At 52.6% G+C, this 66,981-nt stretch overlaps 2 protein-coding genes across 2 annotated transcripts; both read left to right on the top strand.

Moving 5' to 3' along the window:
• The first annotated feature begins 6,870 nt into the window (after positions 1-6,870).
• LOC120390000 (CD276 antigen-like) lies at positions 6,871-14,041 on the top strand. The gene is made up of 5 exons (XM_039512188.1): positions 6,871-7,024; positions 7,471-7,555; positions 8,851-9,204; positions 11,947-12,243; positions 12,501-14,041. Exons 2-5 carry the CDS (start codon positions 7,498-7,500, stop codon positions 12,671-12,673), a joined length of 882 nt encoding a protein of 293 aa, XP_039368122.1. The 5' UTR covers positions 6,871-7,024; positions 7,471-7,497; the 3' UTR covers positions 12,674-14,041.
• A 47,754-nt stretch (positions 14,042-61,795) lies between these two features.
• On the top strand, positions 61,796-64,817 carry LOC120390544 (CD276 antigen-like). The gene is made up of 4 exons (XM_039513274.1): positions 61,796-61,842; positions 62,106-62,453; positions 64,110-64,406; positions 64,783-64,817. The coding sequence occupies exons 2-4, from the start codon at positions 62,183-62,185 to the stop codon at positions 64,815-64,817; spliced, it is 603 nt and encodes a 200-aa protein (XP_039369208.1). The 5' UTR covers positions 61,796-61,842; positions 62,106-62,182.
• The last annotated feature ends 2,164 nt before the right edge of the window (positions 64,818-66,981 follow it).

Below are 66,981 nucleotides of genomic sequence, written 5' to 3'. Positions count from 1 at the left end.
AAATCCTTGTAATAAAGGAGGGAAACAATGCGGCATCATATTGGGGACACACCACAAACAGGATTATAACACAAACCATGAGCAAAAAACCCCACCTCCAAGTACATTTGGCAATGTCCTTTTCCCCTCAGGGTCTTAAGTCCAATCACCCCAGAGGTCAAAAGTTCATCTGCAAAGTTTTACACCCCCCCAGCCTGGGTAGAAATATGGGGGGGGGCGCACACAGCGTCTAAAGGGGCACCTTACGTGGGCTGAGGCCGACTGCCCCGCCTCTCCGAGGAGATCTGCTGCAGCCTTCAACACAAACAGCACTGCTCCGCTCATCCAGCCGTCCCCACAAACTGCTCCGCTGTGCTCCACTCGCTGTTCTATGGGCCGTTCCAACCATCCCACACACTGCTCCACTCCACCAGTCACAGCTCAGCTCCACTCTGCTGCACTAGGCTGCTCCAACTGTCCTGCAAACTGCTCTTCCAGCCACTTAGCAATATATCTTCAAGCTCCCCCACTAATTAACACAGCACTCAGTGATCTCAGCTTGTAGTAGGAGAGCCCCAGTGCTGGTGCACTATTGGTCCAAAATGAATTTAGCTCAGCAGCCTCTAGCTAGATTCCTAATAGAATTAAAATTAGCTCCACTATTCAACAGTGGAGAGCAAGAGCAAGGAGAAAAAGACAGCAGCAATGCAATTGGTATATCAGGCCTGTTCTATCAAGTACACATACCTGCCCCCAACCTCTCTCAATTCGCTAGGTTTTGGCACCCATGTCCCTTGTCTAGCGAGTGCTACTTAATTGATGGTGAAACTCTCTGTCATAAAGCAGTTTCATAGCTCCTCATTCACATAATCAGGGTGACAACACTTTATTCCTCCTGCCCCAATAACAGAGAAATTGGGGATCCCACAGCTGTCAAAGTGACCATCCCAGGCTATCATGGGCTATGATAGGCAGGGTGGGTGTGCAAATGCAAATACCTGAAATTCCTTTCCACACTCCCCATAATTCAATGCCAGATGTCAGGGTAGAGCTCATCCTGACTCTGCTTACACACATGTATTCTCTGGAATTTTATTCTTTCAAACTTCCTTAAGGATTGCAGTGCTGTTATTTTAGTGTTTGGACTGGTCTGTGCATTTCATAATTTTATTTCCCTCTAATGCTGAAATGTAATTCTTTGAGTAGTGAGTTCTAAAATGCCTAATCTGCCATTGGAGATATACCAATCTCCTAGAACTGGAAGGGACCTTGAAAGGTTATCAAGTCCAGCCCCCTGCCTTCACCAGCAGGACCAATTTTTGCCCCAGATCCCTAAGTGGCCCCCCTCAAGGATTGAACTCACAACCCTGGGTTTAGTAGGCCAATGCTCAAACCACTGAGCTATCCCTCAATGATCATTATTACTTTTATTACCATATTGTACTTTGTCGTTCCTTATTTAAAATGGTACAATCAAATAATCGTATCCTTCTAGATTGTAACTTCAGCTTGTACTCACCTTAGCAGTGCCAGTTTAAAAAACATTAGCTAAAAACATAACTTTAGATACTGGGCAGATGAAGGTCACTTATTTTCAAATTGTATTTTTAGTTCTATCTGTAAAAGAACTTAAAATGTGTATGAAAATAAATGCAGTTCCAGGTATGATACTTATAGCAATGATGGAGTCAAATGTCAGTGAGTCATGTACATGATTGTGATCGGTAAACATAAATGTCAAAATAATTAGAAAAAGAAATCCCCATTTTTAATAAAAGTGGGGAGGGGGGGGAACATCCACCTCCCCATCCAGGGCTTAATTTGTCCCCGGGCTTGCCGAGGCTGAGTAAATGAAAAGTGACACCTGTATGTTTGTTAATATCACTTTTCACAGCAGCAGACTTACTAGCTAGGAATAATTAAATTACAATGATTTTGATGGGCATATTTATTTGTTTTCCCCAAAGTTAATTATTTTAGGAAAAACTGTCAAAGCGGCCGCTAGCAAGACTTGGTGGCCGCACTCTGAGGCCATCCAAAAATTTGTCATGATTTGTACTCCTGGTACAAAGTATCAAACGTGTTTCTGAGATCAGTGTTAAAGCACCAGAACCGATACCTCAAGGCTTGGGATTGGGAAAATTTTTGCTGTATTATCTCCTGATTGTTCTAAATTTACATAGAAACTTTAAACAAGCTTTAATTGGCGTTTGTATATATATTTTCTTTCTCTATATAACAATTAGATACAGAGCTCCTAATTCCTAAGTTATTATCTGCAAAAGCCTCTAGAGGTTTCAGGTTTAAGTACAGTTTAAATCAGGTTAAAATCACGGTTTAAATTTCCTCCCACCCCCGAAAATCTGAAATGGGGCCTGGGTGAGCCAGACCAGAGGGCTGCAGGAGGGCCGTGGGCTCTGGCAAAATGCAGCCCCCATGGGATAGGGTGAAGCCTTGAGCCACATGCCGAGCAGCAGGCACCACAAGCCACAGCGCAGACGTAAGGGTGGCAATGGTGTTGCCAGTGGTGTTGCCTTCAGAGCTGGGCGCCTGGCCAGCACCCACCGGTATTAGGCTGCCCTGCCAGGGCTTAATTTGTGCCAGGGCTGAGCTCTGGCATCTCTTTCAATACAAATTAAGCACTGGGGGTAGGCAGCGGGGCCCAGAGGTGATGGGGGAGTGGGGAGCAGAGGGAGCCTGTGAAGGCCACAGAAGGGTGATGGGGGCACCAAAATACAAGTTCACCCAGGGCACCATTTTCCCTAAGGCCGACCCTGCTTAGCCCTGCTGTGGCACAATATTCCTGTGGAAGAATCTGCCCAGCCTGCCCTAGCTGTGAGGTTCCCCCACTATCCGCTGAAATCCCGGAGAGCCGGGGGGAGCCTCAAGAGACCGAGTGGCAGAGTCACAGCAGAGAGGCAGGTGGCAGCGGAACCTGACGGCACAGGGCCATCGGCGGCGGGCACACGGCGGTGCGGTGGTGACAGCAAAGGAGGAGCTGCTCCACGTTCCCCTCTGGTGGGAGTTGAAGTCACGTGAACGCACCTCTGGCCTCTGGGTCTTCACTGACCCAGGGCAGCAGCGCTGAGTGGGGTGTGGTGTGGGGGAGGTGGGAGGCCCAGACAACTCGGAGGCGGGGGGTTTCTCATGGTCAGATGTGTTTCAGTCATGAGTGTGGTGTTTTCCCCAAATCAGTGTCAGGTTTAGTTCCCCTTTCGGTTAAAAGTTTTTCTTTGCTGTGCACTGGCTCGGGATGTTGGGCAGAGATTTCCCTACACCCCCCCTGAATTTTCCCAACACCCCCCCCCCCAAAGTTTTGTGAGCTAGTTACATACCAATTTAGTGACTGTTTGGAAATCTGAATTTAAACTGAAACATTAATACACACTTTAAAAGCTTATACAGTGTATGATAAAATATGTCAAGTATCAGAGGGGTAGCCGTGTTAGTCTGGATCTGTAAAAGCAGCAAAGAATCCTGTGGCACCTTATAGACTAACAGACGTTGTGCAGCATGAGCTTTCGTGGGTGAATACCCACTTCTTCGGATGCAAGTAGTGGAAATTTCCAGGGGCAGGTATATATATGCAAGCAAGAAGCAAGCTAGAGATAACGAGGTTAGTTCAATCAGGGAGGATGAGGCTGTGAATGGCTTGCCAACTACAGAATCAGTTTCTCCTCCCTTGGTTTTCACACCTCTACTGCTAGAACAGGGCCTCATCCTACCTGATTGAACTAACCTCATTATCTCTAGCTTGCTTCTTGCTTGCATATATATACCTGCCCCTGGAAATTTCCACTACTTGCATCCGAAGAAGTGGGTATTCACCCACAAAAGCTCATGCTGCAAAACGTCTGTTAGTCTATAAGGTGCCACAGGAATCTTTGCTGATAAAATATGTGTATCTGAAAAAGTATAATATATTTGAAAAGTATGAACATAGACTAGCTTCCTTGCTTCCTTATACAGCTGTTTTTTATGATGTCAGTGCATTCATTTTGGTGATGTTGGCCAACCTAATAATTTCAAATGATGATTTGTAAGCAAAGTCTAAATGAGCTCTCCCTGACAGCTAGTGATGAGCTGGGGGCTAAGGCTTCAGGGCCAGATTATATTTACATTCACACCTAATCTACCTAGGTATCCAGCAAACAGAGCTGTGTTGTCCAAGTGATAGATTTTGGCTGGGGTTGGGTTACAAGCCACTTGAATGTGGGGGGAAGGGGGGATGAAATGTTGTTCTTATTGTATGAGTAAAGGGCAGTAGAACTGTACTTAGTCTGTGATGATTTGAAGGCATCAAGAGAGAGGGTGGGGACCTGTCCCTCTCCACTGTTTAAAGACAGAGCTGATTAGGCTCCATAGATAGTCTTTTGTTCTGTTAAGTGACCACTGCAGCTGAAATCACTGACAATCAGGTCTAAGTGCTTAGTCCTGTTGTGGGGACAGTGTTCCTGTGGGTACAGTGTTTTTGTGTAAGAGACAGCCCAGACTGCACTAGCAGCAAGGTTCCCGCACTGAGGGCTCAGCTGAAATCACTGAGAGCTGGTGGAACCTCAAGAGACCAACTCACAGAGGTCACAGTGGTAGGTGACAGCAGAAGGTGACTGTGCAGGGCCATTGGCAACAGAGTGGTGGAGTGAACCATGGGACAACGAACAGCCGTGGCCAGAGCGAACTGTGCCTTTTTGTCCCCCACCTGGAAGGTGTACTCACGTGAAAGCACCTCTGAACTCTGAGTCTCCGTTGACCAAGGACAACACCGGTGAGTGGAGCGTGGTGGAGGGAAAAGTGAGGGGCATGTTAAATAAACATTTGTTTGTTGGACTATATTTTAGTCACTTTGCTCCAGAATGCTAGATTTGTGACTGGGAATGGAAACTTATATAAATATGTTTCCCAGTAGGCCAAGATTTTTAAAATGCAGTATTTGCCAAGGTTGTTATCTCACATTGTTGCTATCTTGGGAGGTCATTATGTTGGGGAGTTTCTGTACTAAACATTTTTATTATAATTAATTTTTACATAAGAATGGTCATACTGGGTCAGACCCATGGTCCATATAGCCCAGTACCCTGTCTTAAACAATGGTCAAGTCCAGGTGCTTCAGAGGGAATGAACAGAACAGGGAATCATCAAGTGATCCATCCCCTGTTGCCCATTCCCAGCTTCTGGCAAACAGGCTAGGGACACTCAGAGCATGGCGTTGCATCCCTCTCATCCTGGCTAATAGCCACAGATGGACCTGTTCTCCAGGAATTTATCTAGTTCTTTTTAAAATCCTGTTATAGTTTTGGTCTTCACAGCATCCCCTGGCAAAGAGTTCCCTGGGTTTATATTGTGTGAAGAAATACTTCCTTTTGTTTTTTTAAAACCTTCTGCCTATTAATTTCATTGGGTGACTGCTAGTTCTTGTGTTATGTGAAGGATTAAATAAAATTTCCTTATTCACTTTCTTCGCACCAGTCAAGATTTTGTAGACCTCTATCATATCCCCATTAGTCATCTCTTTTCTAAGCTGAAAATTCCCAGTCACTTTAATCTCTCCTCCTGTTTCATACCCCTCATCATTTTAGTTGCCCATCTCTGTACCTTTTCCAATTCCAATATATATATTTTTAGGATGGGTGACCAGATCTGCACACAGTATTCAAGGTGTGCACGTACCATGGATTTATATAGAGGCAATATGATATTTTCTGTCTTATTATCTATCCCTTTCTTAATGATTCCCAACATTGTTTGCTTTTGTGACTGTTGCTGCACATGGAGTGGATGTTTTCAGAGATCTATCCACAATGACTCCAAGATCTCTTCCTTGAGTGTTAACAGCTAATTCAGATGCCATCATTTTGTATGTATAATTGAGATTGCTTTCCAATTTACATTACTTTGCATTTATCAGCATTGAATTTAATTTGCCATTTTGTTGCCCAGTCACCCAGTTTTGTGAGATCCCTTTGTAGATCTTCGCAGTCTGCCTGGGACTTAACTATCTTGAATAGTTTTGTATCATCTGCAAATTTTGCCACCTCACTGTTTACCCATTTTTCCAGATGAATATGTTGAATAGGACTGGTCCCAGTACTGACCCCTCAAGGATACCACTATTTATCTCTCTCCATTCTGAAAACTGATAATTTATTCCTACCCTTTGTTTCCCATCTTTTAACCAGTTACTGATCCATGAGAGGATCTTCCCTCTTACCCCATGATGGCTTACTTTTCAAAAGTCAATTTAAATTAAATACTTTTTTTTAAATGTATATTTTTTTAGAAATCTAGACCTGTTATGTGTTTTGGTGTAACTTGCATTATTCTTATGTTAAATTTGCATAATCCTAACAAAACATTTACTTTATTCATATCTCTTTTACATATCTCATTGGTCCTGACACCCCTCCTGTAAATCTGAACACCCCCCCTAATTTCAATTCCTGGGGAAACCACTGGTGTCGGGAATCAGGGTGTCAGACTCCTGGGGCTGGTGGGTAATTTCCCCAGATTACTGGGTGGGGGCTCGAGCCGGCTCTGTGCTGTGTTGTTGAGAGGGACCCCTGGATACGGAACCCGGCCCTTGTTGCTGCCAACTCCACCTGGCGGAAGGGTTCAGTTACCACAGGATACGCTGTGGTCACAGGCTGTTTAAACCCCCAGCCATTGACGGGTCTGACAGCTCCATGGTGAGACGCAGCAGGTCCCTCAGAGACTGCCTGTGTGTGTGGGTTGAGGACTAAAGCAAATTACGGGGGATTCCATCTTTGTTTCGCTTTCCGCCTTGGTTACAGGGAATTGATCGTGGTGGGCTAAAGCCAATCAGTGTAGGGACATTTGCTTTCACTGTATTTGGAAACCCCTGTGCTTCCCCTCCCCACTCCCCCACCAATGAGCTGTTGGGAATTCCCTAGCTCAGCGATTTAAATACCCAGCAAGGAGCGACTGATATTCAGAGCAGGCTTCAGGAGGCCACACTGCCTGTGCCGGTCCATTTCCTGACTGCGACTCTCTCTGGGCTCTGTCTGCCGGGTCCTTCTGGGCTGCTCCGGTGAGTACGTCAGTGACTCGGGTTGCTTGTGTCAGACAGCGTCCGCCTGTCTCCACGGTAGGGTCGAGATCTGCCCTGTGGCTGAGCGGCAATGTCTGATCCAGGGCACGGACTGTCTTGACCTCTGATTGTGGCTGAGGAGCGGTTGTGGTGCAGCGAGAGGCAGAGGGAGGCTAACGGGGCGTGGGGGTGGGACGTTGGGCTCAGGAGGGTGCTGATACGCTCGGAATGGGGCTGGCTGAGCCAGTACATCCATTAGGAGCTGTCAAATGGGACCGGCTTTTGCTCGTTGCTGACCTGGGGCCGGGATGAAGTCGCTGGTTTGAGTTGGGTCCTGCTTGGGAGCTGGGAGATGTTGTTGGAGGATGGGGGGCGTAACTACGAAATCAATTCCGTAGGGCGTTGGGGGGTCGCTTTGCCAATCAGTGTCTGCGCTTCTCTTGCAGGGCAAATCTGAGTCTCTGCAGCGTGTGATGTGCCCCGGCCTTTGTTCCCCAATTTTCCTGTTCCTTGTGTGGGGGGCTCATTGGGGTGAGTATCTCACTTGCTAGCCCCTGCTGTCCTGTCCTGCCCTGCTTACAAACTACGGGGAGTTTCCTGAGCTCTCTTGTAGTGCCCAAGCTCGGCTTCAGGGCCGACGCTCTAGTGCCCACCAGTGCGGGGAAGTGGTTACTGAACACGAACAGGAAAACGAGTTGATATTTGTTCAGGTCTCTCAAACCCTTTCAATTAAGAAACCTCCTCTCCCCGCACATTCTGCCCGTTCGGTCCCAGAGGGTCACGCCTTGATGGTGGTATTGAGCGTTTCACGGAAAGCCCAGCTCCTGCTGACTGTGGATTACAAAGGAATTATTTGGTTCAAAACTAAGATTTCTGCCCTCACGTTTGTGGAGAAGCCCGAGCGGGTCGGGATGTGGATTTTTGTTACCAAGAAAAACGTCAGTGGAAAAGTTTGGGGTTTTGCTGAAATTTTTCCTCAGGAATTTTGCGGTGTTTTCATTGAAAACCCTGAAAACTAGAAAACTGAAAATATTTTTGCTTGTGACTGAAATTTGGGGGATTTTGGATGCCCCAAACTGTTCAGCTGTTGGAGAAAGGGTGTGTGGAGGGGGGGGACGTGTGTTCATTTAAACCTCAGAAGCCATTTTTTGTTTGAAAACAACATTTCAGACCAAACTTTTGACCTGCTCTATTGCAAACCCGACCTGGGTGCAGCCCGAGGGCTCGGAAGCCAGAAGGCCAATGAGCAGACCCGCCCGTGTATTATTAGTTACAATCGCCTCATTTCTAAGCCGAGCTCATGGCTTTCGGGGGTCCTAAATCACGAGTGTTTGAGGGTTTGGGGCTGGTGACAGAGAACTCACTGGGCCCTCCAGTGTTCAAACACCTCCCCAGCCTTTCTGTTTCAGTGTCAGTCATGCTCCTGCTAGGGGAGAGAGCATCACAGAGATCCTTTTCTCACCCCTCCGCCAATTTGCCCCACTGCCATGTAGGGGGATGGCTGGAGATCAAGCTCTGGAGCCTGTCAAGCCTTCAGCCTCTCTGCTGCTAAGCAAAGGGCCAGTTGGGAGGGTGGTTTTATTGGTGTGAGCGGAGACCCACCAACTCGTCTCACATGCGAGCCACTGACTGACCTAATGGCTGACAGGTGAAAGGCTCCATGTCCTGGTCCCTGAAGCATGTCAGCCCGTGTCCCCTTTCATCTCTTCCTGCCCCCAAGCTCCCATCCCATTTGGTACTAACCTCCTGGGGTTACAGAGGTCCCAGGGCTGAGGGAGCCTGGGCAGTGGCCAGGATCTCTGTCCCTGACTCTGTTTCCCTTTCAGGGCTCATCACAGCCGAGTCGCCTGTCACTGCTCAGTTCGGGAGGGACGTCACCCTGAGCTGCCTCTTCCTGTCCCAGCCCGGGATGAACATCCAGCGCCTGACCGTCACCTGGCAGAAGGAGCGGGCGGGGGCAGAGGCCCTGGTGGTTCATAGTCACTATTACGGGAAGGACCAGCTGGGGAGACAGGACGAGGGGTATAGGAACCGGACCCAGCTGGATCCAGAGGTGCTGGCTCAGGGGAACGCGTCCCTGACACTGAGGGGTGTCCGCACGCAGGATGAGGGCGTCTATCGCTGCCACGTCACCTCGGAGCTGGGCACGACTTCGGAGATGAGGCAGGTTACAGTGATGGGTACGGCTCATTCAACCTGAACTTTCTCCTAAGGCTCCGTTGCCCTTCGATACCCAATGGGCTGAGGGAGGCTGGGCTGGAAGCTGGTTTATTCAGAGATAATCTCCCACCTCACACCAGTGGGCAGCGGCACGGGAGAGGTCAGTGCCCGGCACTGTGGGTATAATCAGCGCTGACACCAGATGCTGTGACGTAGGTTTACAGGCTCCACCAGCTGCCTGGAGAAGATAAGGTTGACTCAGACCCATGGGGCCACGTAGCCCGGTTGCCCATTTCCAAGCATGGCCACTGCTGGAGAGGCAGAGGCAAGGGTATCTCTAGTGCACAGTGACAGACAAACGTGGACACAGCATCTTAGCATCGAAATGTGGGGCTGGGAGGGACCTCGAGAGGTCTCCTGGCAGGAGCAGAGAGTCGAAGATCTCCGACCTACAGCTGATTCCCCAAAGCAGGAGGGTTTGCAGCCCCCGACCACGACTCTGGATGCTCTGCTCCATAGCAATGTCCAATCGTTTCTTCAGTCTTGCGGTGCTCCTGGCCTCAGTGATCTCTGTGGCAAGGAGTTCCGTGGGTTAGGCATGTCCTGTGATGGGAGAAGTATTGCCTAGAATCAGCCTTTACTGCTTTACCGACTCCATTTAGGAGCCTGGGGCTTAAAGCAATGTGCCATAGAGGGCTGAAGGGTGGCAGAGATTGGTAGTTAGCCACAGATTCAGAACTGTGTCCTTCTAGGCTGGCCACCGGCACTCCAGACTCTACGGTTCAGACTGGGGTAGGGTGCGTAGAACTAGAGGCACAAGCTGGGTTCTGTCCCTTAAGCAAAGGAAGCCGTCATGGGATAAGAGGGGAGGTTCTCTGATGGATTGGTAACTCGTTAATAGACAAGTATCCGGGGGTAGCCGTGTTAGTCTGTATCCACAAAAACAACAAGGAGTCTGGGAGCAACTTAAACACGAACAGATTTATTTGGGCATAACCTTTGTGGGTTAAAAAACCCACTTCTTCAGATGCCTGGAGTCTGAAGAAGTGGGTTTTTTACCCATGAAAGCTTATGCCCAAATAAATCTGTTAGTCTTTAAGGTGCCACCCGACTCCTTGTTGTTTTTTTGGGTTAAAAGACAGAAAAAAAGGTAGGAATAAATGGTCCATTTTCAGATTGGAGAGAGGTAAATAAATAGTGGTGTCCCCCAGGGGGCTGTACTGGGCCCAGTCCTATTTAACGTATTCATAAACGATCTGGGAACAGGGGTAAACAGTGACGGGACAAAATTTGCAGAAGATACAAAACTACTCAAATTAAGTCCAAAGCAGGTTGTGAAGAGCTACAAAGGGCTCTCACAAAACTGGGTGACTGGGCAACAAAATGGCAGATGAACGTCAGTGTTGATAAATGCAAAGTAGCGCACATTGGAAAACATCATCCCAACCATACATGTAAAATGATGGGGTCTAAATTAGCTGTTACCCCTCAAGAGAGAGATCTTGGAGTAATTGTGGAGAGTTCTCTGAAAACATCCACTCAATGTGCAGCGGCAGTTAAAAAAGCGAAGAGAATGTTGGGAATTCTTAGGAAAGGGATAGATAACAAGACAGAAGAGATCATATTGTCTCTCTATAAATCCATGGTACCCCCAGCTTGAACACTGCGTGCAGATGTGGTCGCCCCATCTCAAAAAAAGATATATTGGAATCGGAAAAGGTTCAGAAAAGGGCAACAAAAATGATTAGGGGTACGGAACGGCTGCCATATGAAGAGAGATTAATAGGACTGGGACTGTTGGAAAAGAGACGACTAAGGGGGGATATGAGTGAGGTCTATAAACTCATGACAGGTGTGGAGAAAGTCAATAAGGAAGTGTTATTTACTCCTTCCCATAGCACAAGAACTAGGGGTCACCCAATGAAATTAATAGGCAGCAGATTTATAATATAGGGAAGTCTGCGGAACCCGTTGCCAGAGGATGTTGTGGAGGCCAAGACTATAACAGGGTTCAGAAAAGAACTAGATAAGTTCATGGAGGATCGGATCCATCAATGGCTATTAGCCAGGCTGGGCAGGGATGGTGTCTCTAGCCTCTGTTTGCCAGAAGCTGGGAATGGGCGACAGAGGATGGATCACTTGACGATTACCTGTTCTGTTCACTCCCTCTGGGGCACCTGGCATTGGCCGCTGTCAGAAGACAGGATTCTGGGCTAGATGGACCTTTGGCCAGACTGGGTCAGACCATTCTCATGTTCTTAAATATCAGTGGGAGGAAAATGAAGCTAATGTTGGAAACACGACTGAAAACCCCAGGATTCTCAGCTGCGTTATCCAGCATAGCCCCATTGATTCCAATGGCACCATTGCCGATTGACACCAGCTGGGATCTGGCCCCAAAACACCTTCTGCAGAAGGAAACCAGTATCCCTGTAAATGGTAACTGGCTCTGGCTGGTAAGACCAAGGTGAGGAGAGTGTTCGGTTGTGGGGTGGACACTGGCCATCCTGAGTGGATCTGATCTCAGACAAACAGTAGGCGATGTCCCTCCTCAAAGCTGGCTCAAACCCCAAACTTCATGGCTTAACCTCAAACTGCACAGCTTAACCTCTTGTGCTGTGTTGCTGGGCAGCTGTTACCTGGCTGTTCCACCCCAGAGGCAGTTGCATCTCTGCACTGGGGAAGCAATTCCTGTGTTTGGAGCCTGTCAAGCAGCTGGATGTGAAAAACTCCAGAGACATGGGAAGTGTTTTTCCTTTCAGCACCCTACAGTGAGCCTCATCTGACCATTGACCCCTCATTTCGGCTGGGCCACACCCTCTTGACCTTCAGCTCAGGGGGCGGGTACCCCCGGGCGAGCGTGGCGTGGAGGGACGGGATGGGAACCAACCTGACGGAGCTCAGCAGTACCACAGAGTCCGTGGACGCCTGGGGCCTTTACACCCTGCGCAGCGAGCTGGCCGTGCCCGCAGGGCAGAGCACCAACCTCACCGTGCTCCTGGTGACAGCACCTGGGCGGGAGACCCCCGTGCAGCACATCACAGTGGCAGCAGGACCCGGTGAGTGGGGAAGGGGGACAGGAATTGTCCAGCCGGTGCAGGGCTCTGCCCCACAGCGGGACGTGGGGAGGGGATTAGCGGCTGAGCACAGTTATTTAACCCATTGTTGCCCCCCAGTGGCAGAGTGGGGTATTGCTTCTCAGCAAGTTTGGGCTTTGCCGCATTGGCCCAGATGGGAGGGTGACACGGCTTAGCCCGGGAAGCTCGCTCTGGCTCTCAGGCCCTGTTCACAGGAAGCTCTGGGCTCTCTCTTGCAGGGCAGAGATGCAGCTGGGACTGGCTGCTGGTGGCCTGTCTGGGCGCCATGATCCTGTCTGTGATGGTGGCTACAAGGATCCTTTGGCTTCCCAGCCGTGGGACTTGCGGACGCTGCTCAGAGAGTTGCCTCACCAAGACAATGGATGTGGAGGACCCTTCACCCCAGAGCTAGCTGGGCCCTGGCGCCTGCCCAGCCCTGGGTACACCCACCCTCGGCCTCGGGGCTGATCTCCCGGCAGCTCCCTCACTTTCACACCAAAGCTCTGTAGCCGGGAGCCACTAGAATCGATGGCCGCACTTTATAGCAAGAATGTCGCAGTTCTATGGGCAGCACAGAGCCACTACACCAGGGCTTGCTCCTGTCTCTGACCCTTGTGACGGGAGAGCTCCCTGAGAGACGGGGACTGACCCATGTCAATACAACAGGATTGGGGAACTGTTCCCAGAAATCCTCTGTATGTGTTCGGTTCCATTGGCTGGAGCACCCCTACCCCTCATGCACAGGGCTCCAGCAGCCTCCCCTGCTCCCCAGAGGGCAGATGTGACTATTTATTTTGACTATTTATTTATGATGTTTTAAAATCTTGTGATTTCGAAGCCCATCTCGTGATTTCCAGAACCTGCCTTATGTGTTTCAGAGGAGTGGGATCGGCTGGGGTGGGTGGCAGGAGCTTACGGGATTTGGTGACAGTCAGGAAGTTATTGCTCATAATGTGCAGCTATTGGTGTCACTTATTTATTTCCGCTGGTAGACGGAGCGATTTTCTTCAAAAGAAACAAGACTTTCAAAAATGTGTATTTTTAACACTGTTGCATGTTCTTTAAAAGAAACAAAGAAAAATGTATTTGTAACCTATGACGTTACTGACATAAACTGTGACCGTGTAGATCATTGTTGCAACCACTGTTCTATATTTGCAGCAAATATTGTACAGAGGTTGTGTGAGGTGTCTACAAAGAAGTTATAATTTGCTGGTTATGATTACGTTAGCTGTACGTGTGTCATTTGTGTAGCTGACGTTATGAATATTGGCTCTATAGTTGTATATCAATGTGTTTGATTCGAAGTAGCCTCAATGAAGCATTTGGTTAGTTTCTTGAGAAGGGGCGATTCTCAGTAAGTGCCCAGTCTAGAAACACTTAACTGACAATGGACTTTGGGAGACGCCAATCCACATCTGAGCTTTCCTGGAAACAGTCAAACTAACATATAAACAATGGCATCGGCCTGCAAACTGAGCCATGCACGGACATGTGACTTGCCCATGTGACTCCAAGCTCCATCTTGCTGCTGTAATTTTCCACAGTAAGAACAAAGGGGTGTCCTTCCACCTGGAAGGGACTATACAAGGCAGCTGCCTCATCTCCATTTTATCTTCAATCCTGCTTCTTACCTCTGGAGGAATCTTGCTCCAAACTGAAGCTGTGAACAAAGGACTGAGTGACCCATCCCAGCAGGGGATGTACTCCAGAGACTTGATTTGAACCTGCAGTTTATTCTATCACTGCTACAAGCCTGAACCAAGAACTTTGCCATTATTGTATGTAATTGATTCCATTTAATCAATTTTAACTCTCATCTCTATCTTTTTCCTTTTATGAATAAACCTTTAGAGTTTAGATTCTGAAGGATTGGCAACAGCGTGATTTATGGGTAAGATCTGACTTGTATATTGACCTGGGTCTGGGGCTTGGTCCTTTGGGATCAGGAGAACCTTTCTTCTTTTACTGGGGCATTGGTTTTCATAACCATTTGTCCCCATAACGAGGGCACTGGTGGTGATACTGGGAAACTGGAGTGGCTAAGGGAATTGCTTATGGGTGCAGTTGGCCTGTAGCCAGCTTTGCAATCTGTTGCAGTGGATGAGTCTCCATGGCTGAATCAGGTTCATTGGTCTTTCTTGCTCCTGGGCGACTTGGAGCAAATCACCGCCCCAACTGTGCCTCAGTTTCCCCATCTGGAACATGGGGATAACACTACCGCTGTCCTTTGTCAAGTGCCGTGAGAGCAGCTGTTTAAAGCAAGCTGTTATTTATTATTTATTATTTGTAGTATTAAATCTGTCCACCTGTGGCCTTAAAATCCATGAACATGTTGCGATGCTGTGTGAAATATGCGGAACACTTTGTGATGTTATTGACACTAATATTATAAAATTGCAATGAATCGTGCCAGAGATGCCGTGTAAGGTATCTGTGGAAATCATAGAATCATAGAATCATAGAATCTCAGGGTTGGAAGGGACCTCAGGAGGTATCTAGTCCAACCCCCTGCTCAAAGCAGGACCAAACCCAACTAAATCATCCCAGCCAGGGCCTTGTCAAGCCTGACCTTAAAAACCTCTAAGGAAGGAGATTCCACCACCTCCCTAGGTAACCCAGTCCAGTGCTTCACCACCCTCCTAGTGAAAAAGTTTTTCCTAATATCCAACCTAAACCTCCCCCTCTGCAACTTGAGACCATTACTCCTTGTTCTGTCATCTTCTACCACTGAGAACAGTCTAAATCCATCCTCTTTGGAACCCCCTTTCAGGTAGTTGAAAGCAGCTATCAAATCCCCCCTCATTCTTCTCTTCTGCAGACTAAACAATCCCAGTTCCCTCAGCCTCTCCTCATAAGTCATGTGCTCCAGCGCCCTAATCATTTTTGTTGCCCTCCGCTGGACTCTCTCCAATTTATCCACATCCTTCTTGATGTTATGATCTGCCAAGTATGAGAATCTTGTTTATATATTTGTATCACCTTTGTATTAATAGATATGTAGGGTATATCTGTATTTCCAAACTTGTGCTGTGTTTCTGGGTGATGCCCCAGACAGATTGGCATCAGCACTAGCCTGGTCAATGGCCCCTCAAAGGTCATCAGCTGTACAATGAACCCATTGAAAGGAGCCAGGGGAGACACTTACGAGGCAGCAAGGCATGTAGGGGCAGGCTTGTGGACAGAGATCTCTAAGGCTTTTCCATGCCATGGGCTGTGAAGCTTGCGTTTGGGACAAAGGAAGTGTACAAGTCACATGGCAAAAGAAAGGCAGCTGCATCTTTTCCATTTTGCTTCTTAGCTCCGGAGTAACTTTTCTAGGAACAAAGCTCTGAACAAAGGACTGAATGACCCATCCAAGCAGTGGATGTGTTCCTGAGGGACTTCCAAGTCAGCAACTCACCAATACTGTTAAGAACCTGATATATGGATTTTGAAGTTTTATGTATGTATCTGAGCACTTTACCATTTAATATCTCTATTCATCTTAACCAAACCAAAAGAAGGCTGAGGGGAGATATGATTGTTCTCTATAAATATATCAGAGGAATAAATACCAGGCAGGGAGTGGAATTGTTTAAGCTCAGTATCAATGTGGACACAAGAACAAATGGATATAAACTGGCTATCAGGAAGTTTAGTCTTGAAATTAGATGAAGGTTTGTAACAATTAGAGGAGTGAAGTTCTGGAACAGCCTTCCAAGGGGAGTAGTGGGGGCAAAAGACATATCTGGCTTCAAGACTAAGCTTGATAAGTTTATGGAGGGGATGGTGTGATGGGATAGCCTCATTTTGGCAATTAATTAGTCTTTGTCTACTAGTGGTAAATGTGTCCAATGGCTTGTGATGGGATGTTAGATGGGTGGGATCTGAGTTACTACAGAGAATTCTTTCCTGGGTGCTGGCTGGTGAGTCTTGCCCACATGCTCAGGGTTTAACTGATCGCCATATTTGGGGTCGGGAAGGAATTTTCCTCCAGGGTAGATTGGCAGAAGCCCTGGAGGTTTTTCGCCTTCCTCTGCAGGGTGGGGCACGGGTCACTTGCTGGAGGATTCTCTGCAACTTGAAGTCTTTAAACCATGATTTGAGGGCTTCAATGGCTCAGACATAGGTTAGGGGTTTGATACAGGAGTGGGTGGGTGAGATTTTGTGGCCTGCGTTGTGCAGGTCAGAGTACATGATCATAATGGTCCCTTCTGACCTAAAAGTCTGTGATTCGTCTTTTTTTCTTTATAACCTTTAGCTTTAGGCACTAAAGGATTGCCTGGCAGCGTGGTATTTTGGGTAAGATCCAACCTAATATTGACCAGACAATGTGGTTCAGAAGAACATTTTATGCAGTGAGCAGAGTTTTTAAATAACTTCTCACTGTCCTGGACCTAGGTGCTGACTGGGAGCCAGAGAACTGGAATGCAATGAAGGGGGCTGGGTGATTTCTTTTTTAGGTTCTTGATAACCAGTGTGGGGGATCAGGAGCACAGTCTGTGATTGTCTGGGGAGTCTAACTTCAGTGTTAACCACCGGTGTGGGGAGTATCTGCTCTCCTTTTTCAGCCTGCCCTGACCTTGGTATTTTCAGTGAGGGCTGCCCCAGGCACCCCTGCGCCACACGTGTGTCATGCAGGGACTTAAGGAGTTTGAGCTTTGTAGCTCAGCGAAGAGGCAACTTGATCCTGGTCTATCAACACCGCCCCGGGGAGGAGATTTCTGAGAGCAGAGATACGCTGGTCTGATCTAGGGCACTGCAGGGGCTGTGGTGGGATACCAGGCTAGATGGGCCCATGGGGAGGATGTGAGGCAGCAGACAGGGTGCAGGCTACCAGGGCAGATGTGGCCATGGGGATGACCTAGTGTGGAAAGCCTGGGACCGGGGGGAAGGCAGAGTGAAAATACCCCAGAAAAATTCCCCCTACTACATGGTGGGAGCTCAGCACTGAGCTGGTGGGGGCGGAGGAGAGGGCGGGACTGGAGCGGCAGCCAGTGGGAACCGGGGTGCTCAGGTGGGGAGCACCTTCCTGTCCTAGCCCCTCCACCCTGGACTCACCCCCCCCCCCCCCGACACTACAACTTCCTCCTGCTCCCGGTGTGATGGGCAGCACGACACCATCTCATGTCTGTACAAATGCGGTTCTGAACCGGGGGGGTTGCAAGCCCCCCACTCCATGGGGCTTTGAGCCCTGGCACCGCATGGGGCAGAAACCTGAGCTCTCCCTCCCTACAAGGCTAAAGCTGGGAGCCTGGAGCCCCCAGCCCCTTTCTCCGTCGGCTGAAGCCCTAAGTGCCCCCACAACTGGGCCCTGACATTTTTATACCATGTCGGGGGCTTCAACTATAAAAACTGTGAGAACCCCTGCTGCACAGGGCACCCCCCAAAAAGTGAAGTGGAATCCCCAGAGAAAAGCTGCCAAAACCCTGACTGGTTTCTCAACTTACCTGTGGATTTGAAAACCGCCCGGAGTTTATAAGCAGCAAGAAGTGGGCGGCTGTTCTGATGAATCACACATGGGTGGTTCGTGAACCACCCATTCGGGGAGACTAGTGCCCCCCAGCCCCGCCCTTTCCATTCCCCATCCAAGCCCCCTGCCAGCCCCAGGCCACCCCAGTGCCTCCAGCCCTGTACTGCTGGGCAGGCATCCCGAGCACCGGCCCCAGCTGGACCGTCCTGGACCCAGCCTGGGCCACGGGGAAAGAGTATGGGCAGGGCCACGCCTGGCTGTTTGGGGAGGCTCATCCTCCCCTGGTCTGTGATACCCACCGCCCAATGAGTCACCGTTGTCTCAATTTCCTCCTACAATAAAAGGGGTCGTGTCTAAACATTTGACCAACAGTCTCTCCCGGGCCTGGGAGAGGGGTGGCCACTATAATTGTGAACACAGGTTAAGACATTTACCACAACCAGCTACAGAACACATACACGATGGTCCAGTGTTGAGTAATATACATTTATATGCATTAGCCGCACCGTTTCTATATGCTAGTAAGCATTTAGCACCACTAGCACGAAGCACAAATACTGTAACTCTGCTGTAGGCTAAGCTGGCCTGGACCAGAACCCTGTTCCCTTATGTATCCCAGAACTCCTTACATTTGCTGAAATAAGGATTTGGCAGAAGACAATAGCAAAGGTGTCAAAGGCAAGATACGGTCAGCAGGGCCGGCTCCAGGCACCAGCTGAGTAAGCTGGTGCTTGGGGCAGCATATTCTATGGGGCGGCTTCCGCCCAATCCTAGGGCAGCATGGCTGTTTTGGGGGGGTTTTTTTGGTTTCTCATTCCGGCCGCCCTGTAGGGGGTGGCAGTGCGGAGGAGGGGAGCGCCCTGCAGCAAACTGGGCAGGGCAGCCCCTGTTCTTCCCTCTCCGCTGACTTTAGCGGAGCGGAGCCCTCCCGGCAGGCGGCGCAGTGGTCAGGACTGCGGGACAAGCGCCCTGCTGAAGCCCTGGCCGCCCCCCTGCTCTCTCTATCCCCCGCTCCCTCCCCTTCCTCCCTGCTAGACTGGGTGCGCACTATTGGTTTTAATTCCTTTTGCAAGGTCCAACTCTACATGGCTTTTGGCCTGTCTCACTTTATCCCTACATGTTCGGACCTCAATAAGGTAGCTTTCCTTGCTAATCCCTCCCATCTACCGCTCCTTGTAGGCTTTCTGCTTTTTCTTAATCACCTCTCTGAGATGCTTGCTCATCCAGCTTGGTCTACAACTCCTGCCTATGATTTTTTCCCCTTTCTTGGGATGCAGGCTTCTGATAGTTTCTGCAACTTTGACTTGAAGTAATTCCAGGCCTCCTCCACCTTTAGATCCACAAGTTCTTCAGTCCAATCCACTTCCCTAACTAATTTCCTTAATTCTTTAAAGTTAGCCCTTTTGAAATCAAAAACCCTAGTCCCAGATCTATTTTTGTTCGTCCTTTCCTCTAGTTTGAACTGAATTAGTTCATGATCGTTCGAACCAAGGTTGTCCCCTACAACCATTTCTTTTATGAGGTCCTCACTACTCACGAAAATCAAATCTAAAATGGCATCTCCTCTTGTTGGTTCTTCAACTACTTGGTGAAGGAATCCATCAGCTGTCGCATCCAGAAAAATCTGAGCCCTATTATTATTACTAGCACTTGTCCTCCAGTCTATATCTGGGAAATTAAAGTCCATCACTTCTTATTTCTTTACAGTTAACCTCATCACTGATATACAATGCTACTCCACCACCTTTGCCTTTATTTCTGTCTTTCCTAAACAGCACATAGCCTTCAATACCTGTACTCCACTCATGACTACTATTCCACCATGTTTCTGTTATCCCTATAATATCCGGTTTCACTTCCTGCACCAGTAGCTATAGTTCCTCCATTTTGTTACCTAGGCTTCTCGCATTAGTGTATAAACATCTGAATTTTTGCCCTTTGGCTTCACTGACATTCTTTACCCGGTTAGGCACAGACATTCTACCACCAGTATCACCTGTTAGACTGGTATCTACACTACCCTTCCTCCTTATGTCCATGCTCCTACCCACGGCTGTATCCTCTCTTACTTTGTTTTCTTCCCTCTCAATGTTAAATTCCAGCGTGGAGACTACCTGGATATCTCCCAACCATCTCCCCCAAATTCCTAGTTTAAAGCTCTCTGAATCAGTTGTGCCAGCCTCCATCCTAGAAGTCTATTTCCCTCCTTACTCAGGTGAAGTCCATCCCGAGAGAACAGGCCTCTGTCCATGAATGCTTCCCAGTGGCTGTACATCCCAAAGCCCTCCTTATAGCACCACTGCCTGAGCCATCTGTTGATCACCATAATCTTCTCACACCTGTGTTGCCCTTCTCTAGGAACAGGCAGAATCCCACTGAAGATCACCTGAGCCTCGATTTCCTTAAGCGTCTTTCCCAGCCTGGCATAGTCTCCCTTGATACGTTCCAGCAAGAATCTAGCTGTATCATTTGTTCCCACATGAAGGACAATCAGTGGATTCTTTCCCACTCCCATTAAGATCCTCTTCAGCCTCAGGTCCACATCCCGTATCTTAGCACCCGGCAGACAGCACACCCTTCTGTTCTCCGGATCAGCTCTAGTTACAGGCCTGTCTATTCTTCTCAGTAAGGAGTCCCCAATCACGTAGACCTGCCTTTTCCTGGTGACAGTGCAGTTCTCTGGTCTATCTCATTCCCTATGGCTGCAAGTCCTCTCAATTTCTATTGTCCCTTGTAATCCTCTGCAACCCATCCTGTATTCTCCTGGGGCTCATATTTGGTGTTATCTCCATTGACTCTTCCCCTCTTCCTATACGACTAGCTGCTCTTTTCTCCCTTGCCCTCTCACCTTCAGTGACCACCTGTTGTGCCCCTTCTTCATTTTCCAACTCTGCAAACCTGTTCCTGAGCTCTATTTCTCCTTCACTGGCCCGTCTTTTCCTCTGCCTGGTTCTCTTAGTCACATGCTTCCACTATCCACTTTCCTCACCCAGCAGTCTCCCCTCAGAGTTCTTTGGTCCTGCTTCCATCTGCAAGTCTGAGCTTATCCCTTCAGCCTCCTCATGTCTTTGCTCCATCATCCGCTCAAACCCCCTTCTAAACTCCACCAGAGTTTCCACCTGCATCTCCAGTCCTCGGATCTTTTCTTCCATCAGCTCTATCATGCGGCACTTCATGCAGACAAACTCTTTTCAGGTACCCTCCCAGGTTCATGTACATGCCACAGCTTCCACATCCAGTCATCCTCATTGTGTCTTTCACTGCTGCCTCTCTATCGGTCATAGCCTCCCCACCTAAAACCTGTTAGTCCAGGAAACAGAAACCAAAGCAAACCACCACCACCTACAGCAAAACAAACCCCCAACAGGCACCAGAACACTGGCAGACCACCACCCACTCCCTTCACTAGCCTGTCAGTTCCTCTGCCTAGGTCTGTCTCCCCCTGTAAACCCCCCTTTTTACAGCTCTGTTTGCTGGCTCCTGTGCCAATGAACCAAACTGTACCATAGAATCTCTATGGATGTGAATCCCATGCTTGAATAATAAGAATTGGGGCTGTCAATTAATCACAGTTAACTCGCGCAATTCACTCAAAAAATTAACTGTGATTAAAAAAATTAATCACACTTATAACAATAGAATATCAATGGAAATTTATTCAATATTTTTGGATGTTTTTCTATATTTTCAATATTGATTTCAATTACAACGCAGAATACAAAGTACACAGGTGCTCACTCCATATCATAATTTTTTATTACAAATATACGCACTGTAAAAATGATAAACAAAAGAAATAGTTTTTTTTCAATTCACCTCTTGCAGGTACTGAAGTTCAATCTCTTTATTGTGAAAGTGTAACTTGCAAACGCAGATTTTTTTGGTTACATAACTATGCAGTGTAAAACCTTAGAGCCTACAAATCCACTCAGTCCTACTTCTTATTCTGCCAATTGCTAAGACAAACAAGTTTGTTTACATTGATGGGAGATACTGCTGCCTGCTTCTTATTTACAATGTCACCTGAAAGTGAGAACAGGTGTCTGCATGGCACTTTTGTAGCTGTCGTTGCAAGATATGCCAGTTATGCTAAACATTTGTATGCCCCTTCATGCTTCGGCCACCATCGGGCACCGAACACTCAAGGTGCTAAAGGAGCATTCAAGAAAGACAAAGCCATTGAGGAGAAGCCAAATGAATTCTTTGCATCGGTCTTCACTGCAGAGGATGTGAGGGAGATTCCCACGAAAGCTTATGCCCAACTAAATGTGTTAGTCTCTAAGGTGCCACAAGGACTCTTCGTTGTTTAAACCTAAGGAAATGTCCCAGATTGAGGTGTCAGTAAAGGAGGTTTTGGAACAAATTGATAAATTAAACAGTAATAAGTCACCAGGATAAGATGGGGAAGTATTCACCCAAGTTCTGAAGGAACTCAAATATGAAATTGCAGAACTACTATGTGTGGTTAGTTCGCTAACTTAGTTAGACTAACTTGTTCTGTTCTTCCCTTACCTGCGGGTTGGGACCAGCCTTCCAGGGCCTGGGCCGTGAAGCTACTTCCCAGCCCGTACTCAGATGTGGAATGACCGTCAGGGCCGGCTCTGGCTTTTTTGCCGCCCCAAGCAAAAAAAAAAAGGGGGGGGGGGTGCGGAGCGGCAAAGCAGGAGGGGAAAAAAACAAAACAAAACAAAAAAATGTGTGGCACGGCCGGAACAGCAAAGTCAGGGGGGACACCTGCAGCGCGGCCGGAGCGGCAAAGAAAACAAAACAAAAAAACTTGTGGCACGGCCGGAGCGGAAAAGCAGGAGGGGAAAAAAACAAAACAAAAGAAAAACCTGTGGTGGGGCCAGAGCAGCAAAGCGAGGGTAGGGGGGGGGAACCTGGGGCATGGCCGGAGCGGCAAAGCAGGGGGAAAAAAAAAAACCCTGCCGGGCAGCCGGAGCCAGGGTGCAGGGGGACTCCCTGTGCTGCAGACGTGCAGCGCTGTGCCCACCAATAGTAAAAAGTTCTATAGCCATATAAATAAGAAGAAAACAAAGAAAGAAGAAGAAGTGGGACTGCTAAACACTGAGGATGGAGTGGAGGTTAAGGATAATCTAGGCACGGCCCAATATCTAAACAAATACTTTACCTCAGATAGCTCATCTCAATTGATTAGACTTTTCCTGTTGTTATGCATACTTCCACCTTTTCATGTTTTCTGTATGCAGTGATGAGCTGCCAAAATATTAACAACCGGTTCCCTCCTCCCCCCCAGGGGGGGGTTGTGCCCCATCCAACCCCTCATGTTCCTTGACACACACACACCCTGGGACCCCGGACCCATCCCCTTCCCTGTCCCCTGACTGCCCCTTGCCTCCCCACCCAACCCCTCCTATCTTTCTCGATGGCCCCCCAGGAACACTATCCCTCTATGTCCCTGAGTGCCCCCACCACCTCATCCAACCCTGCTCTTTCCTGACTGTTCCCCGGGACCCATGCCCCCGTTCATTCACCCTGTTCCCTGCCCTCTGACCGCCCTGACCCCTATCCAACCCCCCACAACCCACCCCCTCCCTGCCCCCTTACCACACTGCCTGGAGCCGGGACCGGGTCCACTCCGCCAGGACCACGACCGGCGCCGCGGGGGCCGACTCCCCGGGCCGGCGCCGCGGGGCAGGAGCCGACTTTGTATTCTGTACACTTTGTATTCTGTGTTGTTGTAACGGGGTGGGACTCACCACCTGGTGCCTCCTGCTGGTGACTCCGGGAATTAGCTCTGTCCAGTGGAGCGCCCCCTCCTGGTGGTGTCCCCTCCGTCGTTCTGCCCTCTGTTGCTGTCTTGGGACCCGCGTTGCTGCCTGCTCAGCGGCGTCCTCTTCGAGGCCACTGCCCTCCGGCAGTGCCCTTTAGTCCATCTGCACCCCCTTCTGGGGGTTGGTGATCAGCAGTCCCACACCCCAGCCACTATGACCAACCGCCCTCAGAGTCCAATCCCTCTTGTCAGAGATCTGGCGTAGTATAATGGCCGCTCCCTATGGCCATTGGCTGGGTGTACTGCAAGGAGGAAGGGGGCAGGGGGGGGGAAAGAGACCCAGGCCCACCCTCTACTCTGGGTCCCGGCCCAGGGACCCTCTGGTGGCAGCCTTGCTGTCCTCCTTCTCTCCCTCGTCTGTCTGCTTCCCTGGGCCACTTCCCCTACAGTCCCTTGCACCCGCTAGGCCCTTCCCTTTAGGGCCTTCAGCCTGGCGGCTATGGGCTCAAGCTCCCTAGCCTCCCTGAGCCTGACCAGCACTGCTCTGTCCATGGTGCTAGTCTCCTCCCTTGGAGACTGACCTTCCCCTCTCAAAGGCCTGGGACAGACTGAATGCTCCCTCCCTGTGCAGCCTTTATATATGTCTGAGCCTGGCCCTGATTGGCTGTCTCCAAACTGGGCCCTGATTGGCTCACAATAAACCCTTCTCTGAGTGGCTCCCTGTCTGTGCAGGCGCCCTGGCCTGCCACAGCCCATTCTCACAGTTGTAATTGAAATAAATATTGAAAATATAGAAAAACACCCCAAAATATTTAATAAATTTCCATTGGTATTCTATTGTTATAAGTGTGATTAATTGTGATTAATTTTTGTAATCGAGATTAATTTTTTTAGTGAATTGCATGAGTTAACTGCAATTAACTGACAGCCCTAATTCTTATTATTCAAGCATTGGATTACTATCCATAGAGATTCTGTGGTATAGTTTGGTTCATTTAAGATTTTTACTATATTTGTCTCTGTGTTTTCTTTCACATATAGTGCCACTCCCCCACCCATACAACCTACTTGGTCATTCCTATATATCTTGTACCCTGGTATTACCATTTTGATTATCATCATTCCACCAAGTATCTGTGATACCTATTGTGTCAATATCCTCATGTAATACCAGGCACTCAGGTTCACCCATTTCAGTATTTAGACATCTAGCATTTGTATTTAAGCATTTATCAAATGTGTCTCTTTTTAGCTATCTGCCATTATGTGATGTAATTGAATGGGACTCTTTATCATTTGATTGTTTCTCATCAGATCCTACCTGTATGTTATCCTAGTAAGGAGGAGAGGATGGAAGATGATATAGCGAATCCCCACGAATAGATCCTCCCTTAAGGGATGTCGCTGTCCAAATCGTGTGGTTCTCAGCACCTGTCGGCTTCCCCAGCTCTGAGGCTGTGGCTACACTGCACATCTTAAAACTCCTCTTTCTTTTTCACCTGTGGTTCAGGTGGAGCCCTTCCTTCCTGTATAGAACCCATAAACAACAAGACTGGTGCTTTTCTAACCCATTGCTCTGGGAAATAGTTCAGGGCGGGTCTCTGGCCTGTGTGATGCAGGTCAGATGGATAAGCACAATGGTCGCTGCTGGCCTTGGAATCTATTAAAATAACATCCGGAGCAGAGCAGAGCAGCGAGCCGGTCAGGTGGGGGAGCTGGGTCCTAGCAGATCTGTTTGGACAAAGCAGCTCCGCCTCCAGCCCAGACATCCTTTGTAACCTCACCACCCGGCTCGCTGTCCGGGGGAGAGTCTCTGGCGCAGGGAATCGCCCCAGAAGCAGGTAGGAGAATTAACCCCTTGGCGTCGGGTCGGGGCTCCCCCTCCGCTCCCCCAGCCCAGCCCCTCCTGGAGGGTGGGAAGTTTATTCCCCATCCCTCCGGCGGGGAGAGAAGGAAGGAGCCCGGGAGCTGGGGGGGGGGAAGGATACCAGGGCTGGGGGCCTCCGGAGCTGGAAAAGTCCAGGGGAAAATCAGCCCAGGGCTGGATAACAATGTGGCGTCCCCGTCACTCAGCTCCTCCTCTGCTGTTCATCAGCTGTCGGCTAATTAGAAAACCCCGCCCCCAGACTGACGTCACCGCCAGCTGCTCAGCCCCACCCGGAGTGACTCCGCGCTGCCGCGCAGCCCCCCAGGTGGTGTGAATCGGCCCGCGTGCCATTGCGGTGGGTACCAGGCTGGGTGGGTCTGATCCAGGGCAGCTGGGGGGATGGGGGAGGGGTAGAGGGCTGGTCCCCGGCCAGATGGACCCTGGGCTCTGATCGGCTCTGGCAGCCCCCGCAGCCTGGATACCGGCAAGCCAGGCTCGAGTCACTGCCTGGGAAGGGGAGCTCTGCCGGGGCACATCTCCCGGGTGGGGCAGGGGCAGGGGGCAAGCGGTGTGTTTTCTCCCTCACTGTGCCCCTCCCAGCTCCTATGGGGCTCAGAGCAGTGGGGAGTCACCTAATCCTAGACCCTCACATCCCTGCTCTCTCTGTGCCTGCCCCACTCTGGGATACCTCTGGACCGGGGCATTCTTGGGGGCAGTGCATAGCTGGTAGGGCCGGCTCTGAGCCTGGCATAGACACCCCCCACAGGTGCAAAGGGGCCACTGGACAGTGCCAGATTCTGCCCCCAGAGCCAGGCACCTTCCATCACCATTTACATTCTTGCAAAGTGAGGGATAGAGAACGCAGGCAGGTTTGCAGCTCTGACCCTGATGGGGGAAGGGATTTGCACCCTGCTTTGCATAGGCGTGACATGCATCTCTGCAGGCTGGCCCTCTATGACAGAGCAGGAATAGAATCCTAGAACCATAGGACAAACCCATGGGACTCCCTGCCACTGGGTGTGAGTGGCCCTAACCTGTGGGACTCCCTGCCACTGGGTGTGAGTGGGATTAAAGGGTTAGAAGGGACCGTAAAGGTCATCTAATCTAACCCCTGTGAAGATGCAGGATTAGTTGTGACTAATCCAACCCAGACAGACGCTGTCCAGCCTCCTCTCAAAACCCTCCAGTGAAGGAGCTTCCACGACCTCCCGGGGTGTCTGGTCCATTGCCCAACTGTTCTCAGAGTTAGGCAGTTTTTCCTGTGGATTAATCTAAGTCTGCTGTGCTGTAGTTTGACCCCGTTGTCTCTCGTCCTGCCCTCTGTGGCAAGAGAATAACTTCCATGTGAGCACCTCTGGGTCTGGGCAGTAAAACACCTCTCAGAGCCCCCGGGAAAAGGGCTGGAAATAACCGGCCCCCAGGATCCAAAGAACACCTCGGGGTAAAGGCCGCGTGGCCCCCGGAACTCGGGGGACAGCCGGGCCCGCAGGCCGGGGAGGCCATCGCGGTTTGTCAGTGCCGGGCCAGCGCCAACGTGCATGAACCCTTTGGGCATGGGGCCCTCGTGGGCAGGGCTGGTGCACTGGATCCAGGAGGGGGCAGCACACAGGTGGGGTGATTCTCTCCAGCAGGGGGCAGCACGGGTGGAAGGCTGGGCAGACGGATTGGGACAGACACACAAAGGGCAGGATTATTTCTCTCTAGCAGGACGCAGCAGTAACAGACATTCTCTGTCTCCCTCACTTGCTGCTTCTGGACAAACACCAGCCACAATCTCCCTTCTGTTCTCGCCGGTCCCGATGTTTTACCAGCAGCTCAGAAGAAAGAGCTAATTTCCACGCTCCCCCCGCCCCTCTCCATTGCCAGCTGTCTGGCTGAGCCCTGCACCACAATCAACTCTGCTTCCCACCCAGGCCCTGGTGCCGGAGAATCGGCAGCTCCTGGACCAGCCCCAGCAGGAAACCTCTGGTGTATTTCTGCAGGTGAGCAGCTTGCCCAGCCGCGTTGGTAGCATTCAAGGTCTGGAACTATGGGTGGCAAGTTTGTAGAAATTTTGGTGGTGCCCAGAACCTGCCCCCCAAACTCTGCCCCCACCTGCCTAAGGCTCTGGGAAAGGGGTTTGGGGGGAGGTCTGGGGTGCAGATCCTGGGCTGGGGATTAGAGTGCAGGAGGGGTGCAGGATGCAGGCTTTGGGATGGAGTTTGGGTGCAGGCTCTGGGCTGGGGGTGGGGGCATAGGAAGGGGTGAGGGGTGCAGGCTCTGGGAGGGAGTTTGGGGGTGGGAAGGGGTGTGTGGGAAGGGGGAGGGGGTGCACCCTCAGGGAGGGAGTTTGGGAATAGGAGGAAGTGCAGGAGTGAGGGCTGTGGGGCTGAGGATGAGGGGTTCATGCTGTGGGGCTCAGGGCTGGGGATTAGGGTGCGGGGGGATGAGGGCTCTGGCTGGGGATGAGGGTTTGCGGCGTGGGGGAGGCTCAGGGCGAGGGCGGAAGGGCAGGGTAAGGGCAGCCTGACTTGCCATTAGTTGAGGGCAGGCACTAGGACCCTGGGGCAGCAGACAGCTGTTCTGCCAGGAGCCGCTCTACTCTGGCAGTTCAAGCAGGCAGGGGAGAGGCGCCGCGCTGCTTTTTGTCAGGCAGGGACGCAGCGCGGCAGGGGAGACACACGGGGGGGGAGGCCCGCGGGGGCCGGGGACCAATCCAGGCAGGGCCGGGGGAGAGACCCAGCTCCAATATTGCTGGAGCAGGGCACCCGGCCCTGAATATTCCTGGAGCCCGGGCACCGCAGGTGTATGTAACCTGCCGCCTATGTCTGGAGCGAATCACCCCCGGGCTAGATTGGCCGGGACTGGGAAGGGTTTTCCCCCTTCCTCTGGGTGTGGCAAAGCAGCCCGTTCCCACCTCTTTTTGTGACCCAGCCCCCGGTCAGGTCACCATTTCGTCTGACCCCCATTAGTCCCCATGGCCTTAGGAAAGATCTTCAGCCCTGACTCTAGGCCCCATGGTCCTGGCCCTTCTCCAGTTTCACACCACCTCCCCTGTGGCTGGCAGGGGAACCCGCTGGCTGCACTAGGCACCAGAGTTCAGTCCACCAGACCTTTTGCTGCCACCTCCCTGGACTTCCTCCCACCCAGCTGCCCTCAGCCCTTCTCCCCATGACCTCGCGAGTCTCCCACTTCTTTCAGGGCCGGGAGTCCCCCAGTAAATCTCCACCAACATGTAACTCTCAAATCCAGAGCCAACGCCCTCCCTGCGCTCTAATCCCGGCCAGCGACCGCAGAGCCCCTTTGCCATCCCACCTTCCTCGGATTATAATCCTCTCTCCAGCTTGGGTCCATCACCGCGTGGCCCGCTTCCTCGCTGGAGGCTGCCGCTGGAGGAATTGCCACAGCGCCAAGTGCCCAGCCAGCTGCTTGTGAGCAAGCCCCGTGCGGAGGTTACCTCACAACCCATAAAGGACCCCATGGACTCACGTGCCTGGGAAAAGCTCCCTGGAGCTCAGCCGCACTCCAGTCTGGGGCTCTGGTCAGGGTCAGTCCTTCCAACCCCACCGCTGGGTTTTCCCCGTGGCTCCTGGCTCAGAACCAGAAGCCAGGCTGGGCCTGGTCTCACCCGTCTCCAGCGCAGGTCAGCAGCCACCCGGGCCCCTCTCCACAGGACCGAATTCTGGAGATGCTGGATTCCAGTCGAATAATAATCGCTGTGGTGGTTGGAAGAGGCTGCCCTGATTCCCGGCAGAACCTCCCCGTTCGCATCGCTCCCGGACGGCTCTCCAGACATCCGGTCTAAGGGGTCTCACTCAAGGAGCTAACGGCGGGAAACAGGGTCCGGGGCCCGAAGACCTAGTCCTGGAGGCACTGAGTCAGCAGGGCGGGGGGGACGCGAGAGCGGGGAATCTCTGGGGCTGGCACAGTAATGGGGATACTGGTGAAAGGGGCTGTTTGAAGGCCCAGGCCTGACTCCATGACCCCCCGTAACCCCACTAATCAGTTTTCCAAATTAAAATGACTTTACAAATGGGGCCCTTTAAGAAATTTTGCCCCTGACATGAAACAATCTGACAGGAATGACTCTGGGAATGTTCCCGCTGTGGGGTATGCATTGAAATCTCGCGCACTGGGTGGGCCAGTAGGAATCTGGCAGTGACCGAGACACAGGATGGCTTGGTGTTCCCCTGTTACAGATGGGGAAACTGAGGCACAGAGGTGGACATGCTGCATCCGAGGTGCACAGAGGGTATGTGGAAGAACAAGGATTCGAACCCAGGACTCCTGAGTCCCAGCCATTAATCACTAGGCACCGTTCCCTGCCACCCGGGACAGCCACGAAGACTTTCCTCATCCATTGGCTGCACTTTCCCATTCTGTTCATAGGAAAAGGTAACTGGGAATGTCACTCATGGCACCGTACTGGGATAATGGCAAATCCTTGCACATCACAGCTGGAGTGAGCTCCTCCCCCAGCCGGCATTCCCGCCCCCTTCCCCACAGTGCCCCCCGCAGGGCCAGGCTGGGGCTGGAGGAGTCGGGAGCTCCTGCGAGGCTGACAGTCCCACCCGGCTGCCCACAGCGCCCCCTGCTGGGAGAGGCGAGGCTCTCACACCCTAAATCTCACTAACCCCTGTGTTTTTTCCTCCCTGCAGTGCAGTCAGCACCAGACGTGGTAGCTCGTTTCGGGGGAGACGTCACCCTGAGCTGCCTCTTCCCGTCCCAGCCTGGGATGAACCTCCAGCGTCTGACCCTCACCTGGCAGAAGGGGCGGGTGGGGGCAGAGGACCTGGTGGTTCATAGTTATTATTATGGGAGGGAGCAGCTGGAGAAACAGAACGAGGTTTATAGGAACCGGACCCAGCTGGTTTATAGGAACCGGACCCCAGAGTGGCTGGCTTGGGGGGATGCATCCCTGACGCTGAGGGGCGTCCGCACCCAGGACGAGGGCGTCTACCTCTGCCACGTCACCTCGGAGCTGGGCAAGACGTCTGAACGCACGGAGCTGAGAGTGGGAGGTGAGTGCTGGGGCTGCTGCATCCCAGAATGGGTCTGGCTAATGCACAGTGGCTCCATGTACTTGGTAGTGACTGCAGTGTGCGTGGCACCCTCTAGTGGCTGCAGCCTGTGTCATTCCGTGTCCCCCTCTAGTAGCGGCAGCCTGCTTTGCTTCATGTCCCTCTCTAGTGCTTGCAGACTTCACGATACTATGTCCCTCTTTAGTGGTTGCAGGCTACATGGCACTTTATTAGTGTCCTCGCTGTCGGAATTCCCTCCACGACCTCTTTCCACCCGGCTTCCCGAGAACTCATTTCCACGCCACACTTCATCCCATAGGTGTTTTTATCTGGCTCACAGCAATGCTACGCTCAGCTGATCCGCCTCAAATGCAGGAGGGGTGGATGTGGGTCCATCACAGCTCCAAAGTCCCACAGAAACTCATTTTTCTTATGCACCTTTACACATCACATCCCATTTACTCTACACGGCATCTGACATTTTACGATTGGCTGGTTACTTAGCAGGAACCAGTCCCTGAGCCGCACGCTCTGTCCACGTTTCGACTTCCTCTTTCCCTCATCTCTCCAATCCTAACATATCCTGTCCCTTGTTAGCTGGTTCACAGTAAATAGGTCCCAGAATGTTCTCCCTCTTCTCTTAGCTGGCTCAGACATTCTGTCTTTTCAGCCTGCTGATCTCTTGATTCATCTTATTGGGCACAAATGTCGTGTTTCCAGCCTGATGAGTCATTTGCCCCCTAATCCTGTCTTCCAAAAAATGAGGCCTCATGTCGGGCCAGCTCTCCGCTATAGTGGCACTGGTGGGTTACTGCAGTTCTTCCTTTAGCTCAGCCGGCTGCAGCTCAGAAGGTTAGGCCCACAGGCCATGGCTTCAAGCCCCAGAAAGAACCTGCCACGGTTGTTAAAATGCCTTCCCGGCTGGCGAGCGAAGGCTCGTTGCTAACCTGGTATCTCCTGCAGCTGGCTCTATCGGGTTAATCCCACGTGCTGGGAGGGTGAATCCTGGAGCCGGAGCCCTCAGAGCCTGGCTGGAATCTCTGCGCTGCGGCTGCCCTGCATGTCCCAGCTGCGAATTGCTGAGGGCTCCTTCGGTGACCCCAGTAGGAGCCCTGCTCCAGAGCGGACTCAATCCGGATTCACAACTCAGGGCAGAACCCAGCCTGTGGGGCCCAATTCTGAGCCCTCTCCCTAAATCCACCCCCACGTTTCTTCCCTCCAGCCCCGTTCAGCGAGCCCCAGCTGACCTTCAGCCTCTCCAGCGCCGGGGTCACGCTGACCGTCCGCACGGGGGGCGGGTACCCCGCGGCCACGGTGCAGTGGCTGGACGAGGCAGGCAGGGACGTCACAGCAGAAGGTGCCACGGAGCAGCAGGTGGATGAACAGGGGCTCTACCACATCACCAGCTGGGTCACGGTGCCGCCTGTGACCCACAGCGCCAGGCTGACCTTCATGTTAACCCCTCGTGTGCTGGGGGCACCAATTACCCGGCCGCTGAGCCTGCAGCTGAGCCCAGGTGAGCCAGGGAGGGGAGATCTGGATTTCAGCCCCCAGGGGCAGCTCAGCCCTGAGAACCCTGAAAAAGAGTGGGGGCAGGAAGCCAATGAGGATGGGGGAGCCCCATCTATTCCCCCCCCAGTCTGTTCCCCCCAATGGTAAATTCACCCCTTTCTCTGAGCATTCACCCCAGCTGGCGTCAGGGTGCGACCCCTGCACTGCATCACAGCCCCATCCTCGCTCTCTGTTGTAGGACTCCTGGGTCCCCCGGCCTCCTGCCTTGGGGTCCGCCTGGCTGTCATCTGTGCCGCCTGCCTCTTCATTGTCCTGCTGGCTGTTGCGTTTCTCTACCGTATCCGCCAGGACCCGGCTGGATCCCACTCCTGGAGGAAGGCTGAGGAGGAGGCGGAGGAGGAGCAGAAAGAGATCTCTTGCCCAATCCCAGCCAGCCCCACCGGCCACGAGCAGCCAGCCAAGGCCAAGTCCTAGGGATCAGCTGGGGTAGAGCTGGAGCCACCAGCAGCAAAATCTAGCACCACTCAGGCTCTGTCATCTTCCAGCAACCGAGCTCCAGAGGACTCAGGACAACCCCTGCTGCCCCAGCCCTTCCAACCTGCCATGCCCCTCCCCCTGGTGCCCTTGACCTTGGCCAAGAGCTGGGGGACCCACATCATCCTCTAGCAGCATCACCGCAGGGTCTCCGGCCTTCACCCTGAGAATCAGGCTCCATTCAGGGCCTTTGTTTTCCGTCCAGGGCCCCTGACGTCACGCGCCCTCAGCCAGGAGCAGCGCCAGGGTTTTTGGCGCCCTAGGCGCAGGGCCGGCTCTACCCATTTCGCCGCTCGTCCCGCGGCTTTGGTGGACCTGCTGCAGGCGTTCCTGCGGAGGGTCCGCTGGTCCCGGGGCTCCGGTGGACCTGCCACAGGCGTAGTCTCCCAGCCCCTCATGAACCACCAATAGGGAGGCTCCAGCCAATTCCCCCCACTCCAGCCCTGCACCCCAGGATGGTACCATCTTGCCCTGCTCAGAAGCCTGGCCAGGATAAGCTCAATACCCAGTTTGCCACCTGGTCAAAGGAAAGTGGACGTGCATCAGCCTTTGCAACCTGATCTGAGATTTCCCAGGCACTTGAACCAAAACTCACTATTTTAGGTAAAATATAAGACAAATGTATTAATTACAGCGAGAGAGATTGTAAGTGATTGTAAATAGGCCTAGTGATCAAAGCTGGTTACCTAAGAAAAAAATTAATTCACAGTCTAAGTTCTACAAACTAAGCAGGATTTGAATCAAACCGCATCTCACGCTGACAGCTGGTACAAGCAGGTGCTAATTCCTCAGTACACAGGCTGGGACCCCGTTCCAGCCTGGGACCAAACTTCGCCGGTTCAAAGTCTTTGTCTTCCAGATGTGCTTCCAGGTGTTGAGATGTGTGGAGAGGCCAAGTGGTCTCTCTTTTTATACTTTCTTCCAGCTGTTAGAAAGATCTTTGCTGTGATGTGGGGTCAGGCAGCCCCCACAGGTCAAGCAGTCTCCATTGTATAAATTCCTTCTCTAAGGAGCTTCTGGGATAGTGGATTCTCTTCCTGATGGGCCATTAATGCCATCTGGCACTTCTCTGTTGTAACTGAAAGGCTGGTTGTGGGTGTCCCCAACCTCACAACGTATTTCAATAGCACATGTAGCAATACCTCATAACTCCACATACAATGACAGCACATACAATCCAACAGGATATTATTGTTCAACAGAACAGGCCTTACAAAATGATACCTCACAGGGCAGACTTTGTACACAAGACATAATTATATCACAGTGGTGAATATGGGGGTTCTAGGTGCTGCACTGAGGTACAGAGTGTCACAGCGTCAATGGCCGAGGCCAGCACAAAAAGGTCCTTGAATCCTCGGCCTGTGGGTGGGTGCAGTTGGCCTGTAGCCAGCTTTGCAATCTGTTGGAGTGGATGAGTCTCCTTGGCTGAATCAGGTTCATTGGTCTTTCTTGCTCCTGGGCGACTTGGAGCAAATCACCGCCCCAACTGTGCCTCAGTTTCCCCATCTGGAACATGGGGATGACACTACTGCTGTCCTTTGTCAAGTGCCATGAGAGCAGCTGTTTAAAGCAAGCTGTTATTTATTATTTGTAGTATTAAATCTGTCCACCTGTAGCCTTAAAATCCATGAACATGTTGCGATGCTGTGTTAAATATGTGGAACACTTCGTGATGTTATTGACACTAATATTATAAAATTGCAATGAATCGTGCCACAGATGCCGTGTAAGGTATCTGTGGAAATGTTATGATCTGCCAAGTATGAGAATCTTGTTTATATATTTGTATCACCTTTGTATTAATAGATATGTAGGGGATATCTGTATTTCCAAACTTGTGCTGTGTTTCTGGGTGATGCCCCAGACAGATTGGCATCAGCACTGCCTAGCCTGGTCAATGGTCCATCAGAGGTCATCAGCTGTACAATGAACCCATTGAAAGGAGCCAGGGGAGACACTTACGAGGCAGCAAGGCATGTAGGGGCAGGCCTGTGGACAGAACTCTAAGGCTTTTCCATGCCATGTGCTGTGAAGCTTGCGTTTGGGACAAAGGAAGTGTACAAGTCACATGGCAAAAGAAAGGCAGCTGCATCTTCTCCATTTTGCTTCTTAGCTCCGGAGTAACTTTTCTAGGAACAAAGCTCTGAACAAAGGACTGAATGACCCATCCAAGCAGTGGATGTGTTCCTGAGGGACTTCCAAGTCAGCAACTCACCAATACTGTTAAGAACCTGATATATGGATTTTGAAGTTTTATGTATGTATCTGAGCACTTTACCATTTAATATCTCTATTCATCTTAACCAAACCAAAAGAAGGCTGAGGGGGGATATGATTGTTCTCTATAAATATATCAGAGGAATAAATACCAGGCAGGGAGTGGAATTATTTAAGCTCAGTATCAATGTGGACACAAGAACAAATGGATATAAACTGGCTATCAGGAAGTTTAGTCTTGAAATTAGATGAAGGTTTGTAACCATTAGAGGAGTGAAGTTCTGGAACAGCCTTCCAAGGGGAGCAGTGGGGGCAAAAGACATATCTGGCTTCAAGACTAAGCTTGATAAGTTTATGGAGGGGATGGTATGATGGGATAGCCTAATTTTGGCAATTAATTGATCTTTGACTACTACTGGTAAATGTGCCCAATGGCCTGTGATGGGATGTTAGATGGGGTGGGATCTGAGTTACTACAGAGAATTCTTTCCTGGGTGCTGGCTGGTGAGTCTTGCCCACATGCTCAGGGTTTAGCTGATCACCATATTTGGGGTCGGGAAGGAATTTTCCTCCAGGGCAGATTGGCAGAGGCCCTGGGGGGTTTTCGCCTTCTTCTGCAACATGGGGCACGGGTCACTTGCTGGAGGATTCTCTGCAGCTTGAAGTCTTTAAACCATGATTTGAGGGCTTCAATGCCTCAGACATAGGTTAGGGGTTTGATACAGGAGTGGGTGGGTGAGATTCTGTGGCCTGCGTTGTGCAGGTCAGAGAACATGATCATAATGGTCCCTTCTAACCTAAAAGTGTATGATTCATCTTTTTTTCTTTATAATAAACCTTTAGCTTTAGGCACTAAAGGATTGCCTGGCAGCGTGGTATTTTGGGTAAGATCCAACCTAATATTGACCAGACAATATGGTTCAGAAGAACATTTTATATAGTGAGCAGAGTTTTTAAATAACTTCTCACTGTCCTGGACCTAGGTGCTGACTGGGAGCCAGAGAACTGGAATGCAATGAAGGGGGCTGGGTGATTTCTTTTTTAGGTTCTTGATAACCAGTGTGGGGGATCAGGAGCACAGTCTGTGATTGCCTGGGGAGTCTAACTTCAGTTTTAACCACCAGTATGGGGAGTATCTGCTCTCCTTTTTCAGCCTGCCCTGACCTTGGTATTTTCAGTGAGGGCTGCCCCAGGCACCCCTGCGCCACACGTGTGTCATGCAGGGACTTAAGGAGTTTGAGCTTTTTAGCTCAGCGAAGATGCAACTTGATCCTGGTCTATCAACACCGCCCTGGGGAGGAGATTTCTGAGAGCAGAGATACGCTGGTCTGATCTAGGGCACTGCAGGGGCTGTGGCGGGATACCAGGCTAGATGGGCCCATGGGGAGGATGCGAGGCAGCAGGCAGGGTGCAGGCTACCGGGGCAGATGTGCCCAGGGGGATGATCTAGTGTGGAAAGCCTGGGACTGGGGGGAAGCAGACTGAAAATACCCCAGAAAAATTCCCCCTACTACATGGTGGGAGCTCAGCACTGAGCTGGTGGGGGCGGAGGAGAGGGCGGGACTGGAGCGGCAGCCAGTGGGAACCGGGGTGCTCAGGTGGGGAGCACCTTCCTGTCATATCCCCTCCACCCTGGGCTCACCCCCCACCCCCCCGACACTACAACTTCCTCCTGCTCCCTGTGTGATGGGCAGCACGACACCATCTCATGTCTGTACAGAAGCGGTTCTGAACCGGGGGGGCTGCAAGGCCCCCACTCCATGGGGCTTTGAGCCCTGGCACCGCATGGGGCAGAAACCTGAGCTCTCCCGCCCTGCAAGGCTAAAGCTGGGAGCCTGGAGCCCCCAGCCCCTTTCTCCGTCAGCTGAAGCCCCAAGTGCCCCCACAACTGGGCCCTGACATTTTTATACCATGTCGGGGGCTTCAACTATAAAAACTGTGAGAACCCCTGCTGCACAGGGCACCCCCCAAAAAGTGAAATGGAACTCCCAGAGAAAAGCTGCCAAAACCCTGACTGGTTTCTCAACTTACCTGTGGATTTGAAAACCGCCCGGAGTTTATAAGCAGCAAGAAGTGGGCGGCTGTTCTGATGAATCACACATGGGTGGTGCGTGAACCACCCACTGGGGGAGGCTAGTGCCCCCCAGCCCTGCCCTTTCCATTCCCCATCCGAGCCCCCTGCCAGCCCCAGGCCACCCGAGTGCCTCCAGCCCTGTACTGCTGGGCAGGCGTTCCAAGCACCGGCCCCGGCTGGCCCGTCCTGGACCCAGCCTGGGCCACGGGGAAAGAGCATGGACAGGGCCACGCCGGGCTGTTTGGGGAGGCTCATCCTCCCCTGGTCTGTGATACCCACCGCCCACGGAGTCACCGTTGTCTCAATTTCCTCCTACAATAAAAGGGGTCGTGTCTAAACATTTGACCAACAGTCTCTCCCGGGCCTGGGAGAGGGGTGGCCACTATAATTGTGAACACAGGTTAAGACATTTACCACAACCGGCTACAGAACACATACACGATGGTCCAGTGTTGACTAATATACATTTATATGCATTAGCCGCACCGTTTCTATACGCTAGTAAGCATTAAGCACCACTAGCACGAAGCACAAATACTGTAACTCTGCTGTAGGCTAAGCTGGCCTGGACCAGAACCCTGTTCCCTTATGTATCCCAGAACTCCTTACATTTGCTGAAATAAGGATTTGGCAGAAGACAATAGCAAAGGTGTCAAAGGCAAGATACGGTCAGCAGGGCCGGCTCCAGGCACCAGCTGAGCAAGCTGGTGCTTGGGGCAGCATATTCTATGGGGCGGCTTCCGCCCAATCCTAGGGCAGCATGGCTGTTTTGGGGGGTTTTTTTGGTTTCTCATTCCGGCCGCCCTGTAGGGGACGGCAGTGCGGAGGAGGGGAGCGCCCTGCAGCAAACTGGGCAGGGCAGCCCCTGTTCTTCCCTCTCCGCTGACTTTAGCGGAGCGGAGCCCTCCCAGCAGGCGGCGCAGTGGTCGGGACCGCGGGACAAGCGCCCTGCTGAAGCCCTGGCCGCCCCCCTGCTCTCTCTCTCCCCCGCTCCCTCCCCTTCCTCCCTGCTAGACTGGGTGCGCACTATTGGTTTTAATTCCTTTTGCAAGGTCCAACTCTACATGGCTTTTGGCCTTTCTCACTTTATCCCTATATGTTCAGACCTCAATAAAGTAGCTTTCCTTGCTAATCCTTCCCATCTACCGCTCCTTGTAGGCTTTCTGCTTTTTCTTAATCACCTCTCTGAGATGCTTGCTCATCCAGCTTGGTCTACAACTCCTGCCTATGATTTTTTCCCCTTTCTTGGGATGCAGGCTTCTGATAGTTTCTGCAACTTTGACTTGAAGTAATTCCAGGCCTCCTCCACCTTTAGATCCACAAGTTCTTCAGTCCAATCCCCTTCCCTAACTAATTTCCTTAATTCTTTAAAGTTAGCCCTTTTGAAATCAAAAACCCTAGTCCCAGATCTATTTTTGTTCGTCCTTTCCTCTAGTTTGAACTGAATTAGTTCATGATCGTTCGAACCAAGGTTGTCCCCTACAACCATTTCTTTTATGAGGTCCTCACTACTCACGAAAATCAAATCTAAAATGGCATCCCCTCTTGTTGGTTCTTCAACTACTTGGTGAAGGAATCCATCAGCTATCACATCCAGAAAAATCTGAGCCCTATTATTATTACTAGCACTTGTCCTCCAGTCTATATCTGGGAAATTAAAGTCCATCACTTCTTATTTCTTTACAGTTAACCTCATCACTGATATACAATGCTACTCCACCACCTTTGCCTTTATTTCTGTCTTTCCTAAACAGCACATGGCCTTCAATACCTGTACTCCAGTCATGACTACTATTCCACCATGTTTCTGTTATCCCTATAATATCCGGTTTCACTTCCTGCACCAGTAGCTCTAGTTCCTCCATTTTGTTACCTAGGCTTCTCGCATTAGTGTATAAACATCTGAATTTTTGCCCTTTGGCTTCACTGACATTCTTTACCCGGTTAGGCACAGACATTCTACCACCAGTATCACCTGTTAGACTGGTATCTACACTGCCCTTCCTCCTTATGTCCATGCTCCTGCCCATGGCTGTATCCTCTCTTACTTTGTTTTCTTCCCTCTCAATGTTAAATTCCGGCTGGAGACTACCTGGATATCTCCCAACCATCTCCCCCGAATTCCTAGTTTAAAGCTCTCTGAATCAGTTGTGCCAGCCTCCATCCTAGAAGTCTATTTCCCTCCTTACTCAGGTGAAGTCCATCCCGAGAGAACAGGCCTCTGTCCATGAATGCTTCCCAGTGGCCATACATCCCAAAGCCCTCCTTATAGCACCACTGCCTGAGCCATCTGTTGGTCACCATAATCTTCTCACACCTGTGTTGCCCTTCTCTAGGAACAGGCAGAATCCCACTGAAGATCACCTGAGCCTCGATTTCCTTAAGCGTCTTCCCCAGCCTGGCATAGTCTCCCTTGATACGTTCCAGCAAGAATCTAGCCGTATCATTTGTTCCCACATGAAGGACAATCAGTGGATTCTTTCCCACTCCCATTAGGATCCTCTTCAGCCTCAGGTCCACATCGCGTATCTTAGCACCCGGCAGACAGCACACCCTTCTGTTCTCCGGATCAGCTGTGGTTACAGGCCTGTCTATTCTTCTCAGTAAGGAGTCCACAATCACGTAGACCTGCCTTTTCCTGGTGACAGTGCAGTTCTCTGGTCTATCTCATTCCCTGTGGCTGCAAGTCCTCTCAATTTCTATTGTCCCTTGTAATCCTCTGCAACCCATCCTGTATCCTCCTGGGGCTCATATTTGGTGTTATCTCCATTGACTCTTCCCCTCTTCCTATAGGACTAGCTGCTCTTCTCTTCTTCCTTGACCTCTCACCTTCGGTGACCACCTGCTGTGCCCCTTCTTCATTTTCCAACTCTGCAAACCTGGTCCTGAGCTCTATTTCTCCTTCACTTGCCCGTCTTTTCCTCTGCCTGGTTCTCTTAGTCACATGCTTCCACCGTCCACTTTCCTCACCCAGCAGTCTCCCCTCAGAGTTCTTTGGTCCTGCTTCCATCTGCAAGTCTGAGCTTATCCCTTCAGCCTCCTCATGTCTTTGCTCCATCATCCGCTCAAACCCCCTTCTAAACTCCACCAGAGTTTCCACCTGCATCTCCAGTCCTCGGATCTTTTCTTCCATCAGCTCTATCATGCGGCACTTCATGCAGACAAACTCTTTTCAGGTACCCTCCCAGGTTCATGTACATGCCACAGCTTCCACATCCAGTCATCCTCATTGTGTCTTTCACTGCTGCCTCTCTATCGGTCATAGCCTCCCCACCTAAAACCTGTTAGTCCAGGAAACAGAAACCAAAGCAAACCACCACCACCTACAGCAAAACAAACCCCCAACAGGCACCAGAACACTGGCAGAACACCACCCACTCCCTTCACTAGCCTGTCAGTTCCTCTGCCAAGCTCCGTCTCCCCCTGTAAACCCCCCTTTTTACAGCTCTGTTTGCTGGCTCCTGTGCCAATGAACCAAACTGTACCATAGAATCTCTATGGATGTGAATCCCATGCTTGAATAATAAGAATTGGGGCTGTCAATTAATCACAGTTAACTCGCGCAATTCACTCAAAAAATTAACTGTGATTAAAAAAATTAATCACACTTATAACAATAGAATATCAATGGAAATTTATTCAATATTTTTGGATGTTTTTCTATATTTTCAATATTGATTTCAATTACAACGCAGAATACAAAGTGCACAGGTGCTCACTCCATATCATAATTTTTTATTACAAATATACGCACTGTAAAAATGATAAACAAAAGAAATAGTTTTTTTTCAATTCACCTCTTGCAGGTACTGAAGTTCAATCTCTTTATTGTGAAAGTGTAACTTGCAAATGCAGATTTTTTGGTTACATAACTATGCAGTGTAAAACCTTAGAGCCTACAAATCCACTCAGTCCTACTTCTTATTCTGCCAATTGCTAAGACAAACAAGTTTGTTTACATTGATGGGAGATACTGCTGCCTGCTTCTTATTTACAATGTCACCTGAAAGTGAGAACAGGTGTCTGCATGGCACTTTTGTAGCTGTCGTTGCAAGATATGCCAGTTATGCTAAACATTTGTATGCCCCTTCATGCTTCGGCCACCATCGGGCACCGAACACTCAAGGTGCTAAAGGAGCATTCAAGAAAGACAAAGCCATTGAGGAGAAGCCAAATGAATTCTTTGCATCGGTCTTCACTGCAGAGGATGTGAGGGAGATTCCCACGAAAGCTTATGCCCAACTAAATGTGTTAGTCTCTAAGGTGCCACAAGGACTCTTCGTTGTTTAAACCTAAGGAAATGTCCCAGATTGAGGTGTCAGTAAAGGAGGTTTTGGAACAAATTGATAAATTAAACAGTAATAAGTCACCAGGATAAGATGGGGAAGTATTCACCCAAGTTCTGAAGGAACTCAAATATGAAATTGCAGAACTACTATGTGTGGTTAGTTCGCTAACTTAGTTAGACTAACTTGTTCTGTTCTTCCCTTACCTGCGGGTTGGGACCAGCCTTCCAGGGCCTGGGCCGTGAAGCTACTTCCCAGCCCGTACTCAGATGTGGAATGACCGTCAGGGCCAGCTCTGGCTTTTTTGCCGCCCCAAGCAAAAAAAAAAAGGGGGGGGTGCGGAGCGGCAAAGCAGGAGGGGAAAAAAACAAAACAAAACAAAAAAATGTGTGGCACGGCCAGAACAGCAAAGTCAGGGGGGACACCTGCAGCGCGGCCGGAGCGGCAAAGAAAACAAAACAAAAAAACTTGTGGCACGGCCGGAGCGGAAAAGCAGGAGGGGAAAAAAACAAAACAAAAGAAAAACCTGTGGTGGGGCCAGAGCAGCAAAGCGAGGGTAGGGGGGGGAACCTGGGGCATGGCCGGAGCGGCAAAGCAGGGGGAAAAAAAAAAACCCTGCCGGGCAGCCGGAGCCAGGGTGCAGGGGGACTCCCTGTGCTGCAGACGTGCAGCGCTGTGCCCACCAATAGTAAAAAGTTCTATAGCCATATAAATAAGAAGAAAACAAAGAAAGAAGAAGAAGTGGGACTGCTAAACACTGAGGATGGAGTGGAGGTTAAGGATAATCTAGGCACGGCCCAATATCTAAACAAATACTTTACCTCAGATAGCTCATCTCAATTGATTAGACTTTTCCTGTTGTTATGCATACTTCCACCTTTTCATGTTTTCTGTATGCAGTGATGAGCTGCCAAAATATTAACAACCGGTTCCCTCCTCCCCCCCAGGGGGGGGTTGTGCCCCATCCAACCCCTCATGTTCCTTGACACACACACACCCTGGGACCCCTGACCCATCCCCCCCTTCCCTGTCCCCTGACTGCCCCTTGCCGCCCCACCCAACCCCTCCTCTCATTCTCGATGGCCCCCCAGGACCACTAACCCTCTCTGTCCCTGAGTGCCCCCACCACCTCATCCAACCCTGCTCTTTCCTGACTGTTCCCCGGGACCCTTGCCCCCGTTCATTCACCCTGTTTCCTGCCCTCTGACCGCCCTGACCCCTATCCAACCCCCCCCCACCCCCCCCCCCCCCGCCCCCTTACCACACTGCCTGGAGCCGGGACCGGGTCCACTCCGCCAGGACCACGACCGGCGCCGCGGGGGCCGACTCCCCGGGCCGGCGCCGACGTTGTATTCTGTACACTTTGTATTCTGTGTTGTTGTAACGGGGTGGGACTCACCACCTGGTGCCTCCTGCTGGTGACTCCGGGAATTAGCTCTGTCCAGTGGAGCGCCCCCTCCTGGTGGTGTCCCCTCCGTCATTCTGCCCTCTGTTGCTGTCTTGGGACCCGCGTTGCTGCCTGCTCAGCGGCGTCCTCTTCGAGGCCACTGCCCTCCGGCAGTGCCCCTTAGTCCATCTGCACCCCCTTCTGGGGGTTGGTGATCAGCAGTCCCACACCCCAGCCACTATGACCAACCGCCCTCAGAGTCCAATCCCTCTTGTCAGAGATCTGGCGTAGTATAATGGCCGCTCCCTATGGCCATTGGCTGGGTGTACTGCAAGGAGGAAGGGGGCGGGGGGGGGGGGGAAAAGAGACCCAGGCCCACCCTCTACTCTGGGTCCCGGCCCAGGGACCCTCTGGTGGCAGCCTTGCTGTCCTCCTTCTCTCCCCTTGTCTGTCTGCTTCCCTGGGCCACTTCCCCTACAGTCCCTTGCACCCGCTAGGCCCTTCCCTTTAGGGCCTTCAGCCTGGCGGCTATGGGCTCAAGCTCCCTAGCCTCCCTGAGCCTGACCAGCACTGCTCTGTCCATGGTGCTAGTCTCCTCCCTTGGAGACTGACCTTCCCCTCTCAAAGGCCTGGGACAGACTGAATGCTCCCTCCCTGTGCAGCCTTTATATATGTCTGAGCCTGGCCCTGATTGGCTGTCTCCAAACTGGGCCCTGATTGGCTCACAATAAACCCTTCTCTGAGTGGCTCCCTGTCTGTGCAGGCGCCCTGGCCTGCCACAGCCCATTCTCACAGTTGTAATTGAAATAAATATTGAAAATATAGAAAAACACCCCAAAATATTTAATAAATTTCCATTGGTATTCTATTGTTATAAGTGTGATTAATTGTGATTAATTTTTGTAATCGAGATTAATTTTTTTAGTGAATTGCATGAGTTAACTGCAATTAACTGACAGCCCTAATTCTTATTATTCAAGCATTGGATTACTATCCATAGAGATTCTGTGGTATAGTTTGGTTCATTTAAGATTTTTACTATATTTGTCTCTGTGTTTTCTTTCACATATAGTGCCACTCCCCCACCCATACAACCTACTTGGTCATTCCTATATATCTTGTACCCTGGTATTACCATTTTGATTATCATCATTCCACCAAGTATCTGTGATACCTATTGTGTCAATATCCTCATGTAATACCAGGCACTCAGGTTCACCCATTTCATTATTTAGACATCTAGCATTTGTATTTAAGCATTTATCAAATGTGTCTCTTTTTAGCTATCTGCCATTATGTGATGTAATTGAATGGGACTCTTTATCATTTGATTGTTTCTCATCAGATCCTACCTGTATGTTATCCTAGTAAGGAGGAGAGGATGGAAGATGATATAGCGAATCCCCACGAATAGATCCTCCCTTAAGGGATGTCGCTGTCCAAATCGCGTGGTTCTCAGCACTTGTCGGCTTCCCAAGCTCTGAGGCTGTGGCTACACTGCGCATCTTAAAACTCCTCTTTCTTTTTCACCTGTGGTTTAGGTGGAGCCCTTCCTTCCTGTATAGAACCATAAACAACAAGACTGGTGCTTTTCTAACCCATTGCTCTGGGAAATAGTTCAGGGCAGGTCTCTGGCCTGTGTGATGCAGGTCAGACTGGATGAGCACAATGGTCGCTGCTGGCCTTGGAATCTATTAAAATAACATCCGGAGCAGAGCAGAGCAGCGAGCCGGTCAGGTGTGAAATGCAGTCGGGTGGGGGAGCTGGGTCCTAGCAGATCTGTTTGGACAAAGCAGCTCCGCCTCCAGCCCAGACATCCTTTGTAACCTCACCCCCGGCTCGCTGTCCGGGGGAGAGTCTCTGGCGCAGGGAATCGCCCCAGAAGCAGGTAGGAGAATTAACCCCTTGGCGTCGGGTCGGGGCTCCCCCTCCGCTCCCCCAGCCTAGCCCCTCCTGGAGGGTGGGAAGTTTATTCCCCATCCCTGCGGCTGGGAGAGAAGGAAGGAGCCCGGGAGCTGGGGGGGGGGGGAGAGGATACCAGGGCTGGGGGCCTCCGGAGCTGGAAAAGTCCAGGGGAAAATCAGCCCAGGGCTGGATAACAATGTGGCGTCCCCGTCCCCGTCAGCTCCTCCTCTGCTGTTCATCAGCTGTCGGCTAATTAGAAAACCCCGCCCCCAGACTGACGTCACCGCCAGCTGCTCAGCCCCACCCGGAGTGACTCCGCGCTGCCGCGCAGCCCCCCAGGTGGTGTGAATCGGCCCGCGTGCCATTGCGGTGGGTACCAGGCTGGGTGGGTCTGATCCAGGGCAGCTGGGGGGATGGGGGAGGGGTAGAGGGCTGGTCCCCGGCCAGATGGACCCTGGGCTCTGATCGGCTCTGGCAGCCCCCGCAGCCTGGATACCGGCAAGCCAGGCTCGAGTCACTGCCTGGGAAGGGGAGCTCTGCCGGGGCACATCTCCCGGGTGGGGCAGGGGCAGGGGGCAAGCGGTGTGTTTTCTCCCTCACTGTGCCCCTCCCAGCTCCTATGGGGCTCAGAGCAGTGGGGAGTCACCTAATCCTAGACCCTCACATCCCTGCTCTCTCTGTGCCTGCCCCACTCTGGGATACCTCTGGACCGGGGCATTCTTGGGGGCAGTGCATAGCTGGTAGGGCCGGCTCTGAGCCTGGCATAGACACCCCCCACAGGTGCAAAGGGGCCACTGGACAGTGCCAGATTCTGCCCCCAGAGCCAGGCACCTTCCATCACCATTTACATTCTTGCAAAGTGAGGGATAGAGAACGCAGGCAGGTTTGCAGCTCTGACCCTGATGGGGGAAGGGATTTGCACCCTGCTTTGCATAGGCGTGACATGCATCTCTGCAGGCTGGCCCTCTATGACAGAGCAGGAATAGAATCCTAGAACCATAGGACAAACCCATGGGACTCCCTGCCACTGGGTGTGAGTGGCCCTAACCTGTGGGACTCCCTGCCACTGGGTGTGAGTGGGATTAAAGGGTTAGAAGGGACCGTAAAGGTCATCTAATCTAACCCCTGTGAAGATGCAGGATTAGTTGTGACTAATCCAACCCAGACAGATGCTGTCCAGCCTCCTCTCAAAACCCTCCAGTGAAGGAGCTTCCACGACCTCCCGGGGTGTCTGGTCCATTGCCCAACTGTTCTCAGAGTTAGGCAGTTTTTCCTGTGGATTAATCTAAGTCTGCTGTGCTGTAGTTTGACCCCGTTGTCTCTCGTCCTGCCCTCTGTGGCAAGAGAATAACTTCCATGTGAGCACCTCTGGGTCTGGGCAGTAAAACACCTCTCAGAGCCCCCGGGAAAAGGGCTGGAAATAACCGGCCCCCAGGATCCAAAGAACACCTCGGGGTAAAGGCCGCGTGGCCCCCGGAACTCGGGGGACAGCCGGGCCCGCAGGCCGGGGAGGCCATCGCGGTTTGTCAGTGCCGGGCCAGCGCCAACGGGCATGAACCCTTTGGGCATGGGGCCCTCGTGGGCAGGGCTGGTGCACTGGATCCAGGAGGGGGCAGCACACAGGTGGGGTGATTCTCTCCAGCAGGGGGCAGCATGGGTGGAAGGCTGGGCAGACGGATTGGGACAGACACACAAAGGGCAGGATTATTTCTCTCTAGCAGGACGCAGCAGTAACAGACATTCTCTGTCTCCCTCACTTGCTGCTTCTGGACAAACACCAGCCACAATCTCCCTTCTGTTCTCGCCGGTCCCGATGTTTTACCAGCAGCTCAGAAGAAAGAGCTAATTTCCACGCTCCCCCCGCCCCTCTCCATTGCCAGCTGTCTGGCTGAGCCCTGAACCACAATCAACTCTGCTTCCCACCCAGGCCCTGGTGCCGGAGAATCGGCAGCTCCTGGACCAGCCCCAGCAGGAAACCTCTGGTGTATTTCTGCAGGTGAGCAGCTTGCCCAGCCGCGTTGGTAGCATTCAAGGTCTGGAACCATGGGTGGCAAGTTTGTAGAAATTTTGGTGGTGCCCAGAACCTGCCCCCCAAACTCTGCCCCCACCTGCCTAAGGCTCTGGGAAAGGGGTTTGGGGGGAGGTCTGGGGTGCAGATCCTGGGCTGGGGATTAGAGTGCAGGAGGGGTGCAGGATGCAGGCTTTGGGATGGAGTTTGGGTGCAGGCTGGGGGTGGGGGCATAGGAAGGGGTGAGGGGTGCAGGCTCTGGGAGGGAGTTTGGGGGTGGGAAGGGGTGTGGGAAGGGGAGGGTGCACCCTCAGGAGGGAGTTTGGGAATAGGAGGAAGTGCAGGAGTGAGGCTGTGGGGCTGAGGATGAGGGGTTCATGCTGTGGGGGCTCAGGGCTGGGGATTAGGGTGCGGGGATGAGGGCTCGGGCTGGGGATGAGGGTTTGCGGCGTGGGGGAGGCTCAGGGCGAGGGCGGAAGGGCAGGGTAAGGGCAGCCTGACTTGCCATTAGTTGAGGGCAGACGTAGGACCCTGGGGCAGCAGACAGCTGTTCTGCCAGGAGCCGTTCTACTCTGGCAGCTCAAGCAGGCAGGGGAGAGGCGCGCTGCTTTTTGTCAGGCAGGGACGCAGCGCGGCGGAGGGGACACACGGGGGGGGGGGGAAGGCCCGCGGGGGCCGGGGACCGATCCCGGCAGGGCCGGGGGGGGGGGGACCCAGCTCCAATATTACTGGAGCAGGGCACCCGGCCCTGAATATTCCTGGAGCCCGGGCACCGCAGGTGTATGTAACCTGCCGCCTATGTCTGCAGCGAATCACCCCCGGGCTAGATTGGCCGGGACTGGGAAGGGTTTTTCCCCTTCCTCTGGGTGTGGCAAAGCAGCCCGTTCCCACCTCTTTTTGTGACCCAGCCCCCGGTCAGGTCACCATTTCGTCTGACCCCCATTAGTCCCCATGGCCTTAGGAAAGATCTTCAGCCCTGACTCTAGGCCCCATGGTCCTGGCCCTTCTCCAGTTTCACACCACCTCCCCTGTGGCTGGCAGGGGAACCCGCTGGCTGCACTAGGCACCAGAGTTCAGTCCACCAGACCTTTTGCTGCCACCTCCCTGGACTTCCTCCCACCCAGCTGCCCTCAGCCCTTCTCCCCATGACCTCGCGAGTCTCCCACTTCTTTCAGGGCCGGGAGTCCCCCAGTAAATCTCCACCAACATGTAACTCTCAAATCCAGAGCCAACGCCCTCCTTGCGCTCTAATCCCGGCCAGCGATCGCAGAGCCCCTTTGCCATCCCACCTTCCTCGGATTATAATCCTCTCCCCAGCTTGGGTCCATCACCGCGGGGCCCGCTTCCTCGCTGGAGGCTGCCGCTGGAGGAATTGCCACAGCGCCAAGTGCCCAGCCAGCTGCTTGTGAGCAAGCCCCGTGCGGAGGTTACCTCACAACCCATAAAGGACCCCATGGACTCACGTGCCTGGGAAAAGCTCCCTGGAGCTCAGCCGCACTCCAGTCTGGGGCTCTGGTCAGGGTCAGTCCTTCCAACCCCACCGCTGGGTTTTCCCCGTGGCTCCTGGCTCAGAACCAGAAGCCAGGCTGGGCCTGGTCTCACCCGTCTCCAGCGCAGGTCAGCAGCCACCCGGGCCCCTCTCCACAGGACCGAATTCTGGAGATGCTGGATTCCAGTCGAATAATAATCGCTGTGGTGGTTGGAAGAGGCTGCCCTGATTCCCGGCAGAACCTCCCCGTTCGCATCGCTCCCAGACGGCTCTCCAGACATCCGGTCTAAGGAGTCTCACTCAAGGAGCTAACGGCGGGAAACAGGGTCCGGGGCCCGAAGACCTAGTCCTGGAGGCACTGAGTCAGCAGGGCGGGGGGGACGCGAGAGCGGGGAATCTCTGGGGCTGGCACAGTAATGGGGATACTGGTGAAAGGGGCTGTTTGAAGGCCCAGGCCTGACTCCACGACCCCCCGTAACCCCACTAATCAGTTTTCCAAATTAAAATGACTTTACAAATGGGGCCCTTTAAGAAATTTTGCCCCTGGCATGAAACAATCTGACAGGAATGACTCTGGGAATGTTCCCGCTGTGGGGGATGCATTGAAATCTCGCGCACTGGGTGGGCCAGTAGGAATCTGGCAGTGACCGAGACACAGGATGGCTTGGTGTTCCCCTGTTACAGATGGGGAAACTGAGGCACAGAGGTGGACATGCTGCATCCGAGGCGCACAGAGGGTATGTGGAAGAACAAGGATTCGAACCCAGGACTCCTGAGTCCCAGCCATTAATCACTAGGCACCGTTCCCTGCCACCCGGGACAGCCACGAAGACTTTCCTCATCCATTGGCTGCACTTTCCCATTCTGTTCATAGGAAAAGGTAACTGGGAATGTCACTCATGGCACCGTACTGGGATAATGGCAAATCCTTGCACATCACAGCTGGAGTGAGCTCCTCCCCCAGCCGGCATTCCCGCCCCCTTCCCCACAGTGCCCCCCGCAGGGCCAGGCTGGGGCTGGAGGAGTCGGGAGCTCCCGCGAGGCTGACAGTCCCACCCGGCTGCCCACAGCGCCCCCTGCTGGGAGAGGCGAGGCTCTCACACCCTAAATCTCACTAACCCCTGTGTTTTTTCCTCCCTGCAGTGCAGTCAGCACCAGACGTGGTAGCTCGTTTCGGGGGAGACGTCACCCTCAGCTGCCTCTTCCCATCCCAGCCTGGGATGAGCCTCCAGAGCCTGACCCTCACCTGGCAGAAGGGGCGGGCGGGGGCAGAGGACCTGGTGGTTCATAGTTATTATTATGGGAGGGAGCAGCTGGAGAAACAGGACGAGGTTTATAGGAACCGGACCCAGCTGGTTTATAGGAACCGGACCCCAGAGTGGCTGGCTTGGGGGGATGCATCCCTGACGCTGAGGGGCGTCCGCACCCAGGACGAGGGCGTCTACCTCTGCCACGTCACCTCGGAGCTGGGCAAGACGTCTGAACGCACGGAGCTGAGAGTGGGAGGTGAGTGCTGGGGCTGCTGCATCCCAGAATGGGACTGGCTAATGCACAGTGGCTCCATGTACTTGGTAGTGATTGTAGTGTGCGTGGCACCCTCTAGTGGCTGCAGCCTGTGTCATTCCGTGTCCCCCTCTAGTAGCGGCAGCCTGCTTTGCTTCATGTCCCTCTCTAGTGCTTGCAGACTTCACGATACTATGTCCCTCTTTAGTGGTTGCAGGCTACATGGCACTTTATTAGTGTCCTCGCTGTCGGAATTCCCTCCACGACCTCTTTCCACCCGGCTTCCCGAGAACTCATTTCCACGCCACACTTCATCCCATAGGTGTTTTTATCTGGCTCACAGCAATGCTACGCTCAGCTGATCCGCCTCAAATGCAGGAGGGGTGGATGTGGGTCCATCACAGCTCCAAAGTCCCACAGAAACTCATTTTTCTTATGCACCTTTACACATCACATCCCATTTACTCTACACGGCATCTGACATTTTACGATTGGCTGGTTACTTAGCAGGAACCAGTCCCTGAGCCGCACGCTCTGTCCACGTTTCGACTTCCTCTTTCCCTCATCTCTCCAATCCTAACATATCCTGTCCCTTGTTAGCTGGTTCACAGTAAATAGGTCCCAGAATGTTCTCCCTCTTCTCTTAGCTGGCTCAGACATTCTGTCTTTTCAGCCTGCTGATCTCTTGATTCATCTTATTGGGCACAAATGTCGTGTTTCCAGCCTGATGAGTCATTTGCCCCCTAATCCTGTCTTCCAAAAAATGAGGCCTCATGTCGGGCCAGCTCTCCGCTATAGTGGCACTGGTGGGTTACTGCAGTTCTTCCTTTAGCTCAGCCGGCTGCAGCTCAGAAGGTTAGGCCCACAGGCCATGGCTTCAAGCCCCAGAAAGAACCTGCCACGGTTGTTAAAATGCCTTCCCGGCTGGCGAGCGAAGGCTCGTTGCTAACCTGGTATCTCCTGCAGCTGGCTCTATCGGGTTAATCCCACGTGCTGGGAGGGTGAATCCTGGAGCCGGAGCCCTCAGAGCCTGGCTGGAATCTCTGCGCTGCGGCTGCCCTGCATGTCCCAGCTGCGAATTGCTGAGGGCTCCTTAGGTGGCCCCAGTGGGAGCCCTGCTCCAGAGCGGACTCAATCCGGATTCACAACTCAGGGCAGAACCCAGCCTGTGGGGCCCAATTCTGAGCCCTCTCCCTAAATCCACCCCCACGTTTCTTCCCTCCAGCCCCGTTCAGCGAGCCCCAGCTGACCTTCAGCCTCTCCAGCACCGGGGTCACGCTGACCGTCCACACGGGGGGCGGGTACCCCACGGCCACGGTGCAGTGGCTGGACGAGGCAGGCAGGGACATCACAGCAGAAGGTGCCACGGAGCAGCAGGTGGATGAACAGGGGCTCTACCACATCACCAGCTGGGTCACGGTGCCGCCTGCGACCCACAGCGCCAGGCTGACCTTCATGTTAACCCCTCATGTGCTGGGGGCACCAATTACCCGGCCGCTGAGCCTGCAGCTGAGCCCAGGTGAGCCAGGGAGGGGAGATCTGGATTTCAGCCCCCAGGGGCAGCTCAGCCCTGAGAACCCTGAAAAAGAGTGGGGGCAGGAAGCCAATGAGGATGGGGGAGCCCCATCTATTCCCCCCCCAGTCTGTTCCCCCCAATGGTAAATTCACCCCTTTCTCTGAGCATTCACCCCAGCTGGCGTCAGGGTGCGACCCCTGCACTGCATCACAGCCCCATCCTCGCTCTCTGTTGTAGGACTCCTGGGTCCCCCGGCCTCCTGCCTTGGGGTCCGCCTGGCTGTCATCTGTGCTGCCTGCCTCTTCATTGTCCTGCTGGCTGTTGCGTTTCTCTACCGTCTCCGCCAGGACCCGGCTGGATCCCACTCCTGGAGGAAGGCTGAGGAGGAGGCGGAGGAGGAGCAGAAAGAGATCTCTTGCCCAATCCCAGCCAGCCCCACCTGCCATGAGCAGCCAGCCAAGGCCAAGTCCTAGGGATCAGCTGGGGTAGAGCTGGAGCCACCAGCAGCAAAATCTAGCACCACTCAGGCTCTGTCATCTTCCAGCAACCGAGCTCCAGAGGACTCAGGACAACCCCTGCTGCCCCAGCCCTTCCAACCTGCCATGCCCCTCCCCCTGGTGCCCTTGACCTTGGCCAAGAGCTGGGGGACCCACATCATCCTCTAGCAGCATCTCCGTGAGGTCTCCGGCCTTCACCCTGAGAATCAGGCTCCATTCAGGGCCTTTGTTTTCCGTCCAGGGCCCCTGACGTCACGCGCCCTCCCCTGCCCTCAGCCAGGAGCAGCGCCAGGGTTTTTGGCACCCTAGGCGCAGGGCCGGCTCTACCCATTTCGCCGCTCGTCCCGCGGCTTTGGTGGACCTGCTGCAGGCGTTCCTGCGGAGGGTCCGCTGTTCCCGGGGCTCCGGTGGACCTGCCACAGGCGTAGTCTCCCAGCCCCTCATGAACCACCAATAGGGAGGCTCCAGCCAATTCCCCCCACTCCAGCCCTGCACCCCAGGATGGTACCATCTTGCCCTGCTCAGAAGCCTGGCCAGGATAAGCTCAATACCCAGTTTGCCACTTGGTCAAAGGAAAGTGGACGTGCATCAGCCTTTGCAACCTGATCTGAGATTTCCCAGGCACTTGAACCAAAACTCACTATTTTAGGTAAAATATAAGACAAATGTATTAATTACAGCGAGAGAGATTGTAAGTGATTGTAAATAGGCCTAGTGATCAAAGCTGGTTACCTAAGAAAAAAATTAATTCACAGTCTAAGTTCTACAAACCAAGCAGGATTTGAATCAAACCACATCTCACGCTGACAGCTGGTACAAGCAGGTGCTAATTCCTCAGTACACAGGCTGGGACCCCGTTCCAGCCTGGGACCAAACTTCGCCGGTTCAAAGTCTTTGTCTTCCAGATGTGCTTCCAGGTGTTGAGATGTGTGGAGAGGCCAAGTGGTCTCTCTTTTTATACTTTCTTCCAGCTGTTAGAAAGATCTTTGCTGTGATGTGGGGTCAGGCAGCCCCCACAGGTCAAGCAGTCTCCATTGTATAAATTCCTTCTCTAAGGAGCTTCTGGGATAGTGGATTCTCTTCCTGATGGGCCATTAATGCCATCTGGCACTTCTCTGTTGTAACTGAAAGGCTGGTTGTGGGTGTCCCCAACCTCACAACATATTTCAATAGCACATGTAGCAATAACTCATAACTCCACATACAATGACAGCACATACAATCCAACAGGATATTATTGTTCAACAGAACAGGCCTTACAAAATGATACCTCACAGGGCAGACTTTGTACACAAGACATAATTATATCACAGTGGTGAATATGCGGGTTCTAGGTGCTGCACTGAGGTACAGAGTGTCACAGCGTCAATGGCCGAGGCCAGCACAAAAAGATCCTTGAATCCTCGGCCTGTGGGTAGGGGCAGTTGGCCTGTAGCCAGCTTTGCAATCTGTTGGAGTGGATGAGTCTCCATGGCTGAATCAGGTTCATTGGTCTTTCTTGCTCCTGGGCGACTTGGAGCAAATCACCGCCCCAACTGTGCCTCAGTTTCCCCATCTGGAACATGGGGATAACACTACCGCTGTCCTTTGTCAAGTGCCGTGAGAGCAGCTGTTTAAAGCAAGCTGTTATTTATTATTTATTATTTGTAGTATTAAATCTGTCCACCTGTGGCCTTAAAATCCATGAACATGTTGCGATGCTGTGTGAAATATGCGGAACACTTTGTGATGTTATTGACCCTAATATTATAAAATTGCAATGAATCGTGCCAGAGATGCCGTGTAAGGTATCTGTGGAAATGTTATGATCTGCCAAGTATGAGAATCTTCTTTATATATTTGTATCACCTTTGTATTAATAGATATGTAGGGTATATCTGTATTTCCAAACTTGTGCTGTGTTTCTGGGTGATGCCCCAGACAGATTGGCATCAGCACTGCCTAGCCTGGTCAATGGCCCCTCAAAGGTCATCAGCTGTACAATGAACCCATTGAAAGGAGCCAGGGGAGACACTTACGAGGCAGCAAGGCATGTAGGGGCAGGCCTGTGGACAGAGATCTCTAAGGCTTTTCCATGCCATGGGCTGTGAAGCTTGCGTTTGGGACAAAGGAAGTGTACAAGTCACATGGCAAAAGAAAGGCAGCTGCATCTTCTCCATTTTGCTTCTTAGCTCCGGCATAACTTTTCTAGGAACAAAGCTCTGAACAAAGGACTGAATGACCCATCCAAGCAGTGGATGTGTTCCTGAGGGACTTCCAAGTCAGCAACTCACCAATACTGTTAAGAACCTGATATATGGATTTTGAAGTTTTATATATGTATCTGAGCACTTTACCATTTAATATGATTGTTCTAAATAAATATATCAGAGGAATAAATACCAGGCAGGGAGTGGAATTATTTAAGCTCAGTATCAATGTGGACACAAGAACAAATGGATATAAACTGGCTATCAGGAAGTTTAGTCTTGAAATTAGATGAAGGTTTGTAACCATTAGAGGAGTGAAGTTCTGGAACAGCCTTCCAAGGGGAGTAGTGGGGGCAAAAGACATATCTGGCTTCAAGACTAAGCTTGATAAGTTTATGGAGGGGATGGTATGATGGGATAGCCTAATTTTGGCAATTAATTGATCTTTGACTACTACTGGTAAATGTGCCCAATGGCTTGTGATGGGATGTTAGATGGGGTGGGATCTGAGTTACTACAGAGAATTCTTTCCTGGGTGCTGGCTGGTGAGTCTTGCCCACAGGCTCAGAGTTTAGCTGATTGCCATATTTGGGGTCGGGAAGGAATTTTCCTCCAGGGCAGATTGGCAGAGGCCCTGGGGGTTTTTTGCCTTCCTCTGCAACATGGGGCACGGGTCACTTGCTGGAGGATTCTCTGCAGCTTGAAGTCTTTAAACCATGATTGGAGGGCTTCAATGCCTCAGACATAGGTTAGGGGTTTGATACAGGAGTGGGTGGGTGAGATTCTGTGGCCTACGTTGTGCAGGTCAGAGTACATGATCATAATGGTCCCTTCTGACCTAAAAGTCTATGATTCATCCTTTTTTCTTTATAATAAACCTTTAGCTTTAGGCACTAAAGGGTTGCCTGGCAGAGTGGTATTTTGGGTAAGATTCAACCTAATGTTGACCAGACAATATGGTTCAGAAGAACATTTTATATAGTGAGCAGAGTTTTTAAATAACTTCTCACTGTCCTGGACCTAGGTGCTGACTGGGAGCCAGAGAACTGGAATGCAATGAAGGGGGCTGGGTGATTTCTTTTTTAGGTTCTTGATAACCAGTGTGGGGGATCAGGAGCACAGTCTGTGATTGTCTGGGGAGTCTAACTTCAGTGTGGGGAGTATCTGCTCTCCTTTTTCAGCCTGCCCTGACCTTGGTATTTTCAGTGAGGGCTGCCCCAGGCACCCCTGCGCCACATGTGTGTCATGCAGGGACTTAAGGAGTTTGAGCTTTTTAGCTCAGCAAAGAGGCAACTTAATCCTGGTCTATCAACACCGCCCTGGGGAGGAGATTTCTGAGAGCAGAGATACGCTGGTCTGATCTAGGGCACTGCAGGGGCTGTGGCGGGATACCAGGCTAGATGGGCCCATGGGGAGGATGCGAGGCAGCAGGCAGGGTGCAGGCTACCGGGGCAGATGTGCCCATGGGGATGATCTAGTGTGGAAAGCCTGGGACTGGGGGGAGGGGGGCAGGCAGGGGGAGTAGCATTGTATATCAATAATGAGGTGAAATGTAATGAAATAGCTAGCAGTGCAATGGATAATACAGAGTCTGTCTGGGCAATGGTCACATTGGGGAAGAAAACTACCAGAGCCTCACCCGGGATAGTGATTGGGGTGTGCTATAGACCGCCAGGATCTAGCTTGGAGACGGACAGAGAGCTCTTTAATGTTTTTAAGGAGGTAAATACTAATAGGAACTGCTTGATCATGGGGGACTTTAACTTCCCGGATATAGATTGGGAAACAAATGCTAGTAATAATAATAGGGCTCAGCTTTTCCTAGACGTGATAGCTAATGAATTCCTTCATCAAGTGGTTGCTGAACCGACGAGGGGGGATGCCATTTTAGATTTGATTTTGGTGAGTAACGAGGACCTTGTTGAGGAAATTGTTGTAGGGGACAACCTTGGCTCGAGTGATCATGAGCTAATTCGTTTCAAAATAAATGGGAGGATAATCAATAGTGTATCTGAGACTAGGGTTTACGATTTCAAAAGGGCTAACTTTACTAAATTAAGGCGACTAGTTAGGGAAGTGGACTGGACTAACATATTTAGGGATCTAAAGGCAGATGACGCCTGGGGTTACTTCAGGTTGAAGTTGCAGGAGTTGTCAGAGGCATGTATCCCGAGAAGGGGAAAACGGCTCGTAGGTAGCAGTTTTAGACCGAGCTGGATGAGCAAGCATCTTAGAGGGGTCATTAAGAAAAAACAGAAAGCGTACCAGGAGTGGAAAATGGGAGGGATCAGCAAAGAAACCTACCTTATTGAAGTCAGAGGGTGTAGGGAAGCAGTGAGAAAGGCAAAGCGACGGGTGGAGATGGACCTAGCGAAGGGGATTAAAACCAATAGCAAACGGTTTTTTAGCCATATAAATAGGAAGAAAACCAAGAGAGAAGAAGTGGGACCGCTTAAAACTTTAAACGGAGTGGAGATTAGGGATAATCTTGGTATGGCACAATATCTGAACGAATATTTTGCCTCGGTCTTTAATGAGGCTAATGAAGGGATAAGGAATAATGATAGAGGGACCGATGGGAATGAAGATATGGGGGTAGACATTACGGTATCTGAGGTAGAAGCCAAACTTGAACAGCTTAATGGAAGTAAATCGGGGGGCCCAGATAATCTTCATCCTAGAATATTAAGGGAATTGGCGAGTGATATTGCTAGCCCGTTAGCGATAATTTTTAATAAATCTCTAAATTCGGGGATTGTACCGTTTGACTGGAGATTAGCTAATGTAGTTCCTATATTCAAGAAGGGGGAAAAAAGTGACCCGGGTAACTACAGGCCTGTTAGTTTAACATCTGTAGTATGCAAAGTCATGGAAAAAATCTTAAAAGAGAGAGTGGTTCCAGAGCATGAGGCCGATGGCAACTGGGATAGATTACAGCATGGATTTACGAAAGGTAGATCGTGCCAAACCAACCTGATCTCCTTCTTTGAGAAAGTAACAGATTTTTTAGACAAGGGAAATGCGGTGGATCTAATATATCTGGATTTCAGTAAGGCGTTTGATACGGTACCGCATGAAGAATTACTGGTTAAATTGGAAAAGATGGGGATCGAAATGAAAATCCAGAGGTGGATAAGGAGCTGGTTAAAGGGGAGACTGCAGAGGGTAGTATTGAAGGGGGAACTGTCAGGTTGGAGGGGGGTTACCAGTGGAGTTCCTCAAGGTTCGGTTTTGGGTCCAATTTTATTTAATCTATTTATTGCTGACCTGGGAACCAAGAGTAGGAGTGGGCTGATAAAGTTTGCGGATGACACCAAGTTGGGAGGTATTGCCAATTCGGAAAAGGATCGGGATATCCTCCAGGGAGATTTGGATGACCTTGTAAACTGGAGTATTAGTAACAGGATGAAATTCAATAGTGAGAAGTGTAAGGTTATGCATTTAGGGATGACTAACAAGAATTTTAGTTATAAGCTGGGGACGCACCAGTTGGAAGTAACGGAGGAGGAGAAGGACCTAGGAGTCCTGGTTGATCGTAGGATGACTATGAGTAGGCAATGTGATGTGGCCGTTAAAAAAGCTAATGCAGTCTTGGGATGCATTAGGCGAGGTATTTCTAGTAGGGATAAGGAGGTGCTAGTCCCGTTATATAAGGCGTTGGTGAGACCTCATTTGGAGTATTGTGTGCAGTTTTGGTCTCCCATGTTTAAGAAGGATGAATTCAAACTGGAACGGGTACAAAGAAGGGCCACTAGAATGATCCGAGGAATGGAAGGCCTGTCGTATGAAAGGAGACTTGAGGAGCTCGGTTTGTTTTCCTTAACCAAAAGAAGGATAAGAGGAGATATGATTGCACTCTTTAAATATATCAGAGGGATAAATACCAGGGAAGGAGAGGAATTATTTCAGCTCAGTGCTAATGTGGACACGAGGACAAACGGATATAAATTGTCAGTCAGGAAATTCAGGCTTGAAATTAGACGGTTTCTAACCATCAGGGGAGTGCAATACTGGAACAGCCTACCGAGGGAAACAGTGGGGCGAAGGACCTCCATGACTTTAAGATTAAGCTAGATAAGTTTATGGAGGAGATGGTATGATAGGATAACGGGCTTAGTCTATAGGTCAATTAAGTGCCACACTGGTAAATAGTACAATGGGTCAATGATATGATATAACCTTTTTCCAGAGAGTATGGCTGGAGAGTCTTGCCCGCATGCTCGGGGTTCAGCTGACCGCCATATTTGGGGTCGGGAAGGAATTTTCCTCCAGGGAAGATTGGCAGTGGCCCTGGAGGTTTTTCGCCTTCCTCCGAAGCATGGGGCAGGGGTCGCTTGCTAAAGGAGTGGGTGGATCGGCTTATGTGGCCTGCATCTTGCAGGAGGTCAGACTAGATGATCATAATGGTCCCTTCTGATCTTGAATTCTATGATTCTATGAAAATACCCCAGAAAAATTCCCCCTACTACATGGTGGGAGCTCACCACTGAGCTGGTGGGGGCGGAGGAGAGGGCGGGACTGGAGCGGCAGCCAATGGGAACCGGGGTGCTCAGGTGGGGAGCACCTTCCTGTCCTATCCCCTCCACCCTAGACTCACCCCCCACCCTCCGACACTACAACTTCCTCCTGCTCCCGGTGTGATGGGCAGCACGACACCATCTCATGTCTGTGCAGATGCGGTTCTGAACCGGGGGGGCTGCGAGCCCCCCACTCCATGGGGCTTTGAGCCCTGGCACCGCATGGGGCAGAAACCTGAGCTCTCCCGCCCTGCAAGGCTAAAGCTGGGAGCCTGGAGCCCCCAGCCCCTTTCTTCGTCGGCTGAAGCCCCAAGTGCCCCCACAACTGGGCCCTGACATTTTTATACCATGTCGGGGGAGCTTCAACTATAAAAACGGTGAGAACCCCTGCTGCACAGGGCACCCCCCTGTAGATGGGCAGACTCACCCCTGCGGCGCCTCCTGCTGGTGACTCAGGGAATTAGCTCGTTCCAGCCCTGGAGCGCCCTCTGCAGGCCAGTGATCCGCCTCTCCTCTGGGCCCTAGGTCCCTCCCTGGACCTGGTCCCCCTTTACATGGGGTGCTGCCCCCTGGCAGTAACCCCTTTCTCTCTGGGTCTCCCCTCCCCAGGGAACCCCCACCCTCTATCTCCACCTTGCCTCAGTATATGGCTACTGTCAGTCATTGTCTAGCCCCAAGTCCAGAGGCAAACTGCAGTATCAGCCACTCAGCACTGACAAGGAGAGTCTGGACCTGCTGCCTTGGCCTCCCCCTGGGCTGCCCTCTGCAACCCCCAGTACCTGTTAGCCCAACACTAGGCCGCAGCCTGGGGCTTTCCAGGCTGGAGCTCCCCAGCTCCTCTGCCTTCCCCCAGCCCTACTCCACTCAGATACTTTGCATCCAGTTCCCTGCAGCCAGGCCCATCTCCCTCTACAGCTAGAGAGAGACTGACTGGGCTTGTGGCTTCCCTGGCCTTTTATAAGGGCCAGCTGTGGCCTGATCAGGGCGTGGCCCAGCTGCAGCCACTTCCCCAGTCAGCCCAGCTTTTAGAGCAGCAGCTCTCAAGCCCTGCCAGGCCGCTTTTAAACCCCTCAGAGCAGGATCAGGGGTCCACCCTGCTACACCCCCCAAAACGTGAAGTGGAACCCCCAGAAAAAAGCTGCCAAAACCCTGACTGGTTTCTCAACTTGGTGTGGATTTGAAAACCGCCCGGAGTTTATAAGCAGCAAGAAGTGGGCGGCTGTTCTGATGAATCACACATGGGTGGTGCGTGAACCACCCACTGGGGGAGGCTAGTGCCCCCCAGCCCCGCCCTTTCCATTCCCCATCTGAGCCCCCTGCCAGCCCCAGGCCACCCGAGTGCCTCCAGCCCTGTACTGCTGGGCAGGCGTCCCAAGCACTGGCCCCAGCTGGCCCGTCCTGGACCCAGCCTGGGCCACGGGGAAAGAGCATGGGCAGGGCCACGCCGGGCTGTTTGGGGAGGCTCATCCTCCCCTGGTCTGTGATACCCACCGCCCACGGCGTCACCGTTGTCTCAATTTCCTCCTACAATAAAAGGGGTCGTGTCTAAACATTTGACCAACAATCTCTCCCAGACCTGGGAGAGGGGTGGCCACTATAATTGTGAACACAGGTTAAAACATTTACCACAACCGGCTACAGAATACATACACGATGGTCCAGTATTGACTAATATACATTTATGTAATCCTTCTGCCAGGCCGAAACGATAGCAGCAAGGGCCGGGTTCAATACATAGGGGTCCCTTCCCCACAACATAATGCAAAACCAGCTCGAGCCCCCACCCAGTGACCTGGGAAAATCTTACACACACCCCTGGGCACCTCGAGGAGGCAATACTTCCCCTCTCGCAAGCACAGAGTCTTGGTGTAGCAGGAAAGGTTTAAGTACATGATAAGCAACAAGCATTAAATTGGGAAAATACCTCAGCTAGAGTTCATAGGTCAAACCGTGAGCAAAGACCCACCCCAGCAAATTGGGCCGTGTCCTTCTCTCAGGGCCCTTGAGTCCAGCAACCCCCAAATCACCCACAGTCCCAAAAGTCCCACAATCCAAAAGTCTCTGTCCCGGGTCAGTGCGGCCCCAGAGCTCAAGAGTCTCTCTGCAGAGGTCCCCCTCCCCAGCCTGGGTAGAAAGGGGCACCTTACGTGGTTTCGGGGCCAACTGCCCTGCCTCTTCGTGGGGTTCTGCTTCCACTAGTCATCCCCGCAAACAGCTCAGCTCCGCTTGCTCTGTGGGCTGCTCCACTCTGCCAGCTGCTCTGGGCCACCAGCTGTCCTGTGAGCCACTCCAGCCGTCCTCACGAGCTGCTTGGCTCCACTCACCCAGTGGCTGCACAAACTGCTCCACTCTGCTCTGCCAGCTGCTCTGCTCCACGATATTGCTTCAGGCTCCCCCACGCATTAGCACAGTACTCAGTGCTCTCAGCTCAGCAAGTCCAGCTCTTCAGTGATTTCAGCTCTTAGTGAGTCCAACTCATAGCAGGGGAGCCCCAGTGCCAGTGAGTTCAGCTCAGTAACCTGTATCTAGATTCTTAAGGGAATCAAAAAATTAACTCTGACATTCCACAGTGGAGACAGGCACAGGTGGAACTGGTGCTTCTGGCTCACACAAGAAGCCTGCACCACCAAGTACAGATACATCTTAGATAATATTTTTTACCTCAGGGTTCCCAAGACACAGACAAGGTTTTCATCTCGAGGTCAAAAGACCAAAACACTTGATCACAGCCTTGGATAGACCAAGAAACTACTAACCCCATCTGAGCTCAAAGATCTTAGCTCTAATATCTGTCCCCAACCTCTCTCTCTCTCTTGACTGGGTTTTGGAACCCATGTCCCTTGTCTAGCAAGTGCTATTTAGTTGACAATGAAACCCTCTATCATAAGACAGTTTTGTAGTTCCTCATTTACTTAATCGGGATGACAACATTTTATTGCTCCTGCCCCAATAACAACGAAATAAAAATACCCCACGGACCCACATGCTTGGGAAAAGCTCCCTGGAGCTCAGCCCCACTCCAGCCTGGGGCTCTGGTCAGGGTCAATTCTTCCAACCCCACCGCTGGGTTTTCCCCGTGGCTCCTGGCTCAGAACCAGAAGCCAGGCTGGGCCTGGTCTCACCCGTCTCCAGCGCAGGTCAGCAGCCACCCGGGCCCCTCTCCACAGGACCGAATTCTGGAGATGCTGGATTCCAGTCGAATAATAATCACTGTGGTGATTGGAAGAGGCTGCCCCGATTCCCGACAGAACCTCCCCGTTTGCATCGCTCCCGGACGGCTCTCCAGGCATCCGGTCTAAGGGGTCTCACTCAAGGAGCTAATGGCGGGAAACAGGATCCGGGGCCCGAAGACCTAGTCCTGGAGGCACTGAGTCAGCAGGGCGGGGGGGATGTGAGAGGAAGAATCTCTGGGGCTGGCACAGTAATGGGGATACTGGTGAAAGGGGCTGTGTGAAGGCCCAGGCCTGACTCCATGACCCCCCGTAACCCCACTAATCAGTTTTCTGAGTTAAAATGACTTTACAAATGGGGCCCTTTAAGAAATTTTGCCCCTGGCATGAAACAATCTGACAGGAATGACTCTGGGAACGTTCCCGCTGTGGGGGATGCATTGAAATCTCGCGCACTGGGTGGGCCAGTAGGAATTTGGCAGTGACCGAGACGCAGGATGGCTTGGTGTTCCCCTGTTACAGATGGGGAAACTGAGGCACAGAGGTGGACATGCTGCATCCGAGGTGCACAGAGGGTGTGTGGCAGAACAAGGATTCGAACCCAGGACTCCTGAGTCCCAGCCATTAATCACTAGGCACCATTCCCTGCCACCCGGGACAGCGACGAAGACTTTCCTCATCCATTGGCTGCACTTTCCCATTCTGTTCATAGGAAAAGGTAACTGGGAATGTCACTCATGGCACCGTACTGGGATAATGGCAAATCCTTGCGCATCACAGCTGGAGTGAGCTCCTCCCCCAGCCGGCATTCCCGCCCCCTTCCCCACAGTGCCCCCCGCAGGGCCAGGCTGGGGCTGGAGGAGTCGGGAGCTCCCGTGAGGCTGACAGTCCCACCCGGCTGCCCACAGCGCCCCCTGCTGGGAGAGGCGAGGCTCTCACACCCTAAATCTCACTAACCGCTGTGTTTTTTCCTCCCTGCAGTGCAGTCAGCACCAGACGTGGTAGCTCGTTTCGGGGGGGACGTCACCCTGAGCTGCCTCTTCCCGTCCCAGCCTGGGATGAACCTCCAGCGTCTGACCCTCACCTGGCAGAAGGGGCGGGCGGGGGCAGAGGACCTGGAGGTTCATAGTTATTATTACGGGAGGGAGCAGCTGGAGAAACAGGACGAGGTTTATAGGAACCGGACCCAGCTGGATCCAGCGGGGCTGGCCTGGGGCGATGCGTCCCTGACGCTGAGGGGCGTCCGCACCCAGGACGAGGGCGTCTACCTCTGCCACGTCACCTCGGAGCTGGGCAAGACGTCTGAACGCACGGAGCTGAGAGTGGGAGGTGAGTGCTGGGGCTGCTGCATCCCAGGACGGGTCTGGCTAACGCACAGTGGCTCCGTGTACCTGGTAGTGACTGCAGCCTGGGTGTCCCCGTCTAGTGACTGCAGCCTGGGTGTCCCCGTCTAGTGACTGCAGCCTGGGTGGCACCATGTCCCCGCCCCAGTCACTGCCACCTGTGTGGCTCCATGTCCCCCTCTAGTGGCCACAGCCTGTGTGGCACCATGTCCCCTCCCCGGTCGCTGCAGCCTGAGTCACTCCGTGTCCCCCTCTAGTGGCCACAGCCTGTGTGGCACCATGTCCCCATCTAGTGGCCGCAGGCTGCATGATTCTGTGTCCCTCTTTAGTGGTTGCGGGCTACATGGCACTGTATTACCCTCCTCGCTGTCGGAATTCCCTCCGAGACCTCGTTCCACCCGGCTTCCCGAGAACTCAGTTCCACTCCACACTTTCTTGGTCAAGTGTTTTTATCTGGCTCACAGCAATGCTACGCTGAGCTGAGCTGCTTCAAATGCAGGGGGGTGATGCAGGATTTGTCTCGGCTCCAACGTCCCTAAGAAACTTGTTCTTGTTATAGGCATTTACCGATTGCATCCCATTTACTCTACCCGGCGTCCGACTTTACGATTGGCTGGTTACTTAGCAGGAACCAGTCCCTGAGCCGCACGCTCTGTCCACATTTCGACTTCCTCTTTCCCTCATCTCTCCATTCCCTTGTCAGCTGGTTCACAGTAAATAGGTCCCGGGGTGTTCTCCCTCTTCTCTTAGCTGGCTCAGACATTCTGTCTTTTCAGCCTGCTGATCTCTTCACTCATCTTCTTTAGCACAAATGTCGTGTTTCCAGCCTGATGAGTCATTTGCCCCCTAATCCTGTCTTCCAAAGGGGGAGGCCTCATGTTGGGTCAGGGCTCAGCTACACTCGCACTGTTGCGTTACTGCGGCTGGTTCTTTAGCTCAGGCGGCTGCCGCTCAGGGGGTTAGACATTGCTTAGGTCATTGGTTCAAGCCCCAGACACAACCTGATGTTGTTCTCTTTAAAATGTCTTCCCTGCAGCTGAGGTCAGCTGCTGTCTTCCCTGCTGCTTGGTGCTAGCCTGTTATTTCCTGCAGCTGACTCTGTCGCAGGGGTTCTCAAACTTCATTGCACCGCGACCCCCTTCCGACAACAAAAGTTGCCACACGACCCCCGGAGCGGGGACCAAATCCTGAGCCCGCTCGAGCCCCACTGCCCCCAGTGTGGGGGCCAAAACCGAAGCCCAAGGGCTTCAGCCCCAGGCAAGGGGCCTGTAACCTGATCCCCACCCCCAGGGCTTCAGCTTTGGCCCCAGGCCCCAGCAAGTCTAAGCCAGCCCTGGCGACCCCATTAAAACAGGGTCACAACCCACTTTGGGGTCGAGAACTGCTGCGGTGCCGGGTTAATCCCACGTGCTGGGAGGGTGAATCCTGGAGCCGGAGCCCTCAGAGCCTGGCTGGAATCTCTGCGCTGCGGCTGCCCTGCATGTCCCAGCTGCGAATTGCTGAGGGCTCCTTCAGTGACCCCAGTGTGAGCCCTGTGCCAGAGCGGACTCAATCCGGATTCACAACTCAGGGCAGGACCCAGCCCGTGGGGCCCAATTCTGAGCCCCCTCCCTAAATCCGCCCCCACGTTTCTTCCCTCCAGCCCCGTTCAGCGAGCCCCAGCTGACCTTCAGCCTCTCCAGCGCCGGGGTCACGCTGACCGTCCGCACGGGGGGGGGCGGGTACCCCGCGGCCACGGTGCAGTGGCTGGACGAGGCAGGCAGGGACGTCACAGCAGAAGGTGCCACGGAGCAGCAGGTGGATGAACAGGGGCTCTACCATGTCACCAGCTGGGTCACGGTGCCGCCTGCGACCCACAGCGCCAGGCTGACCTTCATGTTAACCCCTCATGTGCTGGGGGCACCAATTACCCGGCCGATGAGCCTGCAGCTGAGCCCAGGTGAGCCAGGGAGGGGAGATCTGGATTTCAGCCCCCAGGGGCAGCTCAGCCCTGAGAACCCTGATAAAGAGTGGGGGCAGGAAGCCAATGGGGGTGGGGGCAGGAATCCCAATGGGGATGGGGGATCCCCATCTATTCCCGCCCGGTCTGTTCTCCCCAATGGTAAATCCGCCCTGCCGATGCGATTGGGCTCCCGCCCCTTTCTCTGAGCATTCGCCCCAGCTGGCATCAGGGTGCGACCCCTGCACTGCATCACAGCCCCATCCTCGCTCTCTGTTGTAGGACTCCTGGGTCCCCCGGCCTTCTGGCTGTCATTTGTGCCGCCTGCCTCTTCGTTGTCCAGCTGGCTGTTGCGTTTCTCTACCGTCTCCGCCAGGGCCCGGCTGGATCCCGCTCCTGGAGGAAGGCTGAGGAGGAGGAGGAGGAGAAGCAGAAAGAGATCTCTTGCCCAATCCCAGCCAGCCCCACTGGCCACGAGCAGCCAGCCGGGGCCAAGTCCTAGGGATCGGCTGGGGCAGAGCTAGAGCCACCATGAGCAAGATCTAGCACCACCCAGGCTCCATCATCTCCCGGCAACTGAACCCCAGGGGAGCCAGGACAACCCCACTGCCCCAGCTCTACCATCCGGCCATGCCCCTCCGCCTGGTGCCCTTGACCTTGGCCAAGAGCTGGGGGACCCACATCATCCTCTAGCAGCATCACCGCAGGGTCTCCGGCCTTCACCCTCCGCCCTAAGAATCATGCTCCATCCAGGGCCTTTGTTTTCCATCCAGGGCCCCCAACGCGACGCACCCTCCCCCGGCCCCTGCCAACACCCCTCCTGGGGATGGAGAGGGAGCTGCTGCCCCAGGCATGAGATGAGTGAATGAGCCCAGCTGGGCTGCGGCAGAGCTGCCGGACTGGCCAGCCCGCGCGTTGGCGGATGAGCCAGGGTTCTGCGTGTCAGCCCAGCGCTTGTGCCCGCAGCTGTGATCACTCCTCTGCCTGCCTTGGTCCTGGGCTAGATGGAGCTTTGATCTGACCCAGTACGGCCGTTCTTATGTTCTTATGTTGTCTAGCCGGGAGGTGCCGAAGGTGGGGAGCACAGGTCGTCACCTGCCAGGACAGACGGAGCCTCCTAGCCAGCCGGAGATGGCAGAAAGCGCCACGCGCGGCCCTTGGGATGTGAGAGCCCAGCGTCAGCGAGGAATCCCGGGGCGCTCCTGGAGTATGGGCTGGACTCACCGGTGGGGGACGTGAACCTTCCATCAAAGGCGGCTGCTGCGGGCTGTGAATGTCCCTGAGTGCTCTCCTCTGCCCGCCTTGCTCAGGGGCAGCGCCAGCCAGCTGCTCCCGTCCCAGAGCTGAGCTCGCCCGGCACGGGGCCATCGGGGGGTGCGGTGAAGGACAGGTCGAGCTGGGTGTCACCCGCTGGTTGCTGGCGCGTGAGTCTGTGGTGTCTGACCAGCTCCCCGGGTAGCTGCATGGTGTCGAAACGGACCAGAGAGAGAACTGATCCTGGTGGAGCCGCTCTAGCCAGGGCTCTGGGGCGGAGGAGCCGTTCCCCGTCGCTACTCATTGGGCGTGTCCGTTGAGCATTGGCGCAAGTAGAAATAATTTCTTGCTGGTACGCTGCACTCATGGGAGGGACACAAAGGGGGGGTGCATGTGACCTCCTCGTGACACCCCCCCGTGACCCCTTCCTGCCCCAGCCCCCAGCCCTGGCTCTCTCTGTCCCTTCCCCCTGATCCACATCCATCCCACGTGACATGGGGGCAGGGGACTCTCTTCTCCTCCCGCTGCGCCAGAGGTTTCTTCTGGACTGACCCCAGGCCGGAGGACTCAAGAGACCCAGCTGTGTGGACGGGCTGGGGGCGGTACAGCTGCGCCGGAGAAGCTCTGGCATGGGGCTGCCCTGCCCTTTTGTCACTGTGGTTCCCGGGGGAGCCTTGAACTGCCGGGCTCTCCTGGGAGCCGCAGCGGCGAACGGAGCAGAACATGGGGCCGCCGGGCTGTACCGCCCCCAGCCCTGCTCAGCCCTGTCCTCCGGCGGGGCTGCTGTACAGACCCCAGGCAGGACTCAGGAGACGCCGCTGAGTGGAAGGGCTGGGGACAGGCTCCTCCTGTGTCTCTGTGGTACACGGAACCGGCTATAAATATCTCAGTAGTACAGCGGACCAGGCCGGACCGGAGCGCCCCACTCGCACCACGGCCATTGAGGAAGGAATCCAACTCTGGGCTCCTGGCACCTCTCAGCCGCGTCCCACACTCGACAGGGTCGAACGCTGGAGAGAGCGCCGGGGGATGGGGGTGGAGATCTGCCCTCTTTCCTCCACAGGAAGGGGCCATCCACTGGCCAACCTCACAACATATTTTAATAGCACATGTAGCAATACCTCATAACTTCACATACAATGACAGCACATACAATCCAACAGGATATTATTGTTCAACAGAACAGGCCTTACAAAATGATACCTCACAGGGCAGACTTTGTACACAAGACATAATTATATCACAGTGGTGAATATGGGGGTTCTAGGTGCTGCACTGAGGTACAGAGTGTCACAGCGTCAATGGCCGAGGCCAGCACAAA

The sequence above is a fragment of the Mauremys reevesii genome, linkage group 24 (genome assembly GCF_016161935.1).
Source record: "Mauremys reevesii isolate NIE-2019 linkage group 24, ASM1616193v1, whole genome shotgun sequence".
In the NCBI taxonomy this organism is placed as follows: Eukaryota; Metazoa; Chordata; order Testudines; family Geoemydidae; genus Mauremys; species Mauremys reevesii.
Note: the sequence above shows the minus strand (reverse complement) of the source record. Positions and strands in the feature narration are given on the sequence as shown.

Excerpts from the sequence above, each read along its gene's own strand:
- LOC120390000 (XM_039512188.1), top strand. The coding sequence starts at position 7,498 with ATGTGCCCCGGCCTTTGTTCCCCAATTTTCCTGTTCCTTGTGTGGGGG. Across the intron at positions 7,556-8,850 it reads TGTGTGGGGGGCTCATTGGG|GGCTCATCACAGCCGAGTCG; the intron begins GTGAGTATCTCA and ends TTTCCCTTTCAG. Across the intron at positions 12,244-12,500 it reads CACAGTGGCAGCAGGACCCG|GGCAGAGATGCAGCTGGGAC; the intron begins GTGAGTGGGGAA and ends TCTCTCTTGCAG.
- LOC120390544 (XM_039513274.1), top strand. The coding sequence starts at position 62,183 with ATGAACCTCCAGCGTCTGACCCTCACCTGGCAGAAGGGGCGGGCGGGG. Across the intron at positions 62,454-64,109 it reads CACGGAGCTGAGAGTGGGAG|CCCCGTTCAGCGAGCCCCAG; the intron begins GTGAGTGCTGGG and ends TCTTCCCTCCAG. Across the intron at positions 64,407-64,782 it reads GAGCCTGCAGCTGAGCCCAG|GGCCCGGCTGGATCCCGCTC; the intron begins GTGAGCCAGGGA and ends CGTCTCCGCCAG.